Genomic DNA, 70343 nt, shown 5'->3' on the forward strand with positions numbered 1-70343 from the left:
CAGGGACACACACGGCAGCACTCGGGGGGCTCCTGTGCCAGCCCCGCGTGCTCCTGCCTTGTCCCGTCGCCGTGCTCCCGCACACTGTGGGGCAGCGGCTGCGCCAGTGCCAGGCAGCGCCGCTGGTGTCACAGGAGGGAGGTCACAAAGGGCCCTGCTGTCCCCCGCCGCCCGGGGAGGGCAGGACGCAGCCCCTCAGGCGGCACAGGGCCGCCTTGCCCGGGCAGCCTCTGGTTGCCCCTGGGCTGCCTCGCGGCCCCGGCTGCCCTCGCGGCCCCTCCACACCCATCCTTTTGCCCTCGGGCTGTCCCAGAGCCCCGTGTCCGGGGCCCCTCCGGGCGGCCCCGAGCCCCTCCGCTTGCTCTCGGCACCACTTCAGAGCCCTCCCGGCCCCTCTTGGCGCAGCAGAGCCTGCCGGCAGCACCGACAGGCACATGCAGAGCTCCTGAGGGCACCACAGGCACAACGCAGGGGCTGACATACGGGCACAGGAGGCAGTCGTGAGGGGCCCAAAAGGCCCACGGTGTGCCCTGGCATGCAGGGGAAGGAAACAGGGCCCTAGGGTGCACCAAAAGGAGAATGGAGGCCTCTCCAGCACCTTGCTGGCCACCTCCTTGTCTCACATCACCCAGCACGCGGCCATGACTTCCTCCTCCACCTCACCAGTGGGGCAACCTTGGGTGGCCTTTCTGGGCCCTTCAGTCTCTGGAGGCTGCAAGAAGTGGCAGTAAGAGCCCCTTGGGGCTGCCCATGCTTCCTCGTTCCCTGGGGCAAAGCTGGCCCTCCTCCTCGCCAAAGGCTCCAAAGGGACTGAGAGCTTCCCTGACCCTCCCCTCCCACACAGGGGACGTGGCCACCCAGCCCTTCGCCAAGCAGGTGAGGCACATCCAGCCAGGGGCTGGCACTGAGGCTGCCAATTACTGGAAGCTTGTGTTTAAGGAAGTCAATCAGCAGTTTGCAACAGAATAGAGTGCTAAACCAGCTGAGCTCCCAAGGCCGTGGAGCAAATTCACTCAAGAACAGGTTCTGGGAGCCCAAAAGGCAACCTCCAACACAGACTAAAAGGCCGCTCAGGTGGCCTGGGACAGCCAGGGGTAGGCATAAGGAAGACTTAACTGAAGAGGGATACGAAAACTCCCAGAGCCTGAACCTCTTTCTGAATCAACTGAACAAATTAAGAGTCCTTCTCTTTTTCCAAATGATCCAAAGCAGACTTGTACTTGGCAGCCTAAAAAAACTTCTGGTCTGGCTGGGAACTTGCGGAATGCAGTACAATCCTAGGCAGTATTCAGGGTTTTTTCCATAATGTAGGCACTGGCACAATTGCTCAGAGGGACGCAGGACCCTGTTTCGCAAAGGGCTGGGTGGCCATGTCCCCTCTGCGGCTGGGGAAGGGCACGGAACATCTCAGTCCTGTTGCAGGGCACCATTGGAAGACGTTTCCTGCTCTGCTCCTCTCTGCCTTTCTCTGTCGTTCCCATGGGGAGATGCAGGGAAAATGCCCTGGAAGATACAAGCCTGGCCAGGGGCACGGGGTGCTGCAGGGAGGTGTGCGAGGGATGGCTGGCAAGATGGGGTGGCCATGTGGAGCTGCGCGCAGGTGGGAAGGCAGGTGACAGTGAGCGGGATGCCCCTCTGGGGAGCATTTGGCACTGCCCCTGCAAAGGGCTCCTGGGCCAGCTGCAGTTCCCCTGTTTGTGTAGTTTCCAGGACCTTCGACTGTCCCCTCTCCACGCTCTTTCTTGGTCCCTCCCATCCAAGCCCCAGCACAGCCCTCTGGGGAGACACCCAGCTTCCTTCACACCTGGGGCTCAGACCTCGCTTCCCATTGAAAGCAGCTTTGGGAGAGTAGCCCAGACACCTCCTGGAGATGCCATTCCCACTCAGCCAGGGCCCGCCCCAAGGGTTTGCCTCTGCAGGCGTGGTCACCAGGGCTGGGCTAAATCCAACACTGCCTCCTCTTCCAGCCCTCCTCACCCTGTCCTCTGCGCCCCCCCATTCACATCACCATGGGGCTGCCGGCACCACAGGATCACGGATGCTTCCTGAGCTCAGTCCCACCATGGTTCCAGTGCTGGCCACAGAGAGGAGAGGCCAGGGATGTAGTGGGAGTTGCCAGCACCGGGGTCCGAGTGATGCTCAGGGGGAGGATCCAGGGGTGTTGTGGGGCTGAGGGATGGCTGAGGAGGGATGGTCCAGTTCCACTGGAAGCCACACCAGAGTCAGAGCTGATTGCTACATAACTGTTTGGACAGGCATCTTGTGTGGGGGCGGGGGGGGGGGACAGCAGAAAGACGTGGAAGGCTTTTGTGGTTCCCCACACCATCTCCACAGCAGAACTGGCCTTTGCTGGAAAATGGGCTGCAGGTGGGAAGAAGCCCACTCAGAGCAGAAAAGAAAGGAGACTGGGGGGAAGTGAAGGGAGAGAATGTTATTACTGTAAAAACTTAGGACATGTGTGGTGAGCATGTTCTTTTCAGCTGCAAGGGATAGCTGGGGGGGGGGGGGAATTACAAGCGTGAAGAGTTAACCCGTGGAAACAATCCCTCAGAATAACAAGAAGAAGGGAACCCCGGCGACCCTGGAGAGGCAGTGGAGGATGTGAACACGCCTCCCACAAAGGTTCGCAGGGTCTCCCGCAATTTTCTCACAAATACTAAGGAATGATTTAAAAGAGGTAGAATTACTGGGTGGGTCAACTCTCATGCAATATGTAGATGATTTACTGATAGCAAGTAAAAATGAAGATACCTGTATAATAGACTCTGTACATCTAGGTACTACTTTAGCAGAAAAAGTGTCACCGGGCATCTCCATCTAAATGCCAGCTGTGTCAAAAAGAGGTAAAATACTTGGGGTTCATTCTAAGAGAAGGGTAACAGCTAGTAGATCCAGAAAGAGTAGATACTATAATAAAACTCCCCCATCCAGTAATGCAGAAGCGGTTACGAGGATTCCTTGGAGCTGTGGGACTGTGCAGACCATGAATTCCTGGATTGGAAGAATTAACAAAACCCCTGACAGAGGCAACTAGAAATGAAAGAACAGAACCCATTGCATGGGGCCCTGAAAGAGAGCAAGCTTTTAGAACTATAAAAGGAGCTTTGGCATCTGCACCTACTCTCGGGCTCCCAGATGATACAAAGCCCTTCGATTTGTATGTACAAATGTAAGGGGATTGCCAGAGGGGTAATACCGCAACAATTAGGACCCATCAGAAACCAGGAGCATATTATGCTGCTCAACTAAATTCGATTGCAGCAGGGGCACCAGCCTGCATTAAATCTGTGGCGGCAGCAGTGGCAATAGTAGAGAGAAGCCACCCTCTCATTCTGGGACACCCTGTAAGAGTCTATGTCCCGCATGAAGTGGAGATTCTGCTAAAACAATATGCAATCCAAGCATTATCGCCACAACGGGCACACAGCTACAAACTGATCCTCCTAATGGCAGATAATGTAATCCTAAAAAGATGCACTACCTTGAATCCAGCAACCCTAATACCTCTGCCTGATGATGGAGAAAAACATCACCAATGTGAGCCAGTAATGCACATTTCAAGTAAGCCAAGGACCGATTTTATTGATGTTCCCTTGCAAAACCCAGATCTAATTCTATTTGTAGACAGCTCATCCTACTACCTGCAGGGACAGCGACGAACTCGGTGTGCTGTAATCAGCCAAAAATGAGTCATAGAGGCCGAACTGCTTCCCACACGAATGAATGTGCAAGGAACAGAACTAGTAGCCTTGACAAGTGGAGCGCACCTAGGGAAAGGAAAGCGAGTTAACATCTACACTAACTCTCGATATGCCTTTGGAGTATGTCATGCAACAGGGATGTTATGGAAAGAACGAGGATTGTTTTACATCATCAGGAAAGAAAATAGCTAATGGAGAAGAAATACGTAATTTGCTGGAAGCAGTCCAACTGCCCAAAGAAATTGCTGTAATACACTGCCCAGCCCATACTGAAGACACTACGGAAATCAGTAAAGGAAATGCTTTAGCTGACACTGCTGCGAAGGGTGCAGCTCGACAACCTCTGAGAGAATGTATGGGGGCAGTTCCAAGGATGAACCAAAGTGAGTGGCCAAATTTAATAGATCCCAAAGCCATATTTGAAAAGGACTGCTCCATGGAAAAGAAAAAACAATGGGAACAGTGGGAAGCAAAACAAAATGATGATGGAATATGGACAAGTGGAGGAAAACCAATTCTACCAAAAAATATATTTACTTACTGTAGCTAGGTGATTTCACGATAAAGCTCATGCGGGAGCCGAGGCAGTAGCTAACCAGGTACAGAAAATATGAGCCACTCCAAGAATTTAAGCAGCTGCAAAAAGAATAACGAATAGCTGCCCGACCTGCCAGAAGTTTTCAAGCAGCAAACCACGATCAGAGTTAGGGGGACGACCATGGGCCTACTTCCCTTTCCAAAGGCTACAAATAGATTACGCGGGTATGCCATCCGCCAGTGGGTACAAACACTTGTTAGTGAGAGTAGATCAGTTGTCAGGCTGGGTAGAAGCTTTCCCAACAAGAAAGGCCAACGCAAGGGGAGCAGTGAAAGCCTTACTGAAAGAAATCATACTCAGGTGTGGGGTCCCAGAAGCCATTGATTCAGACAGGGGCTCCCATTTTACGGCAAGCATCATCACTCAATTACATAAATCATTAGGAATAAAAAGAAACCTACATGCCCCTTATCACCCACAGTCTTCAGGACAAGTAGAAAGAATGAATAGAACATTAAAAGAAAAAAGAGCAAGAATATGTACACATGCTAGCCTAAAATGGCCAGAAGCATTACACTTAGCTCTATGGGATGTTTGAAATGCCCCACGGCAACCCCTAGGACTAACACCAGCAGAAATTCTCTTTGGGAGACATTTAGCTATACTAGGGACTTCTTATTCCAGCTAAGACCAGCCTATTAAACGGAGATGAACAACTAACCCAGTATGTTCTAAGTTTGCAAAAAAGGCTTGAAAATCTTGAATAAATATGCTCAATGATATGAATCCACACCACCTGAAATACAAGTGCCTGATATACAGCCTGGGGATGAAGTTTTAGTTAAAGGATTTTTAGGAAAATCCAAGTTAAAACCTGTATGGAACAGGCCATATACTGTCATACTATGTTCTTATTTTGCTGTGAAGGTTGAACTGTACTTGTATATATTGAAAAAGGATGTGTATGTGTGAGAACACTTTGTAATCTTATATTCAGAGATAACATTGTTGGAGATACAAGTAATCCCTCAAATATTTTTATTTGTAACTTTACCAAAATTATGGGATACAACTTTAATTATTCAGCTCCTATTAGATCTTATCAATTGTTACAATCTAAGTAGACATTGAGCCAAAATTTACTACCTACCCCCATTAGAATGAATCTTACACTAGTAAAGAAACCACTACAATGTGATGATCTGCGTCGACTGCTAGAATGCATCCCAAACGATGGACAGAAAACTCTAAGCACTGTTCATCAGATGCAGAAGAGATACCCCACGTCTTGGAAAGGGTAAAAAGGGATGGAGAACATCATGGTTGGGAAACTCTTCTAGGATGGTCACCAACTGCAACAGGGATTTGTAATCACGTGTTACACCCAGTAGTAGTTGTGTTAACTGTATTATGCCTATTACTTATGATGCTATTACGCATAAAGTTATGAGAAGTGATAGTACGCCTCAAAAGACTTCGAGAACTCTGTGTTTTTAAAATATTAGCAGGGATGCTTAAAAAAAAAAACAAAGGCGGGACTGTTAAAGAATATTGTACTGAAACTGTCTGGAGGTAGCCGCTTAGCACAGCTTCTATAAAACTTGCTTAGCATGAGGCGCTAAATTTGCTGAAGCCTTAGGCCGCACTTAGATAAAATAATGAACTTTTACCTAGTTCAGTAAGAAAAGGGCCTCAGAGCTGGTTCAAGCTGAGAAGATAAGGAAGTGACAAGCAGTCTGCATTCCTGTGTCTCACACTGGGATAGGTAGGATGTCAAGGCTTTGAAATAAGACCAGTGCAGAGCGTCAGGACCTTGGGGAACAAAGCCTCCCCTCACTGCTGGGGCAGTGTTAATTGCCATGGTTTGGAATCACCACCTCCTCCTCCTCTTCCGCCTCCTCCTCCTCCTCCTCCTCCTCCTTCTCAGGACTTTGAGAGACAATGGTAGGACCCAACAAGAGGCAAAGGTACAACTGTCAGCAGAAACCACAACAGTAAAGATAAGGGAGAAAAACAGCCTGCCTAGGAACAATGATGAGACCCAATAAGGAGCAGGAGACTCCAGACCTAAAAATTACTATTGGTCTGAACGACCGCATGCGGGGTGGGAAACTTAATTTGAAAAGTTATAATTGCCCAGGGATTTCTTTGTTTGAGGTCCTCTTCGGAGGCACCTGGCTTGAGCTGTAATTACTGCACGCGCATCGTTAAAATTTAATTATTTAATTTGCTTTGATTTGGCTCTGAACTTTTCTGCGGGAACTTAGGGTCAGACCCTGTTACGGTGGCCGGCGAGCCTAATTTCCCTAACGTTAGTTACAGTATTCTCATAGCATTCCTCAGGTAGGGTATTCTAGAGTATTCTTAGGGGAGGGTAGTTAATGGTATAGTGCAGTATTAGGATAGTTAGCTCCGAGTGGTTCCAGGAAGCTGAGTGGGTAGGTAGTTAGAGTGAGTTACAGGAGCCTTCAGGCAGTTACAGCGGTGCTCCTCCAGAGATTCTTAGGATGTAGTTAGTGTCTTTGTATCCCTAGTGATACAGGGACCCAGAGGAAGGGAGGGACTAACATGGGCTAGACCTTCACAAAGTGTCTCCTTTCACAAGACCTTTAGCACAGAGGCGCCAGGGGAGCCACAAATGACCATAACACGCACACATGCCTGCGGTCCCAGGTCAGCTGGCTAAGTCAGCTGGGCTATGAGTAGAGACAAGAGTGCGTCTGTGTGCAGCTGGTTGTAGGGCAGGCCCCCCAAACCATACTCTTTCTCTCTGCAGAAAAGCGGCAGGACTATGACATGTATTTCTCAGTGACATGCGATTCCAAAGTTTCACCATATACGTGTCCAACACCAGCATTTAGGTACAGGAGAATGCTTAATGCAAAGGGACTGCTGCAAGTGTGTGGTTCCTCTCGGCCTTCCTAAGACATCTTCTGAGGAGCCTTGACAAAGCGCAAACAACAGGAACTTTGCTTCACGTCTCTCCCAAGAGCTTGAATCTCCTGAACCATCATGTAGCTCTGCCCTGTGCAGGAATATGATGACACAACACTGCTGCAGACAGACAATTTCAGCTGACACAATCGCCAGGGCCACCACTTGCTGCTCTTGAAAATTCAGTCCGAGATTAACAGCACAGTGGCAAATGACTTTTCCCCCTTCTCTGCCACAGCACCTCCTCACAGATGGTAGATTTGGCCTCTTTTTACAGCATTTCCTCATCGTTGCTGCATTAGACACTCTGGATTTCCTCTTTCATTCAAGATGTGTGGCAACAGTTTTGGAGCTGATGAGTCGGCAGTGCAGGAGAGGAAACTAGCATGAGTTACAGGCTGTCAGGTCTGCAGGCAGCGAGGAGGAAAGCCATAGGGATGCAGGATCTCTTAGGCCTCCTCGCTCTGGGGGCAGCTGGGAAACAAGCCTGCTGTTCAGCCAGTACTGAATATCCCAGCACTTCCAGGATCAACAATGGAAAGAACCACTGTGGCCTAAAAAGAGAAAGCGAATTGGATGGGCACAGCTGAATGCATCAAAAAAGAGACATGAGGGAAACATGGGCGTCTTTTTCTCCTTTTAGCTTTTGCACACATTTTTAATGCCACCTCCTGCTTTACAAGCTCTTAAGAAATCAAGGTCGTCTCCCCAGTGGTCAAATCTGACACAGCTCCATGAACTGCAAGGAGGCAACTCCCCTGCTTTACGCTGCTTGGCACTCTGGTCCCTGAAAGTGCGCTTCGCACATCAGAGACTCTTTGAGCGTGTCCTGATGCAAGAAGACGAAATACATATTTGGGACTCGTGATGGAACTCTGCATTTATGATCCTGGAACTCCTAGCGCTTCCCTGTCCCCTGACACCCCTTCTCTACCTAGGGCTAACTTGCTTCCCTCTACCCCTTCTCTGCTTGCCACATTGCAGTAGTTCGTGTGTCATGATCCCATCTGAAAGTGCACAAGTGCACATCTGAAAGTGCCAAAAGCCTCGCTTTACCAATTGCTGACAAATTTGGTACATCTGTGCCAGAGGGCTACCACAGACTTGACAGTGAAGCTTTGGCTCTGAACATCCGGGGAAGCTGGCAGAACCCAGGCATCCAAGACCCCGCAGGCAGGGGACGATGCGAGAAGGGCTAAGTAACCGATGTCCTGAGTCACCTCCAAGTGGCAGCAAGTCAGTCAGAAAGATTGCTGGTTCGCATCCAAGAGAAAGGCAAGAACATCTAGTCCTGTGCCAAAGGGAGAAAACATGCACAATGCTTTTGTGGGTCAAAGCTCTGCTGCCTTGGAAAGAGACAAGAGCTGTGCTCCTTAGCTGGGCCTTTGGACTTTGGTGGTCGTGGGGTTTTGGAGGTGGGAGCATGGGGGTGGGGGGAGCGGTTAATGCTTGGCACTCCTCCTTCCAACCAGTTATTCCCCTCTGTCATTTCTCCCCAGCCTGCATATTTCAGGTGAGGGCTGCAGCAGAGAGCTGGAAGGGACCCAGGGCATTTTGTCTCACTCCCCACATAAGGAAAGGTGTGGTGGTGGTGGTGTTTTTTTCCCCTCTGTTTGGCTGCTGAGAATCAAGTGCCACCTGCAGCAGTGCTGCTGTTGCTGTGCACAGTGAGAGCTACAGAGCAAAAGCAAGAGCACTGAACTCGGCCCGCAATATCCTGCAAGCCCGAGAGGCAGGAGAGGAGGAAGGGTGGTCTTTTGGGGAAGGGGCTTCCCTGAGGCCCAGACAGACCTGTGCTAGCTCAGGCTGACTCAGGTGTCCTGCACTGCTGCTGGCCTGCCTGGAGGTGCTGTGCTGGGAGCAAAGCTGGTGCTGCAGCCTCTGCCTGGCTGGGCCCTGCCAGGCACAGGCAGCCAGCTGGCCCACAGGCAGGCCTGGCATGGGGAATGGCTGTGGAGCAGCTGGGAGCGGAGGTGCTGGAGCAGGGCTGGTGCCTGCAGGAGCCCCTCTGGCAGGCAGGGTCCCCCCGCTGCAGCATCCCCGTCTTGCAGGCTGAGCTGCTGCAGAGGTCTGAGGGCTCGGGAGAAACACAGCGATCTGCTTCGGAAATCTGCTCGCTGTTTTGAACTAGCTTCCCTTACTTCAGATAAGCTGCCCTGCACCTCCTGATGACACACTTGCTTATCCTCTCAAGAAGAGGGCAGGGAGAGTGATGTAAATGCTTCCTGAAACATCTGTGTTAAAGGCTATGAGCATGCTGGAAAAGTGCCTGTCAGTAGGAAGAGGGATAATGCACCTGCAAGGCTCCTCCCAAGTCACATAAAGCATGATTACCTGCCTGAGCAGCCTGAAGGATGGGTCCCAGGCATGGGTGGTAGACTACAGGTTGGTAGACTACAGGTTGGTTTTAGCCTGGTGTTTGGTATGTGTAAGGGAATGTGGCATGTGTGAGCCCCTGGTTTCTTCAGCGATCTGCTTAAGGACTGGTCAGCGTAGAGGAAAGCCCCAGGGAGAGGGAAGTGCTAAACACACAGCTCCAGAGCCCTCCTGAGGGAGACAGGGAGGAAGAGCAGAACCCTGCAGCTCTGCTGGCTGGGCCATTGCAGAAACACCTCAGGCTTGTCCCTGAAGAGAGGGGGCCTGAACCTGGTGACTGATCAGAAGGGGAAAGGAGACTGATGGGAGTATTCTGGGATATCTGAGGGGGCCTGTGCAAACCTGCTGCTGGGACTGCAGAAGGGGCTTGTGAGACTGTGCGGAAGTTACTCTGGGCAGTTCAGGGGAAGGGCCAAAGGCAGGGAAAGGGGAGGACCAGGGTGGGTCTGGGAGAACCAGGTGTGGGAAAAGAGAGGGGGATGAAAGGGGCCAGTGGTGTGTGAGCAGCTGTTGGTCGTTACTCTTGCCCAACTGAGCCCTGTACCTGATGACTGTAGTCTATCCTCTGTTCTTAAACTCTTTTTGGAAGTGTTTTTTCCCGTGTAACCTCACTCTCTCTCCCATGTGTGAGTGCTGCAAGGTCTAAGTGCCAGCAAGTGGAGAAGGGACCGCAGGTTGCAGGGCCCCTAGGCTGATGTGTCACCAGCTGGAGGGAGCAGTGTGCACAAGAGGAGTGGGACCAGGGCATATGTGTATGTGTGAGGTGTAAATGCCAGCAACTGGAAAGAGGCAGGTTTTGTGGCCTGCCAGAGCAGCTGCTGCTTTGCAGCAGAGACCAAGTTTGTCAGGATGTTCTGGGCTGTCCCAGGCTGCGGGGAAGAGTGGACAGGTCCTGCCCCTCTCAGGGTGATCCTAGTTGCTTGTGGGACTGCGTTTTGCCACTTGCCTTTGTCTCCCTAAAGAAATGACACGCAGACGTGGTGAAGAAACAGGGCTGCTTCTTCGTGGCAAGCACAGCAAGGGGTGCCTGGGGAGCTCATTAATGGGGCGGGATGTGCCCGTGGAGGGCCACTGTCCTGCGGGCAGGGGGAGATGGCAGGCAGAAGCCAGTGTGCCCCAGCGGGCAGCATGAGGGGATGAGGAGCGTTGCTCTGGCTCTGCTCAGGTAGAGCCATCTGCCGGAGGATGGTGCCACCTCTGCTGCACTCTGTGGAGCCAGGAGCGCAGTGCTTGGAGCTTGGATCCTGATGGGGACCTTTTCCCTGAAGATGTCAGGATCAGGATGGTCTGCGTTGTCAGGGAACGGATCGTGGGTTGGAGGTCATTCTCGAGGGGCTGGAGGACTGAGAGAGAAAGCCACCGAGCAGAGATCAGCTGCCTGTATCTGCAGAGCTCCCAGGCATGCCCTGCAGACAGGGTGAGCCCCAGGCAGCTCTTCCCATGGGGAGGAGGGAGCAGGTGGCACAAATGGATCAGCTGGAGGTTGCTGATCAGGAGTGCCCCAAATGCCCCCATCCCCTCCACCCAGGGGGATTGAGCCTTCCTTGCTGTGGGCAGGATGGGAATTGGAGCTCTCTGCCCAGGCTCCTTCCCCCTCCCTGCCAGCCCCAGCTGAGGCAGCACTACGCGCGCTCACCATTGCAGATGTCCTGCAGCTTCTCCTTCCCCCAGGTCTTCACTTGCCTCCCGGCGAGCCCTAAGCACACACCGCTCGTCACCCCTCACGCAGCCCAGCATGCTGCCAGCAGCACAGCTCCCACCTGGCCTTGCCGGCCTGGCCGTGCACCCTCCTGCCTTGGGCAGGGCTGAGCCCAGCACAGCCCTTGGGGTGCAGCACCCCGGGAGGGCGTGAAGCACTGCTCGAGCCTCCTGTCAGCCTGCCTGTGTGGGCAGGGATGGGGCAGGGAGACACAGAGCCCCTGGAAGCCCAGGCCCTGCCCAGGGCAGCGGGGCTCTGGCAGCTGCTGGGCTGGTTTTTGCTGCAGGCACAGCAGCCAGGACTGGCATCATGTTGTGCCGGGACCAAGCGGGCCCCCAGGGTCTGCAGCTCACCGATGAACCTCACGGCTGTCTCTCGCACAGATGGCTGAGGGTCCTCCAAGTAGGGCAGGCTCTGGCACAGGTATTGCTCCACTCGCCTCCTGTCCCCCTGCAGCTGGAGCGAGGACAAGGGCCCAGGGTTGGGACTGAGCCTTCCCTTCCCCGTGAGCCAGGCCCGTCCCCCTCTGAGGGCTGCCCTCCCCTTCCTTCTCGTACCAGGATGCTCTCAACTCCCAGGCAGGAGCTGTATAGTGCCAAGGTTGGGAGGGAGCAGAGGGCAGAGCATGGCTTGGGGGTGCTGAGACACCACCGCCCTCCCACCCCCCACCCCCCCCCACAAGCTGCTGCCAAGGCCCTGCTGGGCCTGGGGTCCCTTCAGCATCCCAGGGGCAGCGAGGGCAGTGGGGCTGGAGCAGAGCTCGTTGGGGCTGGGGGCTGGAGGAGAGTGAGCCTGTGTGCAGCTCCAGGCTGTGAGCTCTGGGCTGGAGCAGGGGGTGAAGGGCAGAGCTGCAGGCCCTGGGCACGGGGAGCAGGCCTTGTGCAGCCTGGGCCCGGGGGCTTTGGGGCTGTCCTTACCAGGCACTCGCCAATCTTCCACAGCTGCACGGTTTTGGTGAGGTGCCTGAGCTGCTCCCAGTTGAGGAGCTGTGCTGCTCTAAGCAGGGCTTCCCGAGAGGCCTGCAGAGCAGCAGAGACGGGGAGATGTCGCCACAGGCGGGGCAGGACGCCCTGCATCCCCCTCATCTGGGCAAGGCTCAGAGCCTTTCCCAGCCCATCAGGGGAAGATGCAGTGGGGATCAGGTCTGTCCCTAGCTGATGGCACTGGTGGGCCTGGGACAGACAGGTAGGGCACCGCTGCACTGTCCCCTGGGACTCAGGATGTGGGGCCTCAGGGTGACACCCCTTCAAAGGGAGTGCTGGGAACAGCCCTTGCCCCTGGAGCTCAGGCCCAGCCAAGCACTGTCAGCATTGCCCTCCCCAAACCATCAGTCCAGTTTGAAATCCGCACCTGGGCCACGCTCCGGATGTGGTCGCTCATGCGGAAGAAGAGTGGGAGCAGGCTCCTCTGCACTCGCTGCTTCATCTGCTGGTCGCTCTTGCCTGCCACAATCCCCAAGATGTCTTTAAAGAGGAGGATGGAGAGCTCTCGCACCCGGCTGGCCTCCTAGGGGAGCAAAGAGGGGAGGGGAGGCCTCAGCATCGGCTCCAGGAACCAGGCACGAGAAGGGGGCTTCCACTGCGAGGCCTGGTCCTCTTCTGGCACGACCGTGCCCCACCTCGGGAGGAGTTTGGAGCTGGGGACAGGCCTGTGCTGAGGCTGCTGGAGACTGAGGGCTGTCTGGCAGCAGCAGGACAGCCTTCCTGGGCTCTGCCTCCCTCTCCCTCCAGAGGGGACCTTCTGGATTTCCGTGGTGAGGGACGTGCCCGTGGCCACACACACGGACCCACAGGCACACTGACAGAGCCCCCAGCCCTCCCTCCAGCCTTACATCATCAAAGCGTGGCAGGAGCTCCTCAGCCAGCTGCACAGCGATGTGCTTGGCCTTCTGCCCGTCCATGTAGCACAGGATGTTTCTCAGCACCACCAGGGTTTTCACACTGATGTCCCTGTGAGCGTCCTGCAGCTGCTGCATGATGTCTGGCAGCAGGCTCTGCATTTTCTGTGCCTGCGAGAAAGACACAACTTCCTTGTGCTGAAGCAGAGACACAGCACCCTGGCAAAAATACTCTGGTTAAACACCAGCCTCCCCACGGCTTCCCAGCAGCTGGCACAGGAACTGCTGCAGCCCCCTGGGCGGGGAAAGCTCCCAGGGCAGCAAGCAGTCCCTGCTCAGGCAGGTTCCTTTCCTCTGGGGGCTCCGTGTGCAGGGCCAGGGCTCTGCAGCACCCACAGCTTGTGCAAGGCAGAGCTCTCTGAGGTGGCCCTGAGCACTCTGCAGCCTCTTGGGGGCCGAGCACTGCTGCCTCGGCACCCACAAGCACCTGGCTGCATTAGCCTCGGCCTGGGACGTGGCTTGTCGTCCCTCTCGCAGCAGGACCATTCCTCTGGGCACAGCGCTCCCACGACAGGGGCTGTTTGGAGCTGACTTGCTGGGTGCTGGGCTGGGATCTCTGCCTGGCAGAGCCAGCACACACCAGCAGTGGGAACTCTTCCAGGCAGGCCCTGGCACCTTTCTCCTTGTGCAGCAGAGCCAAGGGCCTGGCAGGAAGGACTCGGGCCAGGGGAACGGGGCCGTGGAGGAAGCTGGCTGCAGCTCCCACAGCTCCCAGTGGATTCCCTGCAAGTCCAAGGCTCCTGGCCTGCCCCAGGCTGCCAGCACCACTTTGCCCGCCTGCCCACTGCTTACCGTCTCGGGTCTCTCCGAGAGTGTGATGAGGCCTCTGAGCACCAGGCTGCGCATCTCCAGGGACTGTCTGCTGATGTATCTTGGCAAGAGCTTCAGGGCATGGTCGTCCGCTCCGGTAAGATCAGGGCAGACCAGGAGCTGAAATGCACCCAGCAGTGAGAGCCCAGCAGAGCCTGCAGGACTCCCTACACTGTGCAGGGCTGGATCCCTCTGACAGCACAGGGCAAGGGCCCCGGGCCCAGACACAGCCCCACCTGGAGGCAGCTGTGACTGTGGAGACACCCCTGGCCCTGCTCCCAGGCCTCTGCCTCACAGCACACTGCACAGAGTGCTTGCCTGCTCCTCCCGGCTGCTGAGCCAGCTGCGGCCTCTGCTTCTGCTCCCTTGGAGGAGCAAGTGGAGAGAGAGAGCTGGCTCAAAGGAGGCACAAGACACCGCTGGCTGGGACAGTTACCCTGGCAGAAATGGGCCAAAGCCAAGGCTACTTAGAGGAGTGCACCCACTGCCCCAGCTGCATTGACAGGCACCCCACCCCACAGCCACGGGCACAAGAGAGCACAGCGTTTACAGGCACCGTGCAGGGACACTGCTCGCTATCACGCCCACCTCGATGAAGAAAGCCATGGCCGGGATCTCCCGAAAGGGCTCCTCCCTGCTGAGCAGCACTGTGAGCTGGTGGAAGAGCCAGGAAGGCAGGGGACTCGGGCTCTTCCTCATCTGCCTGGAGGGGGCAAACAGGCACTGTTGGTCCTGAGCTGAGCGGGCAACCCCCTGCTGGCTTGGCACTGCCCAGGCTAGCCGTGAGCCAACAGGCCAGGGCAAGGCAGGGAAAGGTAGCGCTGGCACGCAGCTACAGCAGCCAGCGGCATTTGCTTGTGGAGGGCTGCTCTTTCTCTGTCACCCCTCACCAGGAGAAAGCCAGTGCCGAGCATTGCTCGGTTCATTTTGGTGGGAGACTGGGAAAAAACACCCTTGCAACCCCGAAGTCGTGGCCATCCAGCACATCCCACCTCCTACCCCTTTTGGATGCCTGTGCCCTGGGGCCCATGTTCCTCTGCATCTTGTGCCTGTCCTGGTGGTCTGCCCTCGGAGGGGCTGTGAGCAGACAGAGCCCCGGGGCTCTCTGTAGGCTCAGCGCAGGCCCATGGCACAGGACTGCAGGGCTTTGCGAGGCGCCCACTCCAGCGAGCGGTGCTCCGCTACGCATGGTAATACGGCAGCGAGGGAGCAGGCAGCTCCCAGTGCGGTTCCTTCGTGCAGTCCCTTGCACAAGTGCTGAGGCTGCAGCCCCTTTTGGGGAGAACGGGGGACCCCCCTGTGACCCACCAGGAAGAGCAAGCACTGTGTGGTGCGCCCTGTCTCCAGGGAAGCGATGCTGAGGAAAAACAGAGCAAAGGGGGGGTCTCACCTGGCCAGCAAACCCACTCCCCTGTGGTGAGTCTCTGCACTGAGCAGCAGGTCCCAGCCGCCCTTTCTCTCAAAAGCCAGCACGTGCCTCTCATAGCCCGCGCAGCAGAGCAGCTCTCGCATGGCCTGTGCTGCAGACCTGCATGCAGAGCAAAGCGCAGGTCAGAGCTGGAGCCTGGCCTTGGCTTCAGGCACATGGGAGAAGCAGAGGGACTGGGATGAAGCACCTGGCGGGGCTGGTGGGACTGGGGTGATCCCATTGGCATTCCCTCCAGAAGACAGGATCGTCCTGGGGCATGAGCTCTGCAGTGAAGGAAATCTGGAAGAGCAGCGCCAGGAAGAGTGGGGGGAAAAATGCCTTCACCTCCTGCGGGCAGGTGGGCTGCCAGAGGATCTTGTGCAGGGCCCTGGTTGCCTGCAGGAAACACCCAGAGAGAGCTCTCACTGCCGACATGTCCCTGCCACACTGCCCGAGCCCATGGGGTGAATGTGGGTGTTGAAGATCAGGCACTGCCTTGGCCCACGGGAGAGGGACAAGGAGCGCCCAGCCTGGCTGCCCGGCCAGGGCCAAGTCCCACAGGCTCTTTGGGCTCAGCTCCTCTTGGTGCACCACGACCGTCCTGGGTCAGCATGGCCCTGAAAGCCCGCAGGTATCCCGCAGGCCCTGCTGGGCTCCCTGGCCCAGGCCTGGCAGCCATCTCGGGCCATGCAGTGGCCCCGCTCCAGCCTCTGCCCCTGCCCCTGGCCCAGGTTTCCAGCCTGCTGAGCGAGGCAGGGGGATGTGGGGCCAGGGCTGGATGGGGAGCCGCTGGGGCCGTGTGTGTGTGCCACCACCGGGGGGGTCACTGTCTGGGGTTGGCCAGGGAGGCGAGAGGGAAGACCCTGCCTCTTGCGCCGGGGAGGTGAGCGCAGCACTGGGGCAAGTGAGGGGCCTCGTGCGGTCACTCACGGCCAGGGGCAGGAGGCAGGGGTTGTCGCTGCTGAAGCTGGATGGCTGGTGCAGGGGGGGCTCCTGCAGCATGTTGAGCAGCTCCCGCAGCACCTTCTCTGCCGTCCACGGCTCTGACACCATCCCCTTCCACAGGGCTGAGGCGGCCCTGCAGCCACGAGCACTCGGTCAGCTGGGCCTCCGCAGCAGCAGCGCGGGGCCTAGCCAGCCCCGGGGCCGCCAGGTTGTGTGGCAGCCCTGCCCCTGCCTGCTGCCCGCTCCACGGCTGGCAGCACAGGCTCTGCAGGCCTCTCTCCCCAGCCAGCACCAGTCCGTGGGGTGCAGGCACCCCGTACCTGTCGCATGCCGGGGAGCAGCGCAGCAGGCTCTCCACCACCTCATCAGGGTAGGAGCAGGCCAGCTGGGAAAGGGCCCTGTCCAGGCTGCGCCGCGCAGACACCTCTCGGATGAAGTTCATGTTTCTGTAGATGCACCTCACGAGCTGAGGCACCTGCAGGGGACATGGCTGAGGATGGGCTGCTACCCAACAGCAGCCACAGCCCCCGCTGCCCTGAGACCTGCTTCCCTTCCCACTGCTCCTTCCTGGCCTCAAAGGGTGTCGGTGCTGGGGAGCCCAGCAGCTGCAGGGAAAGGCCCCTTGGAGGCCCTGAGCCCCAGGCATGCCAGCTGCAGGCTGCTTACATGCTCCAGCATGGAGGCAGGCTCTGTCACGAGCACGTCCAGCATGCGGGCAGCTGCCGCTGCGTCACAGGCACTGGAGGATCTCATGCCCATGATGGCTGCGAGGCCGACATCTGTCCGCTCGGAGGGCTGGAGGTATCTTACAAACATCTACAGGAGCAAAAAGGGGAGAGAAGCAGTGCTGCAAAGTGTGTCGTGACCGTAGTGCTCAGCTGAGCAGCGAGCTCTGGCGAGAGGCACGGGGCAGTGATGGCAGAGCGGCCCCAGCAGAGCCGGGAGCAGGTGCAGGGCTGGGGATGGCACTGTGGGGCGTGTGGACAGAGGGCCCTGGGGTGAGAGCGGACGGTTGGGGTCAGTGTCGCAGTGCGCTGGCCCCGCAGGGAACCCAAGCTCGCCGGTGGCTGGGCAGGCTGGAGCCACTGTGCCCCGGAGCGAAGCCTCGGCGAGTCCTTCCTCAGGGATGATGGGAGTCCTCTCCCTGATGACCATGGGCCCCTCAGCCCCATGGGCAATGGATCCCTTTGTTCACCCACATGCCCTGCTGGCCCGCTGGCCAAGAGTCCCAGCCAGGAAGGCGCTGCTTACCATGGTGATCTCTGCGATGGTGCTGGACCAGAGGGTGTGCCCGGCTTCCCAGGCCCTCTGCAGCTGCAGACGCTCTGGACTGTCCTTCAACAGCTCCCTGCCTGGACACAAGGGCAACCCCAGAGCAGTCAGCAAGAGTTAGGGGGAGCTGGAGAGGGCAGGTGAGGGCATTGGGAAAAAACACCTGTGGCTGGCGGAGGACAAGGGCCTGCCAGTCAGGCATGGGGAGCAGGATTCCCAGGGAGGCTCTGGGCCTTCCCCCAGGGGCAGAGGGGGAAATCACTTGTAGAACTATAGGAAGGCAGAGGCCTTTGCTTGCACTCTCTGCTCAGAAGCAGAGCAGAAACCCTAGCATTGAGCAGAGGCTGCTGAAGGTTTTCCAGGACAGTGTGCATGAGCGGGCCAGGATGGCCATTAAAGCGCTGCTGCAAGGGATGTCAGAGCCCTGGAGGAGGCCTGGGAGATGCCTACGTCCCACAGAGCAAACAGGACAGAAAAGTCGAGGGCAGAGCAAGGGGGTTGCCTGAATGTCTCTGTGTGGAGGGAGCCAGCCCCGTGCAGCTTCTCTTACTCTTTTGCTGCAGGATGAAGCAGTAGAGGCCACGAAGAGCCTCCACAGCCCCACGTCTGCTGCCCTGGTCCCAATCAGCGCAGCACAGGATGAGGTGCCCCACCAGACGTCCCAGGATTGGGAAATGTGTCCTTCTGCAGGCGGCAGGGCTGGCTTGGGCTTCTGCAGCAGGGGTGCAGACCTGGGGGAGGGAGGCAGTGCCTGGGGTAGCAAGGCAGAGGGCAGGCAGTGGAGGCCAAAGCCCTCAGCCCAAGAGTCCTGCCCCGGCTGGGTCGCGGCAGAGCCCAAGCTGTGCCGGGCCCTGCAGGGCCTGGCTCCCAGAGCAGCTGGGTAGCAGCACAGGGCAGGCTCTGCCACACCTGGGCTCCCATCAGGATGCCTGGGCAGTGCTGCCTGCCAAGGGCTGGGGGCACAGCTGGCTCCCCAAAGGAAAAGGGCCTGCAGAGGGAAGCCCACGGAAAGAGGGGAAAAGCCCCTCCCCTCTGAGCCCCTCCCCTCTGCCCAGGCTTCCCCCCGAGGCAGCCCGGAGCTGCAGGGGGCTCTGGCACCCCGGGGCTGATGGGGTGGCTGGATGTGGCCCCAGCCGGTGTGGCCCAGGGACTCCTTACCTCCAGCGAGGAGTAGCTGCTCAGGAAAGCACTGAGCCTCGCAATCCTCCCCACGGCCCGCTCACGCACAGCCCCCCTCCGGGACTCCGTGAAGGGCAGCAGGACCTGGGAGGGGAAAAGCTGCTGCTCTGCCCGGCACTCTGACGCCTGCTCCAGGAGAGCAAGCTCTGCTGAGCGCCCGGCTGGCTTTGCACAGTGCAGCAAGGCTTCCTCGGAGCAGGCGCAAAGCCTGTGGGGTCCTAGAGTCCCTCCCCAGCCCCAGGGACAAATGCCCCAGACTGGCCAGCTGTGTCCAGGCAGGCAGCTGGAGCCCGTCCCCACTGCAGCTTCTGCCCCTCTCCGCACCCACTCCAGAACAGAGCCCGCTGTGCCCTGGCCGGGGGCAGGGTTTGCCGCAGGAACCTCCCTGGGGCCTGCCATGGGCAAGCTGGCCTATGGCCCAGGGGGAAGCCAGAGCAACAAAGCTTCTGGGCTGGGCTTCCCTTGCAGCAGGCATTGTCGCATGGACGGGGTCACTTCCCCGCGCAGCAAGGAGCAGCCCCCGGGAACCCCGCTCTTTGCCAGTGCCAGACCTGCAGGATGTTCTGCAGCTCCAGGAGCCTGGAGGTGGCAGAGCTGAGCACCAACACCTGCAGCATGTTGTCCATGGCATCCAGGGTCTGCAAGGAGACAGAGAGGGTGGTGGCACTCCCTCAGTGGTCCCTCTCCCCCGCAGGAGAGTGGACCGAACTGCTGCTGCCGGGGCAGGACACCCACCACCCTGCAGTGCCCCGGCAGAGGCCTCAGGGCAGCAGAGCTGCTCTGCTGTGTGTGGACCAGCCCGTGGGCGCTGCCCATGGCCCAGAGCAGGGGAAGGGGAAGAAGGCAGGAGGGTGGGGAAGCGCAGCTGAGATCCTGCCCTGCCTGGGCTCTCGCAGGCATCTCTCAGCACAGGGAAGCCCAGCAGCAAGCCCATGGGGACAGAGAGCCTGCCGCCTCAGGGCTCCCCCAGCACTTACCTTCAAGTAGAGGGAAGTGTCCCGGCTCTGCATGTGCTCTTGTGGGGGCAGCAAGAAGACGCTGCGGAAGCAGGCCTGCAGGAGTCTGTTCTTTCCTTCACCCTCCACAATCAGCTTGGCTCTGCTGCAAAGGCAGAGGGGCCTGTTGGGTGCTGGGCTCGGCAATGGTCCTGTAATGCCCCAGGCACGTGGATGCAGATCCCAGGGCCAGGAGACCCTGCAGTGCTATGGAGAGTGGGTGGGGGAACGCTGGGGAGGCACCTCTTCTCCCTGTGATGCCAGGCCAGGGACAGACGACAGTCCTAGCTGGTGGGGCCTGACACCATCTCCAAATCCTGCCTCCTCTTGGGGGAAAAGCTCAGAGGCCCTGGGCAGCCCCGAGGGTCCCTCTGCCCTCCCACCTGCCCCACTGACGCGCCCAGAGCAGGACAGAGCAGAGGCCCAGCAGACAGCTCCGTTGGACTGCTCCCAGCATGGGCAATGCCTCCGGCCGGCACCAGCACCATCGGGCTCGTGCTGGGCGACCCCAGCCGTGCCAGGGGCTGGGGCAGGTACCTCATGGCGGCGATGGTGAGCATGGCTTGCTGCCGCACCAAAGTGCCCAGGCGGTCAGAGGGCTCCTCTTGCAGCAGCACCTGGGGAGCAAAACCCCGCCGGGAGGTGGGAGCTGCCAGCAGCCAGCAAGCAGTCGGCAGGGCTGGCAGAGCCCTGGGGCCCCCATCCCAACAGCGGCACCCTGAGCAGCTGCCCAGGCCTCAGCTCCCAGGGCTTCCCAGTGGCCCTGCGGCCCCATGGCGGGGAGGTCTGGGGCCACGAGTGCCTGTGCCGTCCCTCCTTGTGCCCAGGCACCCAAGGCCTCTCCCCAGAGCGGTGCCACTGCCTGCCTGGCCCTACGGCCTTCCTCAGCCCCGCTGGGTGCCCCTCACCTCGATCTCCTCTGCCAGCTCCCAGGTGCTGCAGAAAAGAGCCAGGGCCCATGCCGCGGCCTCGCTGCGGGCAGCTCGGCAGAGCATGCAGATGGAGGCCAGAAAGCTCAGCTTCTGGGCCTTGTCCTACCAGGTGGGGAGGAGAGAGACCAAAGCGCGTGAACAGAGGCAAGGCACGGCTGGCATGACCGGAGCATCGCGGGGATGCAGCCGCCTGCGGGGCACCGGCAGGGCACTGCTCGGCACAGCCAGCAGCCCTTGGAGAGCCCGGCAGCTCGCAGCAGACAGCGAGGGCCCCAGCCGGGCGGCAGTGCCTGCAGTTACCTTTGCTTTGCCCGTGAGGAAGCCTTGGATGCAGCTCAGCGCTTCCTTCTCCTCTCGCTGCAGCTCCAGGCAGCCGGAGGCCAAAGAAGCGGGATCTGAGGCTGAAAGGGAGCAGGGAGTGCTGGAGGGCCGGGCGGGCTCCCCGTGCCCAGCCCTCCCCACCGTGGCACTGCTCACTCACCCGCCGGCAGCGCCTGGGGCACGCACACTTCGGCGGGCTTTGGGGGAGAGCTGCTCTCCTGGGGAGCCCCGGCCTCCACCCAGGCCACCCTGGGGCGGCTGGGGGGTCTCTGCGCCATCCTGTGGCAAGGACAAAAGGCGTCGTGGGCTGGGGCAGCCACTGGCAGGCCTGGCCCCAGCCTGCGGTGCCGAGCGGGGAGGCAGCGGGGCTGGGGAGCCTGCGCAGCGCTGCAGGCAGGCAACAACATGGGCAACAGTTTTCCAGCCAGCAGGAAGCGCCTGGGAAAGGCAGGTCGGGGACTGGCTGGAAACATCCTCCACATGCAGGCAGACAGGGCAGAGGATTGTGCTGGCAAGCTCAGAGCAGGTGGCTGACTTTTCCAGGTGGAAAGGCTCCCTGGTGAATGCCCAGCGGTTTGGCTGGGACTTCTTTCTGAAGGGAAAGGCCTTTCAAAGGGTGCCAGCGCAGGGGCCCCCGGGATGAGCGTGGGCCGGGCTGCTCCCCACTGGGCCGAGGGCCCGTTTCCCCCCCCCCAGCCCCAGCCCCATCCCTCTTACGCAGCTCCGAGCCAGGGAGGCCTCGGGGAAAGGCCTGGGCCCCGTGGGGCTGCCCGGGGCAGCAGGGACACACACGGCAGCACTCGGGGGGCTCCTGTGCCAGCCCCGCGTGCTCCTGCCTTGTCCCGTCGCCGTGCTCCCGCACACTGTGGGGCAGCGGCTGCGCCAGTGCCAGGCAGCGCCGCTGGTGTCACAGGAGGGAGGTCACAAAGGGCCCTGCTGTCCCCCGCCGCCCGGGGAGGGCAGGACGCAGCCCCTCAGGCGGCACAGGGCCGCCTTGCCCGGGCAGCCTCTGGTTGCCCCTGGGCTGCCTCGCGGCCCCGGCTGCCCTCGCGGCCCCTCCACACCCATCCTTTTGCCCTCGGGCTGTCCCAGAGCCCCGTGTCCGGGGCCCCTCCGGGCGGCCCCGAGCCCCTCCGCTTGCTCTCGGCACCACTTCAGAGCCCTCCCGGCCCCTCTTGGCGCAGCAGAGCCTGCCGGCAGCACCGACAGGCACATGCAGAGCTCCTGAGGGCACCACAGGCACAACGCAGGGGCTGACATACGGGCACAGGAGGCAGTCGTGAGGGGCCCAAAAGGCCCACGGTGTGCCCTGGCATGCAGGGGAAGGAAACAGGGCCCTAGGGTGCACCAAAAGGAGAATGGAGGCCTCTCCAGCACCTTGCTGGCCACCTCCTTGTCTCACATCACCCAGCACGCGGCCATGACTTCCTCCTCCACCTCACCAGTGGGGCAACCTTGGGTGGCCTTTCTGGGCCCTTCAGTCTCTGGAGGCTGCAAGAAGTGGCAGTAAGAGCCCCTTGGGGCTGCCCATGCTTCCTCGTTCCCTGGGGCAAAGCTGGCCCTCCTCCTCGCCAAAGGCTCCAAAGGGACTGAGAGCTTCCCTGACCCTCCCCTCCCACACAGGGGACGTGGCCACCCAGCCCTTCGCCAAGCAGGTGAGGCACATCCAGCCAGGGGCTGGCACTGAGGCTGCCAATTACTGGAAGCTTGTGTTTAAGGAAGTCAATCAGCAGTTTGCAACAGAATAGAGTGCTAAACCAGCTGAGCTCCCAAGGCCGTGGAGCAAATTCACTCAAGAACAGGTTCTGGGAGCCCAAAAGGCAACCTCCAACACAGACTAAAAGGCCGCTCAGGTGGCCTGGGACAGCCAGGGGTAGGCATAAGGAAGACTTAACTGAAGAGGGATACGAAAACTCCCAGAGCCTGAACCTCTTTCTGAATCAACTGAACAAATTAAGAGTCCTTCTCTTTTTCCAAATGATCCAAAGCAGACTTGTACTTGGCAGCCTAAAAAAACTTCTGGTCTGGCTGGGAACTTGCGGAATGCAGTACAATCCTAGGCAGTATTCAGGGTTTTTTCCATAATGTAGGCACTGGCACAATTGCTCAGAGGGACGCAGGACCCTGTTTCGCAAAGGGCTGGGTGGCCATGTCCCCTCTGCGGCTGGGGAAGGGCACGGAACATCTCAGTCCTGTTGCAGGGCACCATTGGAAGACGTTTCCTGCTCTGCTCCTCTCTGCCTTTCTCTGTCGTTCCCATGGGGAGATGCAGGGAAAATGCCCTGGAAGATACAAGCCTGGCCAGGGGCACGGGGTGCTGCAGGGAGGTGTGCGAGGGATGGCTGGCAAGATGGGGTGGCCATGTGGAGCTGCGCGCAGGTGGGAAGGCAGGTGACAGTGAGCGGGATGCCCCTCTGGGGAGCATTTGGCACTGCCCCTGCAAAGGGCTCCTGGGCCAGCTGCAGTTCCCCTGTTTGTGTAGTTTCCAGGACCTTCGACTGTCCCCTCTCCACGCTCTTTCTTGGTCCCTCCCATCCAAGCCCCAGCACAGCCCTCTGGGGAGACACCCAGCTTCCTTCACACCTGGGGCTCAGACCTCGCTTCCCATTGAAAGCAGCTTTGGGAGAGTAGCCCAGACACCTCCTGGAGATGCCATTCCCACTCAGCCAGGGCCCGCCCCAAGGGTTTGCCTCTGCAGGCGTGGTCACCAGGGCTGGGCTAAATCCAACACTGCCTCCTCTTCCAGCCCTCCTCACCCTGTCCTCTGCGCCCCCCCATTCACATCACCATGGGGCTGCCGGCACCACAGGATCACGGATGCTTCCTGAGCTCAGTCCCACCATGGTTCCAGTGCTGGCCACAGAGAGGAGAGGCCAGGGATGTAGTGGGAGTTGCCAGCACCGGGGTCCGAGTGATGCTCAGGGGGAGGATCCAGGGGTGTTGTGGGGCTGAGGGATGGCTGAGGAGGGATGGTCCAGTTCCACTGGAAGCCACACCAGAGTCAGAGCTGATTGCTACATAACTGTTTGGACAGGCATCTTGTGTGGGGGCGGGGGGGGGGGACAGCAGAAAGACGTGGAAGGCTTTTGTGGTTCCCCACACCATCTCCACAGCAGAACTGGCCTTTGCTGGAAAATGGGCTGCAGGTGGGAAGAAGCCCACTCAGAGCAGAAAAGAAAGGAGACTGGGGGGAAGTGAAGGGAGAGAATGTTATTACTGTAAAAACTTAGGACATGTGTGGTGAGCATGTTCTTTTCAGCTGCAAGGGATAGCTGGGGGGGGGGGGGAATTACAAGCGTGAAGAGTTAACCCGTGGAAACAATCCCTCAGAATAACAAGAAGAAGGGAACCCCGGCGACCCTGGAGAGGCAGTGGAGGATGTGAACACGCCTCCCACAAAGGTTCGCAGGGTCTCCCGCAATTTTCTCACAAATACTAAGGAATGATTTAAAAGAGGTAGAATTACTGGGTGGGTCAACTCTCATGCAATATGTAGATGATTTACTGATAGCAAGTAAAAATGAAGATACCTGTATAATAGACTCTGTACATCTAGGTACTACTTTAGCAGAAAAAGTGTCACCGGGCATCTCCATCTAAATGCCAGCTGTGTCAAAAAGAGGTAAAATACTTGGGGTTCATTCTAAGAGAAGGGTAACAGCTAGTAGATCCAGAAAGAGTAGATACTATAATAAAACTCCCCCATCCAGTAATGCAGAAGCGGTTACGAGGATTCCTTGGAGCTGTGGGACTGTGCAGACCATGAATTCCTGGATTGGAAGAATTAACAAAACCCCTGACAGAGGCAACTAGAAATGAAAGAACAGAACCCATTGCATGGGGCCCTGAAAGAGAGCAAGCTTTTAGAACTATAAAAGGAGCTTTGGCATCTGCACCTACTCTCGGGCTCCCAGATGATACAAAGCCCTTCGATTTGTATGTACAAATGTAAGGGGATTGCCAGAGGGGTAATACCGCAACAATTAGGACCCATCAGAAACCAGGAGCATATTATGCTGCTCAACTAAATTCGATTGCAGCAGGGGCACCAGCCTGCATTAAATCTGTGGCGGCAGCAGTGGCAATAGTAGAGAGAAGCCACCCTCTCATTCTGGGACACCCTGTAAGAGTCTATGTCCCGCATGAAGTGGAGATTCTGCTAAAACAATATGCAATCCAAGCATTATCGCCACAACGGGCACACAGCTACAAACTGATCCTCCTAATGGCAGATAATGTAATCCTAAAAAGATGCACTACCTTGAATCCAGCAACCCTAATACCTCTGCCTGATGATGGAGAAAAACATCACCAATGTGAGCCAGTAATGCACATTTCAAGTAAGCCAAGGACCGATTTTATTGATGTTCCCTTGCAAAACCCAGATCTAATTCTATTTGTAGACAGCTCATCCTACTACCTGCAGGGACAGCGACGAACTCGGTGTGCTGTAATCAGCCAAAAATGAGTCATAGAGGCCGAACTGCTTCCCACACGAATGAATGTGCAAGGAACAGAACTAGTAGCCTTGACAAGTGGAGCGCACCTAGGGAAAGGAAAGCGAGTTAACATCTACACTAACTCTCGATATGCCTTTGGAGTATGTCATGCAACAGGGATGTTATGGAAAGAACGAGGATTGTTTTACATCATCAGGAAAGAAAATAGCTAATGGAGAAGAAATACGTAATTTGCTGGAAGCAGTCCAACTGCCCAAAGAAATTGCTGTAATACACTGCCCAGCCCATACTGAAGACACTACGGAAATCAGTAAAGGAAATGCTTTAGCTGACACTGCTGCGAAGGGTGCAGCTCGACAACCTCTGAGAGAATGTATGGGGGCAGTTCCAAGGATGAACCAAAGTGAGTGGCCAAATTTAATAGATCCCAAAGCCATATTTGAAAAGGACTGCTCCATGGAAAAGAAAAAACAATGGGAACAGTGGGAAGCAAAACAAAATGATGATGGAATATGGACAAGTGGAGGAAAACCAATTCTACCAAAAAATATATTTACTTACTGTAGCTAGGTGATTTCACGATAAAGCTCATGCGGGAGCCGAGGCAGTAGCTAACCAGGTACAGAAAATATGAGCCACTCCAAGAATTTAAGCAGCTGCAAAAAGAATAACGAATAGCTGCCCGACCTGCCAGAAGTTTTCAAGCAGCAAACCACGATCAGAGTTAGGGGGACGACCATGGGCCTACTTCCCTTTCCAAAGGCTACAAATAGATTACGCGGGTATGCCATCCGCCAGTGGGTACAAACACTTGTTAGTGAGAGTAGATCAGTTGTCAGGCTGGGTAGAAGCTTTCCCAACAAGAAAGGCCAACGCAAGGGGAGCAGTGAAAGCCTTACTGAAAGAAATCATACTCAGGTGTGGGGTCCCAGAAGCCATTGATTCAGACAGGGGCTCCCATTTTACGGCAAGCATCATCACTCAATTACATAAATCATTAGGAATAAAAAGAAACCTACATGCCCCTTATCACCCACAGTCTTCAGGACAAGTAGAAAGAATGAATAGAACATTAAAAGAAAAAAGAGCAAGAATATGTACACATGCTAGCCTAAAATGGCCAGAAGCATTACACTTAGCTCTATGGGATGTTTGAAATGCCCCACGGCAACCCCTAGGACTAACACCAGCAGAAATTCTCTTTGGGAGACATTTAGCTATACTAGGGACTTCTTATTCCAGCTAAGACCAGCCTATTAAACGGAGATGAACAACTAACCCAGTATGTTCTAAGTTTGCAAAAAAGGCTTGAAAATCTTGAATAAATATGCTCAATGATATGAATCCACACCACCTGAAATACAAGTGCCTGATATACAGCCTGGGGATGAAGTTTTAGTTAAAGGATTTTTAGGAAAATCCAAGTTAAAACCTGTATGGAACAGGCCATATACTGTCATACTATGTTCTTATTTTGCTGTGAAGGTTGAACTGTACTTGTATATATTGAAAAAGGATGTGTATGTGTGAGAACACTTTGTAATCTTATATTCAGAGATAACATTGTTGGAGATACAAGTAATCCCTCAAATATTTTTATTTGTAACTTTACCAAAATTATGGGATACAACTTTAATTATTCAGCTCCTATTAGATCTTATCAATTGTTACAATCTAAGTAGACATTGAGCCAAAATTTACTACCTACCCCCATTAGAATGAATCTTACACTAGTAAAGAAACCACTACAATGTGATGATCTGCGTCGACTGCTAGAATGCATCCCAAACGATGGACAGAAAACTCTAAGCACTGTTCATCAGATGCAGAAGAGATACCCCACGTCTTGGAAAGGGTAAAAAGGGATGGAGAACATCATGGTTGGGAAACTCTTCTAGGATGGTCACCAACTGCAACAGGGATTTGTAATCACGTGTTACACCCAGTAGTAGTTGTGTTAACTGTATTATGCCTATTACTTATGATGCTATTACGCATAAAGTTATGAGAAGTGATAGTACGCCTCAAAAGACTTCGAGAACTCTGTGTTTTTAAAATATTAGCAGGGATGCTTAAAAAAAAAAACAAAGGCGGGACTGTTAAAGAATATTGTACTGAAACTGTCTGGAGGTAGCCGCTTAGCACAGCTTCTATAAAACTTGCTTAGCATGAGGCGCTAAATTTGCTGAAGCCTTAGGCCGCACTTAGATAAAATAATGAACTTTTACCTAGTTCAGTAAGAAAAGGGCCTCAGAGCTGGTTCAAGCTGAGAAGATAAGGAAGTGACAAGCAGTCTGCATTCCTGTGTCTCACACTGGGATAGGTAGGATGTCAAGGCTTTGAAATAAGACCAGTGCAGAGCGTCAGGACCTTGGGGAACAAAGCCTCCCCTCACTGCTGGGGCAGTGTTAATTGCCATGGTTTGGAATCACCACCTCCTCCTCCTCTTCCGCCTCCTCCTCCTCCTCCTCCTCCTCCTTCTCAGGACTTTGAGAGACAATGGTAGGACCCAACAAGAGGCAAAGGTACAACTGTCAGCAGAAACCACAACAGTAAAGATAAGGGAGAAAAACAGCCTGCCTAGGAACAATGATGAGACCCAATAAGGAGCAGGAGACTCCAGACCTAAAAATTACTATTGGTCTGAACGACCGCATGCGGGGTGGGAAACTTAATTTGAAAAGTTATAATTGCCCAGGGATTTCTTTGTTTGAGGTCCTCTTCGGAGGCACCTGGCTTGAGCTGTAATTACTGCACGCGCATCGTTAAAATTTAATTATTTAATTTGCTTTGATTTGGCTCTGAACTTTTCTGCGGGAACTTAGGGTCAGACCCTGTTACGGTGGCCGGCGAGCCTAATTTCCCTAACGTTAGTTACAGTATTCTCATAGCATTCCTCAGGTAGGGTATTCTAGAGTATTCTTAGGGGAGGGTAGTTAATGGTATAGTGCAGTATTAGGATAGTTAGCTCCGAGTGGTTCCAGGAAGCTGAGTGGGTAGGTAGTTAGAGTGAGTTACAGGAGCCTTCAGGCAGTTACAGCGGTGCTCCTCCAGAGATTCTTAGGATGTAGTTAGTGTCTTTGTATCCCTAGTGATACAGGGACCCAGAGGAAGGGAGGGACTAACATGGGCTAGACCTTCACAAAGTGTCTCCTTTCACAAGACCTTTAGCACAGAGGCGCCAGGGGAGCCACAAATGACCATAACACGCACACATGCCTGCGGTCCCAGGTCAGCTGGCTAAGTCAGCTGGGCTATGAGTAGAGACAAGAGTGCGTCTGTGTGCAGCTGGTTGTAGGGCAGGCCCCCCAAACCATACTCTTTCTCTCTGCAGAAAAGCGGCAGGACTATGACATGTATTTCTCAGTGACATGCGATTCCAAAGTTTCACCATATACGTGTCCAACACCAGCATTTAGGTACAGGAGAATGCTTAATGCAAAGGGACTGCTGCAAGTGTGTGGTTCCTCTCGGCCTTCCTAAGACATCTTCTGAGGAGCCTTGACAAAGCGCAAACAACAGGAACTTTGCTTCACGTCTCTCCCAAGAGCTTGAATCTCCTGAACCATCATGTAGCTCTGCCCTGTGCAGGAATATGATGACACAACACTGCTGCAGACAGACAATTTCAGCTGACACAATCGCCAGGGCCACCACTTGCTGCTCTTGAAAATTCAGTCCGAGATTAACAGCACAGTGGCAAATGACTTTTCCCCCTTCTCTGCCACAGCACCTCCTCACAGATGGTAGATTTGGCCTCTTTTTACAGCATTTCCTCATCGTTGCTGCATTAGACACTCTGGATTTCCTCTTTCATTCAAGATGTGTGGCAACAGTTTTGGAGCTGATGAGTCGGCAGTGCAGGAGAGGAAACTAGCATGAGTTACAGGCTGTCAGGTCTGCAGGCAGCGAGGAGGAAAGCCATAGGGATGCAGGATCTCTTAGGCCTCCTCGCTCTGGGGGCAGCTGGGAAACAAGCCTGCTGTTCAGCCAGTACTGAATATCCCAGCACTTCCAGGATCAACAATGGAAAGAACCACTGTGGCCTAAAAAGAGAAAGCGAATTGGATGGGCACAGCTGAATGCATCAAAAAAGAGACATGAGGGAAACATGGGCGTCTTTTTCTCCTTTTAGCTTTTGCACACATTTTTAATGCCACCTCCTGCTTTACAAGCTCTTAAGAAATCAAGGTCGTCTCCCCAGTGGTCAAATCTGACACAGCTCCATGAACTGCAAGGAGGCAACTCCCCTGCTTTACGCTGCTTGGCACTCTGGTCCCTGAAAGTGCGCTTCGCACATCAGAGACTCTTTGAGCGTGTCCTGATGCAAGAAGACGAAATACATATTTGGGACTCGTGATGGAACTCTGCATTTATGATCCTGGAACTCCTAGCGCTTCCCTGTCCCCTGACACCCCTTCTCTACCTAGGGCTAACTTGCTTCCCTCTACCCCTTCTCTGCTTGCCACATTGCAGTAGTTCGTGTGTCATGATCCCATCTGAAAGTGCACAAGTGCACATCTGAAAGTGCCAAAAGCCTCGCTTTACCAATTGCTGACAAATTTGGTACATCTGTGCCAGAGGGCTACCACAGACTTGACAGTGAAGCTTTGGCTCTGAACATCCGGGGAAGCTGGCAGAACCCAGGCATCCAAGACCCCGCAGGCAGGGGACGATGCGAGAAGGGCTAAGTAACCGATGTCCTGAGTCACCTCCAAGTGGCAGCAAGTCAGTCAGAAAGATTGCTGGTTCGCATCCAAGAGAAAGGCAAGAACATCTAGTCCTGTGCCAAAGGGAGAAAACATGCACAATGCTTTTGTGGGTCAAAGCTCTGCTGCCTTGGAAAGAGACAAGAGCTGTGCTCCTTAGCTGGGCCTTTGGACTTTGGTGGTCGTGGGGTTTTGGAGGTGGGAGCATGGGGGTGGGGGGAGCGGTTAATGCTTGGCACTCCTCCTTCCAACCAGTTATTCCCCTCTGTCATTTCTCCCCAGCCTGCATATTTCAGGTGAGGGCTGCAGCAGAGAGCTGGAAGGGACCCAGGGCATTTTGTCTCACTCCCCACATAAGGAAAGGTGTGGTGGTGGTGGTGTTTTTTTCCCCTCTGTTTGGCTGCTGAGAATCAAGTGCCACCTGCAGCAGTGCTGCTGTTGCTGTGCACAGTGAGAGCTACAGAGCAAAAGCAAGAGCACTGAACTCGGCCCGCAATATCCTGCAAGCCCGAGAGGCAGGAGAGGAGGAAGGGTGGTCTTTTGGGGAAGGGGCTTCCCTGAGGCCCAGACAGACCTGTGCTAGCTCAGGCTGACTCAGGTGTCCTGCACTGCTGCTGGCCTGCCTGGAGGCGCTGTGCTGGGAGCAAAGCTGGTGCTGCAGCCTCTGCCTGGCTGGGCCCTGCCAGGCACAGGCAGCCAGCTGGCCCACAGGCAGGCCTGGCATGGGGAATGGCTGTGGAGCAGCTGGGAGCGGAGGTGCTGGAGCAGGGCTGGTGCCTGCAGGAGCCCCTCTGGCAGGCAGGGTCCCCCCGCTGCAGCATCCCCGTCTTGCAGGCTGAGCTGCTGCAGAGGTCTGAGGGCTCGGGAGAAACACAGCGATCTGCTTCGGAAATCTGCTCGCTGTTTTGAACTAGCTTCCCTTACTTCAGATAAGCTGCCCTGCACCTCCTGATGACACACTTGCTTATCCTCTCAAGAAGAGGGCAGGGAGAGTGATGTAAATGCTTCCTGAAACATCTGTGTTAAAGGCTATGAGCATGCTGGAAAAGTGCCTGTCAGTAGGAAGAGGGATAATGCACCTGCAAGGCTCCTCCCAAGTCACATAAAGCATGATTACCTGCCTGAGCAGCCTGAAGGATGGGTCCCAGGCATGGGTGGTAGACTACAGGTTGGTAGACTACAGGTTGGTTTTAGCCTGGTGTTTGGTATGTGTAAGGGAATGTGGCATGTGTGAGCCCCTGGTTTCTTCAGCGATCTGCTTAAGGACTGGTCAGCGTAGAGGAAAGCCCCAGGGAGAGGGAAGTGCTAAACACACAGCTCCAGAGCCCTCCTGAGGGAGACAGGGAGGAAGAGCAGAACCCTGCAGCTCTGCTGGCTGGGCCATTGCAGAAACACCTCAGGCTTGTCCCTGAAGAGAGGGGGCCTGAACCTGGTGACTGATCAGAAGGGGAAAGGAGACTGATGGGAGTATTCTGGGATATCTGAGGGGGCCTGTGCAAACCTGCTGCTGGGACTGCAGAAGGGGCTTGTGAGACTGTGCGGAAGTTACTCTGGGCAGTTCAGGGGAAGGGCCAAAGGCAGGGAAAGGGGAGGACCAGGGTGGGTCTGGGAGAACCAGGTGTGGGAAAAGAGAGGGGGATGAAAGGGGCCAGTGGTGTGTGAGCAGCTGTTGGTCGTTACTCTTGCCCAACTGAGCCCTGTACCTGATGACTGTAGTCTATCCTCTGTTCTTAAACTCTTTTTGGAAGTGTTTTTTCCCGTGTAACCTCACTCTCTCTCCCATGTGTGAGTGCTGCAAGGTCTAAGTGCCAGCAAGTGGAGAAGGGACCGCAGGTTGCAGGGCCCCTAGGCTGATGTGTCACCAGCTGGAGGGAGCAGTGTGCACAAGAGGAGTGGGACCAGGGCATATGTGTATGTGTGAGGTGTAAATGCCAGCAACTGGAAAGAGGCAGGTTTTGTGGCCTGCCAGAGCAGCTGCTGCTTTGCAGCAGAGACCAAGTTTGTCAGGATGTTCTGGGCTGTCCCAGGCTGCGGGGAAGAGTGGACAGGTCCTGCCCCTCTCAGGGTGATCCTAGTTGCTTGTGGGACTGCGTTTTGCCACTTGCCTTTGTCTCCCTAAAGAAATGACACGCAGACGTGGTGAAGAAACAGGGCTGCTTCTTTGTGGCAAGCACAGCAAGGGGTGCCTGGGGAGCTCATTAATGGGGCGGGATGTGCCCGTGGAGGGCCACTGTCCTGCGGGCAGGGGGAGATGGCAGGCAGGAGCCAGTGTGCCCCAGCGGGCAGCATGAGGGGATGAGGAGCGTTGCTCTGGCTCTGCTCAGGTAGAGCCAACTGCCGGAGGATGGTGCCACCTCTGCTGCACTCTGTGGAGCCAGGAGCGCAGTGCTTGGAGCTTGGATCCTGATGGGGACCTTTTCCCTGAAGATGTCAGGATCAGGATGGTCTGCGTTGTCAGGGAACGGATCGTGGGTTGGAGGTCATTCTCGAGGGGCTGGAGGACTGAGAGAAAGCCACCGAGCAGAGATCAGCTGCCTGTATCTGCAGAGCTCCCAGGCATGCCCTGCAGACAGGGTGAGCCCCAGGCAGCTCTTCCCATGGGGAGGAGGGAGCAGGTGGCACAAATGGATCAGCTGGAGGTTGCTGATCAGGAGTGCCCCAAATGCCCCCATCCCCTCCACCCAGGGGGATTGAGCCTTCCTTGCTGTGGGCAGGATGGGAATTGGAGCTCTCTGCCCAGGCTCCTTCCCTCTCCCTGCCAGCCCCAGCTGAGGCAGCACTACGCGCGCTCACCATTGCAGATGTCCTGCAGCTTCTCCTTCCCCCAGGTCTTCACTTGCCTCCCGGCGAGCCCTAAGCACACACCGCTCGTCACCCCTCACGCAGCCCAGCATGCTGCCAGCAGCACAGCTCCCACCTGGCCTTGCCGGCCTGGCCGTGCACCCTCCTGCCTTGGGCAGGGCTGAGCCCAGCACAGCCCTTGGGGTGCAGGACCCCGGGAGGGCGTGAAGCACTGCTCGAGCCTCCTGTCAGCCTGCCTGTGTGGGCAGGGATGGGGCAGGGAGACACAGAGCCCCTGGAAGCCCAGGCCCTGCCCAGGGCAGCGGGGCTCTGGCAGCTGCTGGGCTGGTTTTTGCTGCAGGCACAGCAGCCAGGACTGGCATCATGTTGTGCCGGGACCAAGCGGGCCCCCAGGGTCTGCAGCTCACCGATGAACCTCACGGCTGTCTCTCGCACAGATGGCTGAGGGTCCTCCAAGTAGGGCAGGCTCTGGCACAGGTATTGCTCCACTCGCCTCCTGTCCCCCTGCAGCTGGAGTGAGGACAAGGGCCCAGGGTTGGGACTGAGCCTTCCCTTCCCCGTGAGCCAGGCCCGTCCCCCTCTGAGGGCTGCCCTCCCCTTCCTTCTCGTACCAGGATGCTCTCAACTCCCAGGCAGGAGCTGTATAGTGCCAAGGTTGGGAGGGAGCAGAGGGCAGAGCATGGCTTGGGGGTGCTGAGACACCACCGCCCTCCCACCCCCCACCCCCCCCCACAAGCTGCTGCCAAGGCCCTGCTGGGCCTGGGGTCCCTTCAGCATCCCAGGGGCAGCGAGGGCAGTCGGGCTGGAGCAGAGCTCGTTGGGACTGGGGGCTGGAGGAGAGTGAGCCTGTGTGCAGCTCCAGGCTGTGAGCTCTGGGCTGGAGCAGGGGGTGAAGGGCAGAGCTGCAGGCCCTGGGCACGGGGAGCAGGCCTTGTGCAGCCTGGGCCCGGGGGCTTTGGGGCTGTCCTTACCAGGCACTCGCCAATCTTCCACAGCTGCACGGTTTTGGTGAGGTGCCTGAGCTGCTCCCAGTTGAGGAGCTGTGCTGCTCTAAGCAGGGCTTCCCGAGAGGCCTGCAGAGCAGCAGAGACGGGGAGATGTCGCCACAGGCGGGGCAGGACGCCCTGCATCCCCCTCATCTGGGCAAGGCTCAGAGCCTTTCCCAGCCCATCGGGGAAGATGCAGTGGGGATCAGGTCTGTCCCTAGCTGATGGCACTGGTGGGCCTGGGACAGACAGGTAGGGCACCGCTGCACTGTCCCCTGGGACTCAGGATGTGGGGCCTCAGGGTGACACCCCTTCAAAGGGAGTGCTGGGAACAGCCCTTGCCCCTGGAGCTCAGGCCCAGCCAAGCACTGTCAGCATTGCCCTCCCCAAACCATCAGTCCAGTTTGAAATCCGCACCTGGGCCACGCTCCGGATGTGGTCGCTCATGCGGAAGAAGAGTGGGAGCAGGCTCCTCTGCACTCGCTGCTTCATCTGCTGGTCGCTCTTGCCTGCCACAATCCCCAAGACGTCTTTAAAGAGGAGGATGGAGAGCTCTCGCACCCGGCTGGCCTCCTAGGGGAGCAAAGAGGGGAGGGGAGGCCTCAGCATTGGCTCCAGGAACCAGGCACGAGAAGGGGGCTTCCACTGCGAGGCCTGGTCCTCTTCTGGCACGACCGTGCCCCACCTCGGGAGGAGTTTGGAGCTGGGGACAGGCCTGTGCTGAGGCTGCTGGAGACTGAGGGCTGTCTGGCAGCAGCAGGACAGCCTTCCTGGGCTCTGCCTCCCTCTCCCTCCAGAGGGGACCTTCTGGATTTCCGTGGTGAGGGACGTGCCCGTGGCCACACACACGGACCCACAGGCACACTGACAGAGCCCCCAGCCCTCCCTCCAGCCTTACGTCATCAAAGCGTGGCAGGAGCTCCTCAGCCAGCTGCACAGCGATGTGCTTGGCCTTCTGCCTGTCCATGTAGCACAGGATGTTTCTCAGCACCACCAGGGTTTTCACACTGATGTCCCTGTGAGCGTCCTGCAGCTGCTGCATGATGTCTGGCAGCAGGCTCTGCATTTTCTGTGCCTGCGAGAAAGACACAACTTCCTTGTGCTGAAGCAGAGACACAGCACCCTGGCAAAAATACTCTGGTTAAACACCAGCCTCCCCATGGCTTCCCAGCAGCTGGCACAGGAACTGCTGCAGCCCCCTGGGCGGGGAAAGCTCCCAGGGCAGCAAGCAGTCCCTGCTCAGGCAGGTTCCTTTCCTCTGGGGGCTCCGTGTGCAGGGCCAGGGCTCTGCAGCACCCACAGCTTGTGCAAGGCAGAGCTCTCTGAGGTGGCCCTGAGCACTCTGCAGCCTCTTGGGGGCCGAGCACTGCTGCCTCGGCACCCACAAGCACCTGGCTGCACTAGCCTCGGCCTGGGACGTGGCTTGTCGTCCCTCTCGCAGCAGGACCATTCCTCTGGGCACAGCGCTCCCACGACAGGGGCTGTTTGGAGCTGACTTGCTGGGTGCTGGGCTGGGATCTCTGCCTGGCAGAGCCAGCACACACCAGCAGTGGGAACTCTTCCAGGCAGGCCCTGGCACCTTTCTCCTTGTGCAGCAGAGCCAAGGGCCTGGCAGGAAGGACTCGGGCCAGGGGAACGGGGCCGTGGAGGAAGCTGGCTGCAGCTCCCACAGCTCCCAGTGGATTCCCTGCAAGTCCAAGGCTCCTGGCCTGCCCCAGGCTGCCAGCACCACTTTGCCCGCCTGCCCACTGCTTACCGTCTCGGGTCTCTCCGAGAGTGTGATGAGGCCTCTGAGCACCAGGCTGCGCATCTCCAGGGACTGTCTGCTGATGTATCTTGGCAAGAGCTTCAGGGCATGGTCGTCCGCTCCGGTAAGATCAGGGCAGACCACGAGCTGAAATGCACCCAGCAGTGAGAGCCCAGCAGAGCCTGCAGGACTCCCTACACTGTGCAGGGCTGGATCCCTCTGACAGCACAGGGCAAGGGCCCCGGGCCCAGACACAGCCCCACCTGGAGGCAGCTGTGACTGTGGAGACACCCCTGGCCCTGCTCCCAGGCCTCTGCCTCACAGCACACTGCACAGAGTGCTTGCCTGCTCCTCCCGGCTGCTGAGCCAGCTGCGGCCTCTGCTTCTGCTCCCTTGGAGGAGCAAGTGGAGAGAGAGAGCTGGCTCAAAGGAGGCACAAGACACCGCTGGCTGGGACAGTTACCCTGGCAGAAATGGGCCAAAGCCAAGGCTACTTAGAAGAGTGCACCCACTGCCCCAGCTGCATTGACAGGCACCCCACCCCACAGCCACGGGCACAAGAGAGCACAGCGTTTACAGGCACCGTGCAGGGACACTGCTCGCTATCACGCCCACCTCGATGAAGAAAGCCATGGCCGGGATCTCCCGAAAGGGCTCCTCCCTGCTGAGCAGCACTGTGAGCTGGTGGAAGAGCCAGGAAGGCAGGGGACTCGGGCTCTTCCTCATCTGCCTGGCGGGGGCAAACAGGCACTGTTGGTCCTGAGCTGAGCGGGCAAACCCCTGCTGGCTTGGCACTGCCCAGGCTAGCCGTGAGCCAACAGGCCAGTGCAAGGCAGGGCAAGGTAGCGCTGGCACGCAGCTACAGCAGCCAGCGGCATTTGCTTGTGGAGGGCTGCTCTTTCTCTGTCACCCCTCACCAGGAGAAAGCCAGTGCCGAGCATTGCTCGGTTCATTTTGGTGGGAGACTGGGAAAAAACACCCTTGCAACCCCGAAGTCGTGGCCATCCAGCACATCCCACCTCCTACCCCTTTTGGATGCCTGTGCCCTGGGGCCCATGTTCCTCTGCATCTTGTGCCTGTCCTGGTGGTCTGCCCTCGGAGGGGCTGTGAGCAGACAGAGCCCCGGGGCTCTCTGTAGGCTCAGCGCAGGCCCATGGCACAGGACTGCAGGGCTTTGCGAGGCGCCCACTCCAGCGAGCGGTGCTCCGCTACGCATGGTAATACGGCAGCGAGGGAGCAGGCAGCTCCCAGTGCGGTTCCTTTGTGCAGTCCCTTGCACAAGTGCTGAGGCTGCAGCCCCTTTTGGGGAGAACGGGGGACCCCCCTGTGACCCGCTAGGAAGAGCAAGCACTGTGTGGTGTGCCCTGTCTCCAGGGAAGCGATGCTGAGGAAAAACAGAGCAAAGGGGGGTCTCACCTGGCCAGCAAACCCACTCCCCTGTGGTGAGTCTCTGCACTGAGCAGCAGGTCCCAGCCGCCCTTTCTCTCAAAAGCCAGCATGTGCCTCTCATAGCCCGCGCAGCAGAGCAGCTCTCGCATGGCCTGTGCTGCAGACCTGCATGCAGAGCAAAGCGCAGGTCAGAGCTGGAGCCTGGCCTTGGCTTCAGGCACATGGGAGAAGCAGAGGGACTGGGATGAAGCACCTGGCGGGGCTGGTGGGACTGGGGTGATCCCACTGGCATTCCCTCCAGAAGACAGGATCGTCCTGGGGCATGAGCTCTGCAGTGAAGGAAATCTGGAAGAGCAGCGCCAGGAAGAGTGGGGGGAAAAATGCCTTCACCTCCTGCGGGCAGGTGGGCTGCCAGAGGATCTTGTGTAGGGCCCTGGTTGCCTGCAGGAAACACCCAGAGAGAGCTCTCACTGCCGACATGTCCCTGCCACACTGCCTGAGCCCATGGGGTGAATGTGGGTGTTGAAGATCAGGCACTGCCTTGGCCCACGGGAGAGGGACAAGGAGCGCCCAGCCTGGCTGCCCGGCCAGGGCCAAGTCCCACAGGTTCTTTGGGCTCAGCTCCTCTTGGTGCACCACGACCGTCCTGGGTCAGCATGGCCCTGAAAGCCCGCAGGTATCCCGCAGGCCCTGCTGGGCTCCCTGGCCCAGGCCTGGCAGCCATCTCGGGCCATGCAGTGGCCCCGCTCCAGCCTCTGCCCCTGCCCCTGGCCCAGGTTTCCAGCCTGCTGAGCGAGGCAGGGGGATGTGGGGCCAGGGCTGGATGGGGAGCCGCTGGGGCCGTGTGTGTGTGCCACCACCGGGGGGGTCACTGTCTGGGGTTGGCCAGGGAGGCGAGAGGGAAGACCCTGCCTCTTGCGCCGGGGAGGTGAGCGCAGCACTGGGGCAAGTGAGGGGCCTCGTGCGGTCACTCACGGCCAGGGGCAGGAGGCAGGGGTTGTCGCTGCTGAAGCTGGATGGCTGGTGCAGGGGGGGCTCCTGCAGCATGTTGAGCAGCTCCCGCAGCACCTTCTCTGCCGTCCACGGCTCTGACACCATCCCCTTCCACAGGGCTGAGGCGGCCCTGCAGCCACGAGCACTCGGTCAGCTGGGCCTCCGCAGCAGCAGCGCGGGGCCTAGCCAGCCCCGGGGCCGCCAGGTTGTGTGGCAGCCCTGCCCCTGCCTGCTGCCCGCTCCACGGCTGGCAGCACAGGCTCTGCAGGCCTCTCTCCCCAGCCAGCACCAGTCCGTGGGGTGCAGGCACCCCGTACCTGTCGCATGCCGGGGAGCAGCGCAGCAGGCTCTCCACCACCTCATCAGGGTAGGAGCAGGCCAGCTGGGAAAGGGCCCTGTCCAGGCTGCGCCGCGCAGACACCTCTCGGATGAAGTTCATGTTTCTGTAGATGCACCTCACGAGCTGAGGCACCTGCAGGGGACATGGCTGAGGATGGGCTGCTACCCAACAGCAGCCACAGCCCCCGCTGCCCTGAGACCTGCTTCCCTTCCCACTGCTCCTTCCTGGCCTCAAAGGGTGTCGGTGCTGGGGAGCCCAGCAGCTGCAGGGAAAGGCCCCTTGGAGGCCCTGAGCCCCAGGCATGCCAGCTGCAGGCTGCTTACATGCTCCAGCATGGAGGCAGGCTCTGTCACGAGCACGTCCAGCATGCGGGCAGCTGCCGCTGCGTCACAGGCACTGGAGGATCTCATGCCCATGATGGCTGCGAGGCCGACATCTGTCCGCTCGGAGGGCTGGAGGTATCTTACAAACATCTACAGGAGCAAAAAGGGGAGAGAAGCAGTGCTGCAAAGTGTGTCGTGACCGTAGTGCTCAGCTGAGCAGCGAGCTCTGGCGAGAGGCACGGGGCAGTGATGGCAGAGCGGCCCCAGCAGAGCCGGGAGCAGGTGCAGGGCTGGGGATGGCACTGTGGGGCGTGTGGACAGAGGGCCCTGGGGTGAGAGCGGACGGTTGGGGTCAGTGTCGCAGTGCGCTGGCCCCGCAGGGAACCCAAGCTCGCCGGTGGCTGGGCAGGCTGGAGCCACTGTGCCCCGGAGCGAAGCCTCGGCGAGTCCTTCCTCAGGGATGATGGGAGTCCTCTCCCTGATGACCATGGGCCCCTCAGCCCCATGGGCAATGGATCCCTTTGTTCACCCACATGCCCTGCTGGCCCGCTGGCCAAGAGTCCCAGCCAGGAAGGCGCTGCTTACCATGGTGATCTCTGCGATGGTGCTGGACCAGAGGGTGTGCCCGGCTTCCCAGGCCCTCTGCAGCTGCAGACGCTCTGGACTGTCCTTCAACAGCTCCCTGCCTGGACACAAGGGCAACCCCAGAGCAGTCAGCAAGAGTTAGGGGGAGCTGGAGAGGGCAGGTGAGGGCATTGGGAAAAAACACCTGTGGCTGGCGGAGGACAAGGGCCTGCCAGTCAGGCATGGGGAGCAGGATTCCCAGGGAGGCTCTGGGCCTTCCCCCAGGGGCAGAGGGGGAAATCACTTGTAGAACTATAGGAAGGCAGAGGCCTTTGCTTGCACTCTCTGCTCAGAAGCAGAGCAGAAACCCTAGCATTGAGCAGAGGCTGCTGAAGGTTTTCCAGGACAGTGTGCATGAGCGGGCCAGGATGGCCATTAAAGCGCTGCTGCAAGGGATGTCAGAGCCCTGGAGGAGGCCTGGGAGATGCCTACGTCCCACAGAGCAAACAGGACAGAAAAGTCGAGGGCAGAGCAAGGGGGTTGCCTGAATGTCTCTGTGTGGAGGGAGCCAGCCCCGTGCAGCTTCTCTTACTCTTTTGCTGCAGGATGAAGCAGTAGAGGCCACGAAGAGCCTCCACAGCCCCACGTCTGCTGCCCTGGTCCCAATCAGCGCAGCACAGGATGAGGTGCCCCACCAGACGTCCCAGGATTGGGAAATGTGTCCTTCTGCAGGGGGCAGGGCTGTCTTGGGCTTCTGCAGCAGGGGTGCAGACCTGGGGGAGGGAGGCAGTGCCTGGGGTAGCAAGGCAGAGGGCAGGCAGTGGAGGCCAAAGCCCTCAGCCCAAGAGTCCTGCCCCGGCTGGGTCGCGGCAGAGCCCAAGCTGTGCCGGGCCCTGCAGGGCCTGGCTCCCAGAGCAGCTGGGTAGCAGCACAGGGCAGGCTCTGCCACACCTGGGCTCCCATCAGGATGCCTGGGCAGTGCTGCCTGCCAAGGGCTGGGGGCACAGCTGGCTCCCCAAAGGAAAAGGGCCTGCAGAGGGAAGCCCACGGAAAGAGGGGAAAAGCCCCTCCCCTCTGAGCCCCTCCCCTCTGCCCAGGCTTCCCCCCGAGGCAGCCCGGAGCTGCAGGGGGCTCTGGCACCCCGGGCTGATGGGGTGGCTGGATGTGGCCCCAGCCGGTGTGGCCCAGGGACTCCTTACCTCCAGCGAGGAGTAGCTGCTCAGGAAAGCACTGAGCCTCGCAATCCTCCCCACGGCCCGCTCACGCACAGCCCCCCTCCGGGACTCCGTGAAGGGCAGCAGGACCTGGGAGGGGAAAAGCTGCTGCTCTGCCCGGCACTCTGACGCCTGCTCCAGGAGAGCAAGCTCTGCTGAGCGCCCGGCTGGCTTTGCACAGTGCAGCAAGGCTTCCTCGGAGCAGGCGCAAAGCCTGTGGGGTCCTAGAGTCCCTCCCCAGCCCCAGGGACAAATGCCCCAGACTGGCCAGCTGTGTCCAGGCAGGCAGCTGGAGCCCGTCCCCACTGCAGCTTCTGCCCCTCTCCGCACCCACTCCAGAACAGAGCCCGCTGTGCCCTGGCCGGGGGCAGGGTTTGCCGCAGGAACCTCCCTGGGGCCTGCCATGGGCAAGCTGGCCTATGGCCCAGGGGGAAGCCAGAGCAACAAAGCTTCTGGGCTGGGCTTCCCTTGCAGCAGGCATTGTCGCATGGACGGGGTCACTTCCCCGCGCAGCAAGGAGCAGCCCCCGGGAACCCCGCTCTTTGCCAGTGCCAGACCTGCAGGATGTTCTGCAGCTCCAGGAGCCTGGAGGTGGCAGAGCTGAGCACCAACACCTGCAGCATGTTGTCCATGGCATCCAGGGTCTGCAAGGAGACAGAGAGGGTGGTGGCACTCCCTCAGTGGTCCCTCTCCCCCGCAGGAGAGTGGACCGAACTGCTGCTGCCGGGGCAGGACACCCACCACCCTGCAATGCCCCGGCAGAGGCCTCAGGGCAGCAGAGCTGCTCTGCTGTGTGTGGACCAGCCCGTGGGCGCTGCCCATGGCCCAGTGCAGGGGAAGGGGAAGAAGGCAGGAGGGTGGGGAAGCGCAGCTGAGATCCTGCCCTGCCTGGGCTCTCGCAGGCATCTCTCAGCACAGGGAAGCCCAGCAGCAAGCCCATGGGGACAGAGAGCCTGCCGCCTCAGGGCTCCCCCAGCACTTACCTTCAAGTAGAGGGAAGTGTCCCGGCTCTGCATGTGCTCTTGTGGGGGCAGCAAGAAGACGCTGCGGAAGCAGGCCTGCAGGAGTCTGTTCTTTCCTTCACCCTCCACAATCAGCTTGGCTCTGCTGCAAAGGCAGAGGGGCCTGTTGGGTGCTGGGCTCGGCAATGGTCCTGTAATGCCCCAGGCACGTGGATGCAGATCCCAGGGCCAGGAGACCCTGCAGTGCTATGGAGAGTGGGTGGGGGAACGCTGGGGAGGCACCTCTTCTCCCTGTGATGCCAGGCCAGGGACAGACGACAGTCCTAGCTGGTGGGGCCTGACACCATCTCCAAATCCTGCCTCCTCTTGGGGGAAAAGCTCAGAGGCCCTGGGCAGCCCCGAGGGTCCCTCTGCCCTCCCACCTGCCCCACTGACGCGCCCAGAGCAGGACAGAGCAGAGGCCCAGCAGACAGCTCCGTTGGACTGCTCCCAGCATGGGCAATGCCTCCGGCCGGCACCAGCACCATCGGGCTCGTGCTGGGCGACCCCAGCCGTGCCAGGGGCTGGGGCAGGTACCTCATGGCGGCGATGGTGAGCATGGCTTGCTGCCGCACCAAAGTGCCCAGGCGGTCAGAGGGCTCCTCTTGCAGCAGCACCTGGGGAGCAAAACCCCGCCGGGAGGTGGGAGCTGCCAGCAGCCAGCAAGCAGTCGGCAGGGCTGGCAGAGCCCTGGGGCCCCCGTCCCAACAGCGGCACCCTGAGCAGCTGCCCAGGCCTCAGCTCCCAGGGCTTCCCAGTGGCCCTGCGGCCCCATGGCGGGGAGGTCTGGGGCCACGAGTGCCTGTGCCGTCCCTCCTTGTGCCCAGGCACCCAAGGCCTCTCCCCAGAGCGGTGCCACTGCCTGCCTGGCCCTACGGCCTTCCTCAGCCCCGCTGGGTGCCCCTCACCTCGATCTCCTCTGCCAGCTCCCAGGTGCTGCAGAAAAGAGCCAGGGCCCATGCCGCGGCCTCGCTGCGGGCAGCTCGGCAGAGCATGCAGATGGAGGCCAGAAAGCTCAGCTTCTGGGCCTTGTCCTACCAGGTGGGGAGGAGAGAGACCAAAGCGCGTGAACAGAGGCAAGGCACGGCTGGCATGACCGGAGCATCGCGGGGATGCAGCCGCCTGCGGGGCACCGGCAGGGCACTGCTCGGCACAGCCAGCAGCCCTTGGAGAGCCCGGCAGCTCGCAGCAGACAGCGAGGGCCCCAGCCGGGCGGCAGTGCCTGCAGTTACCTTTGCTTTGCCCGTGAGGAAGCCTTGGATGCAGCTCAGCGCTTCCTTCTCCTCTCGCTGCAGCTCCAGGCAGCCGGAGGCCAAAGAAGCGGGATCTGAGGCTGAAAGGGAGCAGGGAGTGCTGGAGGGCTGGGCGGGCTCCCCGTGCCCAGCCCTCCCCACCGTGGCACTGCTCACTCACCCGCCGGCAGCGCCTGGGGCACGCACACTTCGGCGGGCTCCGGGGGAGAGCTGCTCTCCTGGGGAGCCCCGGCCTCCACCCAGGCCACCCTGGGGCGGCTGGGGGGTCTCTGCGCCATCCTGTGGCAAGGACAAAAGGCGTCGTGGGCTGGGGCAGCCACTGGCAGGCCTGGCCCCAGCCCGCGGTGCCGAGCGGGGAGGCAGCGGGGCTGGGGAGCCTGCGCAGCGCTGCAGGCAGGCAACAACATGGGCAACAGTTTTCCAGCCAGCAGGAAGCGCCTGGGAAAGGCAGGTCGGGGACTGGCTGGAAACATCCTCCACATGCAGGCAGACAGGGCAGAGGATTGTGCTGGCAAGCTCAGAGCAGGTGGCTGACTTTTCCAGGTGGAAAGGCTCCCTGGTGAATGCCCAGCGGTTTGGCTGGGACTTCTTTCTGAAGGGAAAGGCCTTTCAAAGGGTGCCAGCGCAGGGGCCCCCGGGATGAGCGTGGGCCGGGCTGCTCCCCACTGGGCCGAGGGCCCGTCCCCCCCCCCAGCCCCAGCCCCATCCCTCTTACGCAGCTCCGAGCCGGGGAGGCCTCGGGGAAAGGCCTGGGCCCCGTGGGGCTGCCCGGGGCAGCAGGGACACACACGGCAGCACTCAGGGGGCTCCTGTGCCAGCCCCGCGTGCTCCTGCCTTGTCCCGTCACCGTGCTCCCGCACACTGTGGGGCAGCGGCTGCGCCAGTGCCAGGCAGCGCCGCTGGTGTCACAGGAGGGAGGTCACAAAGGGCCCTGCTGTCCCCCGCCGCCCGGGGAGGGCAGGACGCGGCCCCTCAGGCGGCACAGGGCCGCCTCGCCCGGGCAGCCTCTGGTTGCCCCCGGGCTGCCTCGCGGCCCCGGCTGCCCTCGCGGCCCCTCCACACCCATCCTTTTGCCCTCGGGCTGTCCCAGAGCCCCGTGTCCGGGGCCCCTCCGGGCGGCCCCGAGCCCATCCGCTTGCTCTCGGCACCACTTCAGAGCCCTCCCGGCCCCTCTTGGTGCAGCAGAGCCTGCCGGCAGCACCGACAGGCACATGCAGAGCTCCTGAGGGCACCACAGGCACAACGCAGGGGCTGACATACGGGCACAGGAGGCAGTCGTGAGGGGCCCAAAAGGCCCACGGTGCGCCCTGGCATGCAGGGGAAGGAAACAGGGCCCTAGGGTGCACCAAAAGGAGAATGGAGGCCTCTCCAGCACCTTGCTGGCCACCTCCTTGTCTCACATCACCCAGCACGCGGCCATGACTTCCTCCTCCACCTCACCAGTGGGGCAACCTTGGGTGGCCTTTCTGGGCCCTTCAGTCTCTGGAGGCTGCAAGAAGTGGCAGTAAGAGCCCCTTGGGGCTGCCCATGCTTCCTCGTTCCCTGGGGCAAAGCTGGCCCTCCTCCTCACCAAAGGCTCCAAAGGGACTGAGAGCTTCCCTGACCCTCCCCTCCCACACAGGGGACGTGGCCACCCAGCCCTTCGCCAAGCGGGTGAGGCACATCCAGCCAGGGGCTGGCACTGAGGCTGCCAATTACTGGAAGCTTGTGTTTAAGGAAGTCAATCAGCAGTTTGCAACAGAATAGAGTGCTAAACCAGCTGAGCTCCCGAGGCCGTGGAGCAAATTCACTCAAGAGCAGGTTCTGGGAGCCCAAAAGGCAACCTCCAACACAGACTAAAAGGCCGCTCAGGCGGCCTGGGACAGCCAGGGGTAGGCATAAGGAAGACTTAACTGAAGAGGGATACGAAAACTCCCAGAGCCTGAACCTCTTTCTGAATCAACTGAACAAATTAAGAGTCCTTCTCTTTTTCCAAATGATCCAAAGCAGACTTGTACTTGGCAGCCTAAAAAAACTTCTGGTCTGGCTGGGAACTTGCGGAATGCAGTACAATCCTAGGCAGTATTCAGGGTTTTTTCCATAATGTAGGCACTGGCACAATTGCTCAGAGGGACGCAGGACCCTGTTTTGCAAAGGGCTGGGTGGCCATGTCCCCTCTGCGGCTGGGGAAGGGCACGGAACATCTCAGTCCTGTTGCAGGGCACCATTGGAAGACGTTTCCTGCTCTGCTCCTCTCTGCCTTTCTCTGTTGTTCCCATGGGGAGATGCAGGGAAAATGCCCTGGAAGATACAAGCCTGGCCAGGGGCACGGGGTGCTGCAGGGAGGTGTGCGAGGGATGGCTGGCAAGATGGGGTGGCCATGTGGAGCTGCGCGCAGGTGGGAAGGCAGGTGACAGTGAGCGGGATGCCCCTCTGGGGAGCATTTGGCACTGCCCCTGCAAAGGGCTCCTGGGCCAGCTGCAGTTCCCCTGTTTGTGTAGTTTCCAGGACCTTCGACTGTCCCCTCTCCACGCTCTTTCTTGGTCCCTCCCATCCAAGCCCCAGCACAGCCCTCTGGGGAGACACCCAGCTTCCTTCACACCTGGGGCTCAGACCTCGCTTCCCATTGAAAGCAGCTTTGGGAGAGTAGCCCAGACACCTCCTGGAGATGCCATTCCCACTCAGCCAGGGCCCGCCCCAAGGGTTTGCCTCTGCAGGCGTGGTCACCAGGGCTGGGCTAAATCCAACACTGCCTCCTCTTCCAGCCCTCCTCACCCTGTCCTCTGCGCCCCCCCATTCACATCACCATGGGGCTGCCGGCACCACAGGATCAGGGATGCTTCCTGAGCTCAGTCCCACCATGGTTCCAGTGCTGGCCACAGAGAGGAGAGGCCAGGGATGTAGTGGGAGCTGCCAGCACCGGGGTCCGAGTGATGCTCAGGGGGAGGATCCAGGGGTGTTGTGGGGCTGAGGGATGGCTGAGGAGGGATGGTCCAGTTCCACTGGAAGCCACACCAGAGTCAGAGCTGATTGCTACATAACTGTTTGGACAGGCATCTTGTGTGGGGGCGGGGGGGGGGGGACAGCAGAAAGACGTGGAAGGCTTTTGTGGTTCCCCACACCATCTCCACAGCAGAACTGGCCTTTGCTGGAAAATGGGCTGCAGGTGGGAAGAAGCCCACTCAGAGCAGAAAAGAAAGGAGACTGGGGGGAAGTGAAGGGAGAGAATGTTATTACTGTAAAAACTTAGGACATGTGTGGTGAGCATGTTCTTTTCAGCTGCAAGGGATAGCTGGGGGGGGGGGGGGGGGGAATTACAAGCGTGAAGAGTTAACCCGTGGAAACAATCCCTCAGAATAACAAGAAGAAGGGAACCCCGGCGACCCTGGAGAGGCAGTGGAGGATGTGAACACGCCTCCCACAAAGGTTCGCAGGGTCTCCCGCAATTTTCTCACAAATACTAAGGAATGATTTAAAAGAGGTAGAATTACTGGGTGGGTCAACTCTCATGCAATATGTAGATGATTTACTGATAGCAAGTAAAAATGAAGATACCTGTATAATAGACTCTGTACATCTAGGTACTACTTTAGCAGAAAAAGTGTCACCGGGCATCTCCATCTAAACGCCAGCTGTGTCAAAAAGAGGTAAAATACTTGGGGTTCAGTCTAAGAGAAGGGTAACAGCTAGTAGATCCAGAAAGAGTAGATACTATAATAAAACTCCCCCATCCAGTAATGCAGAAGCGGTTACGAGGATTCCTTGGAGCTGTGGGACTGTGCAGACCATGAATTCCTGGATTGGAAGAATTAACAAAACCCCTGACAGAGGCAACTAGAAATGAAAGAACAGAACCCATTGCATGGGGCCCTGAAAGAGAGCAAGCTTTTAGAACTATAAAAGGAGTTTTGGCATCTGCACCTACTCTCGGGTTCCCAGATGATACAAAGCCCTTCGATTTGTATGTACAAATGTAAGCGGATTGCCAGAGGGGTAATACCGCAACAATTAGGACCCCATCAGAAACCAGGAGCATATTATGCTGCTCAACTAAATTCGATTGCAGCAGGGGCACCAGCCTGCATTAAATCTGTGGCGGCAGCAGTGGCAATAGTAGAGAGAAGCTGCCCTCTCATTCTGGGACACCCTGTAAGAGTCTATGTCCCGCATGAAGTGGAGATTCTGCTAAAACAATATGCGGCCTAAGCATTATTGCTGCAACGGGCACGCAGATATGAACTGATCCTCCTAATGGCAGATAATGTTGTCCTAAAGAGATGCACTACCTTGAATCCAGCAACCCTAATACCTCTGCCTGATGATGGAGAAAAACATCAGCAGTGTGAGCCAGTAATGCACATTTCAAGTAAGCCGAGAACCGACCTAATTGAGGCTCCTTTGCAAAACCCGGATCTAATTCTATTTGTAGGCAGCTCATCCTACTACCTGCAGGGACAGTGACAAACTGGGCATGCTGTAGTCAGCCAAAACGAGTAATAGAGGCCAAACTGCTTCCCACACGAATGAATGTGCAAGGAACAGAACTAGTAGCCTTGACAAGTGGAGCACACCTGGGAAAAGGAAAGCGAGTTAACATCTACACTAACTCTTGGTATGCCTTTGGGGTATGGCATGCAACAGGGATGTTATGGAAAGAACGAGGATTTTTTTACGTCATCGAGAAAGAAAATAGCTAATGGAAAAGAAATATGTAATTTGCTGGAAGCAGTCCAGCTGCCCAAAGAAATTGCTGTAATACACTGCCCAGCCCATACTGAAGACACTACAGAAGTTAGTAAAGGAAATGCTTTAGCCGACGCTGCTGCAAAGGCTGCAGCTCGACAACCTCTGAGAGAATGTATGGGGGCAGTTCCAAGGATGAACCAAAGTGAGTGGCCAAATTTAATAGAGCCCAAAGCCATATTTGAAAAGGACTGCTCCATGGAAGAGAAAAAACAATGGGAACAGTGGGAAGCAAAACAAAATGATGATGGAATATGGACAAGTGGAGGAAAACCAATTCTACCCCCCCAAAAAATATTTAATTACTATAGCTAGCTGGTTTCATGATAAAGCTCATGGGGGAGCCGAGGCAATAGTTAACCAGGTACAGAAAGTATGGGCCGCTCCAGGAATTTATATGGCTGCAAAAAGAATAACGAACAGCTGCCCGACCTGCCAAAAGTTTTCAAGTAGCAAACCACGATCAGAGTTAGGGGGACGACCATGGGCCTACTTCCCTTTCCAAAGGCTACAAACAGATTACACGGGTATGCCATCTGCCAATGGGTACAAACACTTGTTAGTGAGAGTAGATCAGTTGTCAGGCTGGGTAGAAGCTTTCCCAACAAGAAAGGCCGACACGGGACGGGTAGTAAAAGCCTTACTGAAAGAAATCATACTCAGGTGTGGGGTCCCAGAAGCCATTGATTCAGACAGGGGCTCCCATTTTACGGCAAGCATCATCACTCAATTGTATAAATCATTCGGAATGAAAAGAAACCCCTTATCACCCACAATCTTCAGGACAAGTAGAAAGAATGAATAGAACATTAAAAGAAAAAAGAGCAAGAATATGCACACATGCTAGCCTAAAATGGCCAGAAGCATTAAACTTAGCTCTATGGGATGTCTGAAATGCCCCACAGCAACCCCTAGGACTAACACCAGCAGAAATTCTCTTTGGGAGACATTTAGCTGTACCAGGGACTTATTATTCCAGCTAAGACCAGCCTATTAGACAGAGATGAACGACTAACCCAGTATGTTCTAAGTATGCGAAAAAGTTTTGAAAAATCTTAAAAAAAACCCCATGCTCAATGATATCAATCCACACCACCTGAAATACAAGTGCCTGATATCTAGCCTGGGGATGGAGTTTTAGTTAAAGGATTTTTAGGAAAATCCAAGTTAAAACCTGTATGGAACAGGCCATATACTGTCATACTATGTTCTTATTTTGCTGTGAAGGTTGAACTGTACTTGTATATATTGAAAAAGGATGTGTATGTGTGAGAACACTTTGTAATCTTATATTCAGAGATAACATTGTTGGAGATGCAAGTAATTACTCAAACATCTGTGTTTGTAACTTTACCAAAATTATGTGATGCGACTGTAATTATTCAGCTCCTATTAGATCTTATCAATTGTTACAATCTAAGTAGACATTGAGCCAAAATTTACTACCTACCCCCATTAGAATGAATCTTACACTAGTAAAGAAACTACTACAATGTGATGATTTGTGTTGCCTGCTAGAACGCACCCGAAGCAGTGGACAGAAAACTCTAATCACCATTCATCATGACGCAGAAGAGATACCCCACGTCTTGGAAAGGGTAAAAAGGGATGGAGAACATCATGGCTGGGAAACTCTTCTAGGATGGTCACCAGCTGCAACGAGGTTTTGTGCTTCCAAGCATCCCCCTTTAACTTCTGCCAGGAATCCCCTCTCCCTGGGGCACAGGGCACTTTCTGCCTGTGGGGATGCCCAGGGCCACATGGGGCCTGTGCTGCCCTGTCCCAAGGCCTCACTGGCTCTGGTGTGTCCTCTGCAGAAGGCGATCCACATCGCTGCTTTGTGGGGAGCCTCCATGGGGTCTCCCTCGCCCTGGTGGCAGGTTGTCTGTGCGCTGCCTGCAAAGTCAGGAGGGGCAGATTGTCATGGAGCATCACCAGCGGAGCGAGGGGAAGGTGCTGGTGTGTCCCCAACAGCATGGGGTGGGGGGGACAGGACAAGGCCTGCAGAGGGGATGGACGTTCTGCACATGCAGGTCCTGCTCAGGGGGCACGTGTGTCCCCTCCAAACCTGATGCTAGTCATGCTGTGGGGTCCCAGCATGACCACGCAATGGAGCGGCCCTGGTATGCTCAGCAGGATGCCCAGCTCTCTGGGCATAGAGAAGGTGTGGCAGGAACTGGCAGGAAACCTTGTCTTGCTGTATCCCCTCGAAAACTCAGTTGTGCGGAGCATGCATTGCTCCTGGTCGGGTTTGGGGGCACCCAGCACAAGAGGGCTCTACTGTCAGCTGCACCCTTCTAGCTGGACGCTGGAAAGGGTTGAGCCCCCTTATCAGGAAGGGCCTGGCCACATCACCCCAAAAGAGAGCCCTTCCCCACGTGTATGGACACTCTGCCAGTGTGGGCTGGAGTGTTGGCTCTTGCCTGCTGTCTAACAGGGAGACCACGTGCAGAGCCCAGATTTTTCTCACTGTTTTGAATGTGCCTGTTTTTTCAGTTCTGCTAGGAAACCTGCACAAAGCAACTCGTCTGCAGAGGCTGGCCAGGCTACGCGTGGAGAGAGAGCGAGCAGCACAAGAGTGAGGATGTGGGGGGCTCTGAGTGGTGCTTACATTGTTGTTGCTTGCTTTGGGGGCTGGGATGAGGTTTGTGATCCTCTGCAGGGTCTGGAAAAGAAGAAATATTTAGTAGAGTGAGTCAGAAGGAGCCTTCTTTGGCTGTTTTGGAGCTTGGCAGTGAGCTCCCGGGGCAACATGCCTATCCCACGTGAAGGGAATAACTCCAAGGGAGTAAAACCCCGAGGGAATAATCCCAAGCAAACAGCCCCAAGACCCCCCTAGTCCGTGAGCACTCACCCCAAACTGCTCCCATTCCTCTCCCCGCTTGCTCTGCTGGTTCGGGGTGCTGGGGCCTGGCTGTTCCACTGTGTCCCAGTCCCCTCCATGCACTGCCACCCGCCCACCTGCCCGATGGAGGTAGGGAACCCCCTTTACCCGCCGCGAGGCTGAAGGCTCCTCCGGGCTCTGGGTGATGTCCTGGGTCCAGCAGCCAACGGTGTCCAAAGCGGGCGCTGTCAGTGGTGTGGTGTTGATGGCGATGGGCAGGGGCAAGCGGGTCTGTGGCTCAGGGCTCCTTGCCCCCTCCAGCACGGGCGGTGGGCTCCTGGCAGGACTTGGCACAGCAGCTGGCCTGGGGTGCGTGGTCATGTCCCTCGTCTTCCTGGTGTCTCTCTGGCAGGCCCCATCAAAATTAAGGCTTTTACCTACTCCTGCTCTGCATGGGCACGAGGCAGGGGACCAGCACCTTGCACGGAACATCCACCTTCCCAACAGCATCTGGGGGGACCTCCTCTACTCCTGGCTTTCCTAACTACTTGCATGGGGACAGTCATCCTTGGGGTGCTGATGTGCTGCTTGTGGGTGGGGGAGAAGGGAGTGAAACCCTCCTTTTGTATTGGCTATTGACCTCTGCCCATAGGGAAGGCTGGACAAAAATCTGCTCACCAACCAAGGCAGTGGGGTTGAGGACCACCCCGAAAATACCCTGCTCCAGCCCAACCCTTTGCTCCAGGAGTGGGTCCAGACCTATCAGCAACCCCCCGTCCTCCAGCAACACCCAGGACCGTGGCTCCCACCCCACATGGCTGGGGCTCACAGGTCCATGACTCCCCCCAGGGGTTGTGGGGCCCCCAGTGCCTCCCTTCCCTCCACTCCCTGAGCCCTTTTGGAGTTGCAGCGGGGACCTGCTGTCCCGATGCCTTGCCCCAGCCCGCTCCTCTTACGCAGACAGGATGTTGCTTTGGGGAGCAGCAGCTCGGTGCCCCACAGGGGCCCCTAGGGCCACCGTCACTGCAGAGACAAGCTCAAGCTCTGGCCAAGCTCTGCCTGGGAGGAGAGCAGGCCAGATGTGAGGACGTGGGGCCCGCAAGCAGCGCTTACGTTCTTCACGCTGGGTTTGTGGGCTGGCAGCCGCATCCTGCATGGCTCCAGAGTCTGCAAAATTAGAAATTGTCACATCAGTGGCTCAGAAGAGCCTTTTATGGTGCTTTCAGAGAAGAAAGAGAATCACAGTCTCGGCACATGGGGAAGGCTGGAAATAAACCTGCTCACTGCCCCAAAGCACTGGGCAGGGTTTACCCTAAAACATTCTGATTTAGCCCACTCCTTTGCTCCAGACGTAGAACATTCTGACTTAATCCTCCCCTTAGCTCCAGAAGTGCGTAGAGACCCACTAGTTACTCCCATTTTCTGCAGCGCCCGGCACTGTGGCTCCCGCCCCATGTGGCTAGGTAGCATGGGTTCCCCACTCGCCCCTCAGGGCTCTGCCATGCCCCCAAAGCTGCCCATCTCCCCATTCCCCAGCCCTTCCTCAGCACAGTGGGACATGCTGGCGCTGTGCCTGGCCCCAGCGTGCTCCTCTTACACAGATGGGATGAGGCAACGTTTTGGTGGTTGCCATCATGGTGCCTCCCAGGTTTCCCCATCGGCCTGTCGTCCTGGTCGGCTTTGGCTTCTGGCAGCTCGCTATCAGGGACTGCAATGACATGCGGTTCCCCATGTTGAGCAAAGGGGGATGTGGGGAGGAGGGGGGGCAGGGGTCCCTCTGAGCAGGGCCCCACACCTGGGGTCACACGACATGCTGCCTCAGGGGCAGCTGGTGGCCCTGGCACTGCCAGCAACCCTGCCATTCCCCATGTGGCACCGCACGGCTCTCGCGCCCCATGTGCTGCCCCATGGCAGCCCTGTTATGCTGCACACTGCCCCATGAGAGCCCGGTTGCCCTGCATACTGCCCCATGGCGCCCCTGTCACCCCACAAGGTGCCTCACAAGAGGCCTCGTCACCCTGCATACTGCCCCACGGCAGCCCCAGCGCTTCCCACAGAGCCAGGCAGCTGCTCCCTGTGTCCCTTTTTCTGTTCCAGTTGTAGCACCCACATTATTTGCACTCTAAATGCAGAGGTGTTGAGCCACCCACAGGTTCCTTTGTGGGCAATCGGGACTTTTGATGAATAGCCACATATTCCCAGCACTTCCAGTTTTGCATTCATGCCCCCATGGCACTGTGTGCCCCTGGGCTCTCCTTCCCGACTCCACGGACAAGCAGCTTGTCCTGCCCCCGGGGGCTGCGCTCGCCCAGTCTCCCCGGCTGCACCAGTGGGGAATTGCCCCGACTGCTGCTGTCAGGCTGCCCTGAACACCCCACCCCAGTCTCCATCCTGGTCCCCATCTTGATCCTGGTCCCCACCCCACGCCTGGTCCCCATCCTGCTGTGCTGCCCTCATCTCACACGTGCCTGGGCAAAGCCTGCTTTTTTCTGCCCATGACGGCTCCAGAGTGAGACTCTTTTCCCAGCCGGCTTTTAAGCTGTTACTCCACACAGTCCCATTCCTGTCTGATACCACCACTGCGTTGAAATGTCCTCCCTGGAGACACCCCGAGGAACCCTGCTCTGCCTGGGCTTTGACCAGCACCTTTATCACAAACCATGCTTGCTGGAGAATCTCGAGCTCAGCTCTCCTCTGAGCTTGGCTCTCCTCTGACCTAGCCCGCAAGCTGCTGGTGGGCCAGGGCTATATCCAAGATGGGGAAACTGAGGCAGGGATGGTGAAGGTACAAAGATAGAGGAACAAGGGCACAAAATAGCCTTTTCTGCTACCTCACAAGGAACACGTGTATCTGGTGGTCTCCACCACAGGATGCCCAAAGCCTGTGTTTTCTTTCGCCTCTGGGCAGAGGCAGGAGCCGAAGCCTGAGGGAAACCAAGGGAGCGGGCATCAGTGACGGGGCACTGTGGGGCACCAGAGCCCACGCCAGGCTGTGACTCACCAATGCGGAGATAATTTGAGCCACGAAGGAACCGTTCATCTTCTTACACAGGAGAGCAGCTCTTGGTCTCATGATATGGGGCTGCACATGGCGGTTGGATGTGGCTCCTGCAAGACACAACAGGGTGGTGCATGATGGGGCTGCCATGCCCCCAGCTGTCACAGCTGGTGTTCCCCAGCAAGGCTTGTCCTCATGGGAGGAGCATGGCCATGTTGGAGACAATGAAACAGGCCCATGTCCCCAAGGGCCGCGCCACAGTCTGACCCCAGATCTTGTCCCGGGAACTTGGGGGCACCTTCCCTGTTGCCTCCGGTGCCTGGAGCCAGAGGTGCTTCTGGCCACGAGGCTCTTACCCAGCTGGATGCGCTGGAGCTTCGCTGTCCCTCTGCTGGGTGTCTACTTGCCTGTCCCCTAGGCCTTCAGCTGGCCGAGACACCGCAGCCACAGGTCCCAGAGGACGGTCCCCAGGAAGGTGAGAAACCACCTTACGATGCCCTGCTGGGAGAAGGGAAGGGGCACAGCTGAGTGTCTGCATGCCCTTGCTGTGGCCTCGCTCAAGGACAGGGCAGGGGAGGCGCTTATCCAGGGAGCAGGGCAAAGCCCCGTGGGGAATGGAGGTGCCAGCCCGGGGCATGCGGCCGCCAGGGAGGGGAGCCCGTCCTGCAGCCCCCAGCCCCCCATGGGGCTGGCGCGGTGCGAGGGACCACATCCCCGGGGCTCCAGCCCCCGAAGTGTCCCAGCCCTGGGGCTGTACCCTGTGCTGGGCTCTTTGCAGTGGTCGTGGCCGCCTTTCACCTTCGTGTCGGCCTCGTCATCACCCAGAGCCTTTGTGTGCCTGGGCCGGGCAGTTTCGGGGATTTTTGGACCGAAGGAAAAGCCCTTTCCCTTTTGATGCAGCTGCCCTAAGTGTACTCTTGCCACGGGCCTGGACCCAAAGGGATTGTCTGGATTTGAAAGGAGAGCATCAGCCATGTGTGTGCCCCAGGAACCTGGACCAGCAGGAGTATAAACCCCCCGAGGGCTCTCCCGGGATGGGGATGGGGATGGGGACTGGGAGGGGATGTCTGCAGCTGTCAGCTCTGAAGAGCTGTGGAGACCCAGGACGGGACGGCTGTTGTGGCAACAGCGCCCAAGGTGCCGCTTTGGTCCCCACCTACCACCCCCCTGGGGGGTCTGGGGATGCTGGGAGGACCGACTCCGTGCCCCAGTCCCATGGCCCTGGCCTGCCTCCCGTCCCACCCCCCATACCCGGCACCTCCTACCAGCTGGGGCTGCGGCCCAACTCGCCTCTCCATGGTGGGTGCTGGGGGGTGGTGGGACCCTGCACCGCTCCAGGGGGACCTGGGACCCTCCTGCTGCCCCACTGCACCGGGGACTGAGCCTGGAGCCCAGCGCATCTGCGTTCCCACGGCGATAACTGCCCCATGGCGATGGAATCGGGGCCGGGCTGCACCACGGGGCCGAAGGGGATCCAGTGCGTCCCCTCGGGGGCAGGATGAGGGCTCCCAGCCTCAAAAGCGGGCACAGCCCCCTCCCCGATGGCACCCGGCCTCCGCCCTGCTGCCGTGTCCCTGCGGGACAGCTCTGCGGGGGGAGGCTGGGGACCCCGTGGTGGGGGGCGCTGCCGCCCTGCTCGACCCCCACCTCAGCCCACGTGGGGAGATGCTGCCCGGCCTGTTCCCCTGTGGGGATGGGGGCTCTTACAGGCTTCTCACGGGTTTGTGCTTCCCAGGGAGCACCTTTGGGTTTAAAAATACAGTGAGCAAATTTGGAATTGCAGAATATCTTCACCTGCTTTCTGCTTGCATGCCAGAGGCTTGGCAGCTGTAGTTCAAAGAAAGTCCTCAAAACTTTTGTTTTGCTTGCCTTACTAGGCAACTGGGCATTGAAAACTTCTCTGTGATTGTTAATCATCAACGAAAAAATCTAGTACCTAAGCCATGAGGAGGTTAAAGAACAAAAAAATGGGGGCCCCAAAAGAGCATATTCTACTCTAAAAAATAAGTACCCTTTTAAATGAAGCTCAATGATGATCTGAATAAGAGAGAAATGAGGGTCAGTTAGCTTCTTGGTCTTAAAAAGTGAGATTTCCATAAGTTAGTAGGACAATTTAAAATGTCTCCTTATCAAATACCTCTAGAATTAAAGCTCACTGAAGTGATCATAAGATACACAGAGAAACTGGTGGCCTTTACCATCTCTTTTTTGCCTGCATTGTATTTACTCTCCTGGCTGCCCTTTAGTTTGAACCTTGAAGGCAGCTCCAAAGGGAGCAGGCAGGGCTCAGCAGACCAGACGGGGGGTTGGGGGCAGCTTCTGTTTTTAAATTGCACTAAGGTCTCCAAAATTGCATGCAGAGTGCTCTCACTACCATGCTGCTGGTGAAAAGCTGGCTTCCTCCTCTGGTGATCATTTGAGGGAGTGCTCACATTTCCCAGCCAGCTCGCCGTGAGCGTCTGTGCCGGGCATCTCAGTACCTGCCTTCCCGAAAAGGGCCGGCAGGAGCTGTCGGCACAGAAGCGGTGCCTGCAGTTACCTTGTGATACACTCCAGCAAGCAATCCCTTCTGCCCCTACAACCTGCAAAAAGGGGCTCGTGCCTGCAGCTCTCTTGGTTGAGCAGCTCTGCTGATGGGGGCACACCAGCCCTGCACAGCGCCTGCATAAACCCACAGGTCTGCATTTACCCCTCAGCCCTTTGCACCTCCTTGCCCACAGCCCTCTCCAGCCCGTTACCTGTAACACACGTGAGTGCTGCCTGGTCCACGTTCACTGCACGACCAGGCTGCTTCTCCTCAGGGGACTGTTGGCGTCTCGCATTTTGGGGTTGGGTGTGAGTTTGGCGATGCTGGAAGAGGGACCCTGCAGGGTTCGGGGAGCTCCCAGGTCACACAGCGCTCCCTGCCCAGGGCCTCTGAACCCAAGAGCACAGCAAAAACAGCTGATTTCTGAGTGCGTCATAGGAACTCTAGCACCAGCACACTGGCTAGGCGATCACAGTTTTTGCCGTACGTGGCAGACGGTGGTCACACAAGCCACTGACGAGCTCTCAGGAAGGATCCCCAGGTCTCTCTGGTCGAGGGCTGCCCTCCGTGCGCGTCTCCGTCCAGCCTGGAGAAGGGAAGGCTCAGGGAGATCCCGCCGCTGCCTACAGCCCCCCGGTGGGAGGGGCTGAGAAGACAGAGCCCAGCTCTGTCAGAGGCGTCAGTTGGAAGGAACGGGGAAACGGGAATAAGCTGGAACTGGGGAAATCCCAGGAGATGTACAGAAAAGCCAGTGTACTGTGAGAGAGACCGACACCCGCTTCCAGCCCCTCCGTCCTGCAGCTCCCAGGACTCAGCGCCAGGGCAGGGAAGGCAGCTCTGCCCCGGGCAGTGTCCCCGGCCCCAGGCACACGGCTCCCGCCCCCTCCCCAGGCAGTGCCAGCGGCCCCGCGGGGCAGTTGCCGCTCCGGCCGGAGGGCGCCCCAGGGCGGGGGCGGCTCCAGCCGGGAGGTCCCTGCTTCCTGTCACGGGGAGAAGCGCCGGCCCCACCCGCACCACCGCTGTCGCCTGGCAACAGCACCTCCTGCTGCCCCGCCCCCTGTGCTGGCTGCCCAGTCAGAGAGCGAGGGGAGGTGGCGAGCCAAGGCGTGCCTGTGAGGGGCGGGTTGTTTCCTGAGCGACATACGGGCTGCCCAATGGCGTGCCCTGGTGGGGGCTGTGCCTGCTGGCCAGGTGCGGGGCCAGCATGGCGCAGTGCCCGCCGCGGGCTGGGGCTGGGCTGGGGCTGGCCGTGCTGTGGTGGTGCATGCCGGGATCTGGGCTTCTCCAAAGGGCACCGGGAGGGTGCTGGGGGCACCGACGGACCCGCCAAGGTGGTGTGGGGAGACCATGGCTCCCCCAGCATGTGTTTTGTGGTGCGTGGAGCACGAAGCGCCTTGCCACAGTCAGGCGCAGCCATGTTGCTCGTCACCCAGCACCTCCCTCTTCCCCAGTGCCGGTTTTGGCCCCAGTTCATGTCCCAATTCTGCCAGGCCTCAGCTCGATCTCACAGCCAACCTGTCTGCACGTCCTGAGGCCTCTCTGCAGCTCCACATCACCTCCCTGAGCACCGGGATGGAGCATCCCTGTGACAGGGTGGTTTCCCATTGCCTCCCCCTGTGGACCTGCTGCTGAGGGAGGGAGGGAGGGAGGCGGTGGGGTGTCACCCGAAGAGCCACGGAGGGAGCTCTCGCCCCCACCAAGTCCTCCCTCTCCATGGGCACTGAGCGCAATGTCTGCCGGAGCAAGAAAGAGCAAAATAATCATCGGAGCCCCCTGAGGTGCCCTCTGGAAAGTGTGAGCTTGGTGGTAATGTTCCAAGACAGCCCTGGGAAGCTCAGAAAGAATGTTTGAACTAGGTAGATTAGGATAACTTCTATCTCTATTTTCTAAAAAGAAGCATTCTTTAATGAAGGGCATCCTAGAACTGCTAAAGCCCTGAAAGAAACATTAAATCCAAATGTTTTATTTCTAGGTATGTAATGCCAATCTGGCAAAAGAATTGCAGGTCCATGTATCCTTAACTGAAGACCTTGGGACTTGAACTGTAAATTATTGAACTGAAGCTGTCTAGAGGTAGCCACTTGGATAAAACTTGCTTAGCATGAGTAGTTAAATTTTCTGAAGCCTTAGGCCGCACTCCTAGTTCGGTAAGAAAGGGCCCCAGAGCTGGTGCAGGCTGGAAAGATAAGGGAGTTGCAGGCAGTCTGCATTCCTGTGCCCCACACTCCAGGAGGGAGGACATCAAGGCTTTGAAGTGAGGCCTGCTTGGGTGCCGGGACCCTGGGAAACAAAGCCTCCTCTCACTGCTGAAACAGTGTTAATTGGGGGGCGGGGGGGGGGGGTCTGGACTATCTCCCCCTTGTCAGGACCTTGGGAGATAACACCTACTGTCACTGCTAGGGAGACACTCTCTGCTTGAGAGACAAGGGTGGGACCTGAGGAATGAAGACACATCTGTCAGGAGAAACCGCAACAGTAAACAGCCTGCCTAGGGACAGTGATGAGACCCAATAGGGAGCTGGAGACCCCAGACCTGAATATTACTATTGGTCTGAATTACCGTGTGAGGGGTGGAGAGCTTAGACTGGAAAGTATAATTGCCCAGGGATTTCTTTGTTTGTGGTCCCTCTTCGGAGGCACCCGGCTCAAGCTGCAATTACTGCACGCGCGTCATTACAATTTATTTATTTAATTTGCCTTGATTTGGCCCCAAACTTTTTCAAGACACCCAGGGTGAAGAGGACCAACGGGACGCCGCGGGATCCACGGGTGGTGATCTCTCTTTCTTTCTTTCTCTCTGTCTCTCTCCTTCCTCTCTTTTGATGAAAGTTTATAAGATCTGTTCAAATCGTGTGGCACGGGACTTGTTTATTTAGTTAAAGTAGTTGTCATCGAGTTATCATATTTAGCCACATGCCTTGTCTTTTGTATTAATAAATCATAAAACTGGTTGGCTGGCGTCATTTCACCTTAATTCAGTCCAAGAGCATCACGAACTTGGTCGTTGGTCCCAAGGAGAGGGAAGTCGTCCTAAACGACTGCTTTTGGGCTGTGACACACAGTTGCAAGCTCTTCTGCAGCAGAGTCTGCCTCAAATGCATCCACCATGTCAATTGCTACTAACATCTCCAAACAAGAAGCTGCTGGTGAAATTCTTGTTGAGCCAGCAGTGGCTGGAAATCCCAAACTCCTTTCTTATAATATGGTCCCTTATGGTGCAGAATCTTCAGAAAAAAATGAGAAGGACTCAAAGAGCTCAGCAGAAAGGAACTGCAATGCAATACCTTCAAATGGAATTGTGATTTGGAAGGTAGTCCATGTGTTGAAGATTTCCCATTCTTCCTGTCAGAGTTCTGAAGAAGAAAGATGCCAGCCTGAGTAACCCAAAACTGAGTCACTCCATGGTGCTATTAGCTTAGGTAATGAATCTAAAAAAAAATGGAGTAAAACTTCATGATTCCACTTGCCACATCCAACCTTCTAAAGCTTCTGAGATTTTCTTTTCTAAAACAAATGGATTGCTGGGAAGAGGGAGTTGTGTTGGTTGCATCTAAAATTTCTCACCAATGATGTATTCAGTATTCAGGATTATTATCATGTTCCTAATCCAGGCGAAGTACTGAGAAAATACACAGCACACATTTCACTGTAGCTCTTTGTGTCATTAACCACTTAGAATTTACAGAACACAGCTGATATATTAGAACTTATCAACTTTAGAAAAGCTTAGCTGAGATAATAATACATGAGATCTTCATGAACTCTGTTTTGGGAAGGGGGAGTGTAAATTTCCGTATTTAACACCTAATGTAGAAATTTTGCAAACAGTGGTTTTCTACTCCCAACAGTACCTTCCTACCTGTTACCTTGTATAATTTAATTACAGATGCCTATAGCTTTGCCTCCAGTCGCTCAAGAGAGAATCTTATAATCCCTCACAGGCAGCCTATTTAACAGCTTGTCCAAGGAAATAAGGTAAAATAAGCATGCTTTGATTAAAGTAAGATTTTATATGAGGTTAGCACGGGTTTATCTCTCTACTGACACTATTTAATGGGAAGATTTAAATCAGTTGAGAGAATTCCACACTGCACGTAGTGTTATGAACAGAACTAGCGATCAGCACTGCAACCTATTAATTGGATATTAAAAACATGTGGCTGATGCCTCACTGAAAACTTGGGCTTCTACATAGATTTTTTTTCTCTTCATTTTGTCATCCTGTCTATACTTTCTGCATTCTTCTTTCCTCTTTTTCACTTCACTGAATGTGAAGGCATTTTTGTTTTGTGCATTTTCTCTGGACCTCAAAAATATTCTGAGACTGATGCTCTTATGGAAACTGTAGTGATGGAAGCACCGCTTGTCTGTGAAGAATCCAGAAGAGTTCCTACCACCTTGAGCTGTGATCTTGAGAGTCTTTTTATCCAGTCAGATTCTGAAACAATTTCCACCAACAAAGAAGTTGCTGAAAGTCTTATAATAAAAGCTGGTAATGTGCATCCCGATACCAAAGGTCAGCACAAGGTCAGGAAATGATCCTTGGACACTGAGGATGAATTGCTTGGGCAGTGTGAGTTTGAAGGCAGTGGGGACAAAGGCAAACCTAGAAGATCAGAAGAACCTGGACTTATTTTGAAAGATAACCTTTTGTACATCAGAGACTGAAGAGATATTAGGGCAAACTTCCTCTGTGACATTGAACATACTTCTAAAAAACTTGTGTCTCTGGATACCACAGATGATACATGCCAAGATACAAAGGACATTTCTAATAGCTACGTAGATAAGAAGTACATAATAGTCCTCAATTATCTAGTTATCTATCTAGTTATCTGAGAAGTAGATAATTACAAAATAACTATACAGATAAGAAAAAACACTGTAGAAAAACTCACAAAGAGCACTACAGAAGGAAGAGAGAACACTGTCTCTGGAGAGCAGGACAAGCAAAATGGAAGCAGAACAGATGGTCGTTCTCACAGGAGGGGTGCTCTTGCGTGGTGGAAACAAAGAAGCAAAATTGCCATGAGCAGGTTTATTGAAATGAAAGCATGTGTAGCTCTTCTGATAACGAAAGAAACATCCCTGATAATGGCAGAAGCTTTGGAAAATGTCCTGTTTTCAGATCCTGAAAGAGAAGAAGAACAGAACAAGACAGGAATTGCTGTACTCATTCCAAAAGAGAGCGAGCTTGGAGCAGAGAAAGATCCTGTCAAGGTGAACCATGGAGATGGGAACAGTGCAGATGCTACAGTGATCACCATTCCTCTTCTGCAATGACAGGTGGCAGAGAGTTGTCTGATTGTGATAAGGACTTTGACAAATCAAGTCACACTTACAGCAACAGGTCTTGTAAGGATTCTTACAAAAGCAGAGGGCTTCACCATCCACTCTCTAGAGAAGATGTGCACCACTCCAGCAGCCGCAGAGCAGCCTCACATCGTTGTTCGGTGCCTCAGCAGCAATCTGAAAAATCTTCTCATGAAAGCCAGGTACTTCCACCTGTGTGGGTTTGTTACAAGACAACCCTGAGAAGCTCAGAAAGAATGTTCGAAGTAGGTAGATTTGGATAACTTCTATCTTAGATAGAATTTGCTTAGCATGAGTAGCCGCACACTTGCTTAGCATAAGTAGCTAAATTTGCTGAAGCCTTAGGCTGCGCTCCTAGTTCGTTAAGAAAAGGCCTCAGAGCTGGTGCAGGCTGGAAAGATAAGGGAGTTACAAGCAGTCTGCATTCCTGTGCCCCACTCTCCGAAAGGGAGGATGCCAAGGCTGAGAAATAAGGCCTGTTTGGGCGCCAAGACCTTGGGAAGTAAAAAGCTTCCTCTCACTGTTAAAACAGTGATGATTAAGGGGTCTGGATTATGTCTTCTTCCTCAGGGCCTTGGAAGATAACACCTACTGACCCAGCTGGGGCAGTGTTAATTAATTGACCAGGACCTTGAGAAGCAGGGGTGGGACCCAGGGAAATGTGAGGAAATCATTAACCAATCAGTGTAAAAGAGGAAGGAAGTCACAAATATGGCAATAAGAGGAAGGAAGTCACAAACATGGCAAATTTGATTGTATAAATGCTACCTGAAAATTTGGGGGGGGGGGGGTGTGTGCTCGATTTGTGGAAAACCACCGAGCACCCAGGCTTGCGCAACTCTGAAATAAATAAACAAATGTCTCTCCTGACTGTGTAATTATTGGCTCATTGCACACCGGGCAACGAATCCGCTTTTCGGACAACAGGTTCATTCAAGCTCTGAGGGCTGTTCCCAGAAAAATGACTGACAAAGAAACAGAAAAAGAAAGCATACCTGTGCAGAGGGGAGTGAAGCCAAAATAGGGGAAAAAATCACAGAGAGATAGAGAAAGAGCTTTCAGGTGATCAAAAATGAAAAAAAAATAAAGTCAAGAAGGAAAAGAAGTCCAAAGATAAACACTGAGAGAAGGATTACAAATAAGCAAGGATTACAGCATAATCAGCAGGTTTTCCATGATTACTGGGTGTTTCTCATGTCTTTCCTTTTTTTCAGCTTGACTGGAAAATCATTGGTAAACCATCATGCTAAACCTCTAGGTGAGACTTCCACCAGATTTCACTTAGCTAAGGTCTACCATGTGCTATTAAAGCAGGTAGTTTTATCCTAATCCTCTGTACAGTACACCACTCTTAGCAGAAAACTGGAATACAGTCAGTTTTCATGTAAGGGTTTTGGAAGCCTCCCTCTCGAGCGAGTTTGTTCCTGTAGCCTCAGAGCAGATCAAGCTGTTTGGAGGTTCAAGCCTTTGCTGTTTAGAAATCAAACCCTCAGCCAGATAGTTTTATGCTGAGTATCATGACAGGGAATGACATCGCTTCCTCTCTGTCTTTCAGATGCAGAGCTTACCGACAGAAGCCTGCAATGCTCAGACTAAACTTACCATCAAACCCCACAACTTAGCATCAAAACCAACAGATAAACATCATCAAAACAATTCTAACCATTAAAATTCAAAATATATTATCCAAGCATTAAAATTACCATCAAAACCAGTCAAAAGTGGTTCTTCAGATTTTTGTTCAAGATTTTCCTGTGAAACAAAGTTAAAAAATTTTTTTTTACTTGAGACTTTCTTTTCTAAAATGTGCTTGTAGTTCTGCTGAATGTTTTAAATTACCATGTAAATATGTCATTGAAAATAATGCCCTAGAGCAGGACATCTCAGGTACTGCTTGGTTACAGGCGCAGGTTGATTGTGTGTTATTCATGTAACGTTACTCCAAATTAGACATCTGGCTCTTTGCTTTACAAGAGGAAGAGAAAGAAAGAGCCGTGGTATATCTTTGTGGGTGATGAAGAGCAATCTGGCCCCAATCATCCTGCCCAGACTCTTCCTCCAACCCCGCCCAGGTGGGCAAGTGCCCCAGGATCAGCTCCATCACACCAGCAGCCCAGCTGTAAGCCAGCACCCCCAGCCCCTCCCCAGGATCTCTGCTCCGTGGTGCCAGGGACTGCCAGAGCCAGACAGAGGGATGGGGAGAGAGCGATAGGGATAGAGAGCTGGAAGGAGAGATGGAGAAAGAAAGGGAAGGATGGAGACCCAGACAAAAAGACAGGGAGCTGAGCAGAGGGATAGAAGGAGGGACAGAGGACTGGGCAGAGAATGGGGAGCAGAAGAGAGGAAAAGAGGGATGTAGAGGTGGACAGAGGAACAGAGAGAGGACAAGAGGGAGGGGGAGTTGGACAGAGAGAGAAAAGAGGAAAGAGAGGCATGGAGAAGCAGACAGATGGCTGCAAAAGGTGAAAGACTGAGAGGAGGACAGAGGGTCAGAAAGAGAGGGCCAGAGGGCTGGGCAGAGAAATGGGGAGCAGAAGGGTAGAAAAGAGGGATGTAAGTGTGGACAGAAAAACAGAGAGAGGAATAGAGGAGGGGGAGCTGGACAGAGGGTGTGAAAGAGATATAGAAGTATGGAACACCCAAGAGGTGGATGGAGGGCCAGACAGAGGGATGGAGAGTGGAAGGGAGGAAAAGAGGGATGGAGGGCAGACAGGAAGGATGCACAGACAGCAGGATGGAGGAAGGTGAAGAGGCATGGAGGTGGGTGATGGAGGGGGAAGGGATGAACACATGGGGAGAGAGAGAGATGAAGAAGAGCTTGACTGAGAGCTGGAGGCAGGGACTGGCAGGCAGGCAGGGATGGAGAGGTGTGGGGGATGCAGAGGGGCAGAAGGGATGGAGGGGAATTCTCAGCCCTCAGGAAAGGGGGGAGATCTCACCTGGGGTTGCTAAGGCAGATGCTGACAGGACCCTGAAACACCCCAGGATCCCAAACAGGGGCTGCCCACTTCCTGCACTGACTGATCATGCTCAAAGGCTTGTGATGGGCAGGAGGAGACATGCTTGTACCCCAGGGGAGCACCCTTTAGGGGCCAAGCCAAGGACTTGCTGTTGCTGTCATCACATGAGTAACCATCCAGTTAGAGCATTATAATTAGTCCATCTCAAATTAGTGTGGAAAAACTCAAATAAAGAGTCTTATTAAAGGCAAAGTCTCATTAATACACCTACATGTCTTGTGCAGGGGGTACCTCTTCTCAGCCCCAGTCTGCCCAGGCTGGGGTGGGGCGGGTAAGAGTTGGTTGACGGTCCCAGTTTCTTCATCAGTAGGAGGAGGATGGTGGTGGGTTTGCCCACCACATGATTGGGATGACATTATTAAGGCCCCTCTGCCTTACTCCCGATTTTACACTCTCAGGAGGGCAGTTTAGGTGATGCTGATGTTTATTTTGTCCTTCCTGGCTCCAGCACAGGTCAGGCTCAGCACGGGTGGGGAGGAAGGACCCCATGGGGTGAGAGCTTCCTGCTCCCTGTCTCAGGCCCTTGTGGTCCCTTGGGTACCACCCCACTGCCTCTGTCCCCCTCCCCTGTATCCCTCCATGTCACATCTGTGGGGTGAGGCAATGGGAAGCCACTCGGTCATAACGATGCTCCATCCCAAGACTCAGTGAGGTGAAATTGAGCTGTGGAGAAGCTGCGGTATATGTGAACAGATCAGCTGTGAATCCAAGCTGAGGCTTGGCACAATCAGGACACAAATTCGGGCCGTAACTAGCACTGGGAAAGTTGCTGGAAGAGGAGGTTTGTGGCTGTGCCCCACTGCAGAGAGACCCTTTGTTCTCCGCATGCCACAACACATGCCATGGGTGAGTCCTGGTGCCCCCAGGGTCCTGCATTGGCCCCCCAGGACCCCAGGCCCTCTGTGAGCCTCTTGAGTTGCTCAGCATCGCTCCGCCAGTCCATGGTGAGCCCAGAGCCTCAGTAGGCATTTCCACTCAACCCAGAGATGCTGTTGGCCTTTCTTTACCCCCAGAGCCATGTGTGCCCCAGAGAAACACCCACAGCACAGGAGCCTGATCCCAGCTCTGTGGGGTGATACTGGAGCAAAACCCTCCTGCAGCCACCCCAGCCTCCTCGCTACCTCGATCAGCTTGAGGGTTGCCAGCAGCTCACACATGCTGTGCAGAAGAGGGAATGCGGCCATGCAAAAAAGAGCTAGAAATAGGATTTAGTAAGAATGTGGACGGGATGTGGGTGATCACATGCTGGGCTCTGCTCTCTGGGACTCTTGCACCAGGCCAGGAGGCATGCCAAGCCAGACCTCGTGGTATGTCTTTCTTTTGCAGCTGCTGATCTGGTCCTTCTCCAGAGGGAAGCGGTCAGGCTGTGGCTCCATGTGGTGCTGGGTGGCCTGGGAATGGCACGGTGGATATCGAGGGAGGTGCTGGATGTGGGTGTCTGCGCAGTGCTGTCAGGGGGCTGACACCAGTGCCTGGGGCACATGCGCTCCCAGGGACTTCCTGGACAAGTCCCATTGGTGGTGCAGCCTCTTTGCCCGGACATAAAGCTCCAGGGCCTCCCGGGCCTCCTCCAGCAGGAACAGGGCCTCCGTCATGTGGAAGCAGACAGGCACTATGCCGGAGTGCAGCAGGGCAAGGGGCGTGGGGGGCACCAGCCCGCAGATGGACACATCATGGGATCTCTGCACCACAGCGGGGAAGCTTCCCAGATGGGTCTCTATGCACTTCCTTATGGTGTGCATCCGCAACCTCCTCCCACAACCCTGTTCCAGCTCCAGCCTCAACATGGGGTGAGGGTCAGCACCAGCAGGCTGGCTGCTACCACCATCCACCGAGCGCGACCCTGGGGTGGCAGGCAAGCCAGCCTCGCAGCTGACGTCTCTCTTGGGCAGTGATCGAGTTGCGTCTTCCAGCTCCTTGGCCCAGCTGTGAAGCCTGAGGTCGGGGGGGCTGGGGCAGGACTGAGCAGGCCCCGTGCTGGGGAAGGAGTGTCCTCGGCACACTGCACCCCAGCTCAAGGCTGGAGCCCACTGAGGAAGGCAACCCTGGACTGCTAGAGGCCCAGGGGCTTTGTCGCGCTGCGCACAGCCCCCGCTGCCTCTCCCGGGCAGCCTCGCTGCAGGGCCCGCAGCTGAGGTCGTAGCAGAGGAACTGGCCCAAGGACCCGCCGTGGGCAGCGAGGAGCTGGCCCCTGCAGCTGGACATCCACTGCACATCACCTGCAACACAGCAGGAGGACACAGCACCTTGAGCAGGGCCGAGTGGGTCTGCCCCAAACAGCCCTGTGTCCTGGGACCTGGTTCCTCCCAGCATGGATGCACTCCAGCCTGGGGCAGCTGCTGGGACCCCAGGATGGCTGGAGGTAGGGGAGGGCTGGGAGCCCCCAGCAGGGACACACAAATCAGCAGGGCAGAGATGGACAAGACACCCCCACGTCCCAGCATCCCAGAGCAGGGCTTGTCCCATGGCAAGCCCCCTGGGAACAGCCTCCCTCCCAACATGTGTGGTGTGAACTCAACTCCTGGAGCCCAGCTCCATGCTGGGGCCATGAGCCCAGCCAGGTGGGCACACCATCCCCAGCAGGAGCCGGCACTGGGGTGGTGCAGCCTCGCCTGGGTCCTGGGCTTCTGAGTGCCTCCCCCCGCACCAGTTCCAGGGAGAGACCTGCAGGCACAGGATCACCCGCACTGTGACCGTGGCCTCGGCTGAACCCGCAGGACCCAGGCCCCGACCCATGGTGTGTGTGGGTCCCACCAACTGGGGCCTCCTGCAGGGCAGGAGTCACTCGCCATGGGGCCAGGCTGGCCAGGCTCCCCAGGAAGGGCTGCCCGGAGCCTCCTTCCTACCTGGCAGTGTTGGCCAGAGATGCTGCGCTGGCTGCGCAGGGCGGCCCAGGCAGCCAGGAGCAGAAGGAAGCTGGGGCAGAGGCAGAGGAGGCTGCCACTGCCCCAGAGCAGGGAGAGCCAGCTGTGCTGAGCCAGCCCCATGGCGTCCAGCATGGCGGGGCTGGGGCCGAGGGCTTGGGAGTGGATGCAGCCTTTGGAGCTGCCCTGGCCTCCCCACACAGCCCTCTGTGGCTGCTGCCCCCGTGGGATGGGACAGGGCTGGGACAGTGAGGTTGCTGCCGCCACAGAGCTGTGAGGCCATCGAGCGCATCAGAAGCGCCTGGCAGCGGGGATGGCTGGGGGGCTGGGGGGCACTTGGCCACAGCAGGGGCTGTGAGGAAGGGCAGACCCAGAGCACCCAAAGCTGTGCGGGGCAGGTGGGAGCAGAGGACAGATGGGGCTGAGGCAGCCAAGGAGCACACGGAGGGCAGGGGCAGGGGACACGAGCCCTGGACCACGTCCCGCAGGATGGCCAGCTGGCCTCTGGCCTTGCCTTTGCGCTCTGCTCCCAAGAGCCGAGGGCACCTGGGCTCTGCCCTGGCCCCAGCCAAGGGCATCTCATGGGCTCGGCACACACAGCGAGCCCCTGGGGCACCCCAGCTCCGCTCCTGTGCCCATGGCGCAACTCACCCCTGCCCACCCAGGCTCTTTGCCCACACTGCCCACAGGGATGGGCCCTGCCCTGCTGTCAGTCCAATGCTTGATTAGTGTTATTTATCCCCAGATGAGGCCGGGCATCTTCTGTACACAGCCTTCACAGACTCCCCTCTACACTTGGAGTGCTGCGTGTGGTCCTGGGCTCCCCAGGACAAAAGGGACATGGAGCTACCAGAGCAAGTGCAGTGAAGGGCCACAAAGATGATGAAGGGACCGCAGCATCTGTCATAGGAAGAGAGGCTGAGAGAGGCAGCCTGGGCCAGGCGAAGCCCTGCCCGCTCGCCTTGTCGGAGCAGGGCTGTGGGATGGTGCCCTCCCACGAGATCTGCGCTGAGCCCAGGGCTGGAGCGGGGCTGCCTGCAGGGCAGATGGGAGGTTGGTGTGGATCGCCTGTGTGGCGGACAGATGAGTGAACTTTTGCCTTAAATATTTCTTGGTACATAAGGTGCAAGCAAACCATAACCCCAAACAAGCCATCTGTTCCCGGCGGGAACAGGACTGAGCTGCTGTGACCCCCGAAATGGTCTCCCTGCAACCATTCAGGACACACCGAGCCTGCGCCGAACCAGACCACGATCGGGCAGAGACTTTGGGACCTGGACTATAAATTACTGCTGCTTAGCACAACTTCTATAAAACTTGCTTAGCATGAGTAGCTAAATTTGCTGAAGCCTTAGGCCGCACTCCCTAGTTCAGTGAGAAAGGGCCCCAGAGCTGGTGCAGGCAGCAAAGACAAGGGGGTTACCAGCAGTTTGCATTCCCATGCTTCACGCTCCGGGAGGGAGGATGTCAAGGCATTGAAGTGAGGCCTGCTTGGGCACCGGGACCCTGGGGAGCAGGGCCTCCTCTTGCTGCGGAAACAATGCTGATTGGGGGGGTCTGGGCTATCTTGGGGTCCAGACCATATTCCCTTTGTCTGGACCTTGGGAAATAACACCTACCGTCACTGCTGGGGAAGTAATAAATTGTCAGGGCTTTGAGAGATAAGGGCAAGACCCGAAGAATGAAAACACATCTGTCAGCAGAAACCACAACGGTAAACAACCGACCTAGGGACCCAATAAGGAGCAGAAGACCCCAGACCTAAATATTACTATTGGTCCAAACTACTGCGTGAAGGGCGGAGAGCTTAGACTGAAAAGTATAATTGCCCAGGGATTTCTTTGTTCGGGGTCCCTCTTCGGAGGCACCCAGCCTGAGCTGTAATTCGAACGGAGTCGGCAGAACATCATCGGACTCGGAGTGGTGGTAGCTAGCTTCTCCTCTCCTTTTCCAACTTTATCTTTCCCCTTACCCTTGTTCCCTTCTTCCCTTCGTCTCCCCTTCGCCTTTCCCCACCTTTTCTCCCCACTTTGTGGAAAATAAAGTTAAAAGGTTGTACGATATTTGACTGGTTTTAGCGTCTTAATCTCGTCCTTGGGATCGTAACGAAACCCCCCCGATATTGGATCGGGACAGCCTGCAATGCAGCCCAGCTGTTGGCTCACTCCACGCTGCTGTCACCAGCTGAGTGTCTCTTTCTTTTTCAGTCTGTGATGTCAGCAGAGGAGGGAGGAATTTCGGACGATGGCGCCTTTTTCCCTGGAGCCAGCACAAGCCAGCTGCACCTGGCAATGCCGCTGGCGCCATCTGAGCTCTAATCTGCCCTCTCTGCCTGGGCGCTTCTGACATTGCCTGGGGAGGCTTTTGCTTGTTGCCCCTTGTGTCAAATACATCCCCAAACTCTTGTCCAGTTGGGCTTTTTTCAGAAAGGACCCAACCCCTCCATGCAGGGCATGCGTTGTCATGGCCCAGGGAAGGTGGGGAGCAGAGGGAAGAGGTTGCTTTTCTGCTTGGCAGAAGACATTGCCCAGTTCACAAGCATGGCTCTGGCTGAATTTGGCCACTCTGCTGGTTGGCAGCACTCAGCTTGAAGTCTTCTGACAGAGGAGAAAAGGGAAAAAAGCTCAGCAAGTCTGAGATTTCTGCCAAAATCCCGCCCTAGACTGCCATTCAAGCCAATGCAAACTCTGACATAGTCTGAAGCAACCACAGGCCCACTTAGGAAAAACCCAGGCAAACACACAGGGGTGAAGAGGGCTGTCCAATGGACTTTGCAAGCACTGAGGATGTGTCTGAAGCTGGGGGGTCTCCTGGGTTCAGCCCCGAGACACCGATGATGTCACTGCAGAGTTGCTGGGACTCCCATGACATCACTGCTTTCAGACAGCTGCAGAGTCGGGCCCTGCTCACTTTGCCCCAGGCTCCCCGCTGGGCAGCACGCGAGGTGCCCGGTGCCCAGCAGGGTCGCTTCACATTTGGGCTTTGCTCCACGGCCAGCAGCAGCTCTGCCTGGCAGATGTGGGGGCTGTGGACCCCGCAGGGCTGGTGTCCCGTGGCCGGGGGTGCCCGGAGGTGCCAGGGCACTGGGAAGCTCTTCAGGCATATGGGGTGTTCCCTGCTGTGCAGGGACAGACGTGTGCAGGTGAGCTGTGCTGATCCAAGGCAGGCAGGCAGTGTGGCCGGCAGTGTGGCATTGGGAGCCTGTTGGGGACTGCCAGCTCTCCCCCACCCCCGCCAGTGCCTCCATCAAACACTCTGTGGGGGGTCAAGGAGGAGAAGGCTCCCTC

This window comes from Dromaius novaehollandiae, unplaced genomic scaffold (assembly GCF_036370855.1).
Source record: "Dromaius novaehollandiae isolate bDroNov1 unplaced genomic scaffold, bDroNov1.hap1 HAP1_SCAFFOLD_65, whole genome shotgun sequence".
NCBI lineage: Eukaryota > Metazoa > Chordata > Aves > Casuariiformes > Dromaiidae > Dromaius > Dromaius novaehollandiae.